Below are 72,089 nucleotides of genomic sequence, written 5' to 3'. Positions count from 1 at the left end.
GTCAAAGACCAACAATAGCTGCAATATCGAAGAGTGTGAGAGGTATCATCTCACAAGGCACTTGACATTTACATTTTTCTTTTTCTCAACCTTGTCCGGCAACTTGATATACGCGGGGTCATTAACTACATGAGGAGATGATAAAAAAACCTTATTCTTCAAGAAGCTAAAATCGATAAGTTGGTCAAAGAAAACCAAGGGTTCATATGAGGGATAGCTGGGGAAGAAAGATTTCAAGACGTAAGGTTTTTTAATATGCCCGGGAAGGAAACCCATAAAAGCATAATTGGTATTTGGAATATAGTAGGGTATCCACACGTCAGAGTATTAAACTTTTTTTCTCATCCTCCATGGAAGGTTCCGGGATATTACTGGATGCGGTTTTAGGAGCCATTGTTGGTTTCTCATATGATTTGGAAGAATAAGTGGAAGATATAGCGGAAGTGGCAGTAAGAAACTCTGGTGTTTTTGCTTTCAATGAAGAAAATGGCGAAGGAGAAGAAAAGTTGAAAAAGAAATCGTTTAAATAGCTTAAAGGAGAAGAAAGCCTTTTAGGTTTTTCCTCCAAAATTTGGACAAATGGCATATCGAAATCAACAGATGGCATGCCAGCTTATGGGAAAAAATGAAATTAAAATAATCTCTTGTAATTATATTTAATTTAATGGCTTATTAATCTCCATAGAAATCGGAGATAATGATTATCAATTGCACGCACGTCTGTGACATGACAGCTTGGTAGAAAGTGATTATGATTACCATGACATGTACAAGCTACCCTAATAGTGTCGAGCTGTCACAAAAAAATGCCACCTTTCTTCCATATGCCACATATGATCGAAAGCAGCGTTTTTGGGACCATTTATTAGCCTGTAAATTCTAGATTGTGAAAGTGAACAAAGAATACTAGATAGTAAAAAAAAGACTAGCTAATTATGTTGAAAGATGGTAAGTATTGAGGAATACTGGCAGAAGGGGCTTTAACTTATTAGACACGTTGACCCAAAAGCGTTCGACGAATCGTGGTAAACATTGTTTGAAAGAATCTCAAGAACAAATCAATAATATTAGGATCATTCTCTCCTCTAATCATGTCTAAAATCTCGAAAAGGAGATTTCGACAAAATGGTCAGATTCGACAAGGTCACCAATTGTCTGGGACTTAGAATAATTTTATAAGTCCAAATGTCACGTAAGCGAAGAAATGCTTCAACAAGTGCTACTGGAACTGAATTAGATTGCCTTGAAGGGGGTTGAGAAGTTCAAAAGTACGTTGAAAGACGTTTAACAGCATGACGTTCAGTCCTTTAGAAGTTGTCTCTTTGAAGACGTGGGAAAGCACGCCAGAACACAGACATTCAAGTAGTGAGAATCATGTCTGATCTTTTAGGGATTAACTTCTGTCGACAATTATCTTTAGAGTAGTATAAATAGTAAATTTATACATTGTATTCGAGGTCGCAAAAATTCATACATCTCTTAATAAAACTGAAATACCCAAGGCAAAGAGCGAAATTGTTTGGGAGAAACATGTAAGAGTTTGCGTCCATTTATTTTATTGTCTTTATATTTTCTTAATTAAAACATTCTTATTTTAATGTCCTTTATTGCACATTTCCTTTATCGTCTTTATCCAAACCCTTCTTTAATTAAAGCTTCTGCATTTTTCTTGTGCAAACATGCACATTCAATTCGCGCACACACTTTCTCATACATCTACTTTACACAGAAATTATCCGGTGATTACACAAAATTTATGATGATAGAAATTAAAAAGGATTCTTAGTTCACCAAATAAACTAGATTGAAGAGTCACGACTAAGAACAACATCATGCTCCAGTGATTATAAGGAGATAAATCAAAATTCAAAAAAATATTAAATAGATAGACCAAAAATTAAATTTTTACAGGGAATTAAAAGACTATTTTTACATAAAACAAAAAAAAAATAGAGAATATCTCAATTCACCCATGAATCTCTTAGTTATCTGGTGAAATTCTATTTTTCGTCCTCTGCTTCCGTAGATGTACATCCGAAAGCACCATTTTTTTCTTTAAAATTTAATTTTTTTCGGAGGTACATCTACGGAAGCGTTAAAAACATAGTTAACCTTTGGAAAATTGAAATTAATTCAGTTTATGAAATCTTCCGTAGCTACATCTACAAAAGATTTTGAAAATAGAGTGTTCCCTAGATGTATCTAAGAAACATTCTGTAATATTTTTAAATCAACTACATTTCATTCCTAAACTCTAATTTTTTTAACAAAAATAGAATATCAAATTTGCACTATTTTGATTAACTATAATTTGATGTTTCAATTTTGTTAAAAAATTATGTTTTTGAGTAAAATGTAATTGATTTAAAATATAATAGAATGACATCTAGAGAACCCTATTTTCAAGACCTTTGTAGATGTAACTACTAATTACGGAAGGTTTGATGAATTGAATTAATTTCAGTTTTTCAAAGTGCGTTTTCATATGTGTACTTTCAAAAATAATTATATTTAAAAAAAATAATATTTCCAAAAATACATCTACGCATGACGAGAGTTTTTAAAAAGGCGCCTTTGTGTAAGACACCGTGAAAAGATTTCCAAAAATTATAACAAAAGAAGAAAATAGGGGGTGTGCATTATTAACTTTATCATCTAACAACAAAGAGAAAGAGAAAACAAGAAAGAAAACATGGGTGTAGGATCCTCTTCAACACCGACCCTTGCAACCGAATTAGGACCCCCTGAAGCCAAAGTTACCGGCATTTTCAGCTACCCTATTAAGTCATGCCGTGGAATTTCACTTCCTCGTGCTCCTCTCACTCCTTTTGGTACCTTATCCTTCTCCTTGTACTCTTTTATTTGAATTTAATTGCATCTTTTTCACTCAACATTTTTACTTGTTAGGAATTCGGTGGGATCGACAGTGGGTGGTTGTGAACTCAAAAGGAAGAGCATGTACCATAAGAGTTGAACCAAAGTTTGCTTTGATTGATGTTGAACTTCCACCTGAGGCTTTTTCTGAAAACTGGGAACCTACCACTGATTCCTTCATGGGTATATTACATTTATCTTATGTTCCCTCAACACATGTTTATGTTTGTGGCAAGCTCTGTAGCACCGACACCTCTGATGTGTCGTGTTGGTGTCTAACACCAACACTGACACTTAGTGATTAATTATTATCAATATTGTTGTGTCAGTGTCGTGTTTCAGGCGTCTGTGTTTCATTGGTGACAAGTACCTTCGTGAACACTTAAAATAGAAATTACTTTTTGAAGGGAAATTTCATTGGTGACAAGTACCTTCGTGAACACTTAAAATAGAAATTACTTTTTGAAGGGAAATTGGTGAAAGTTTTGTGTACCAGATTCAATTCCTCTAATTTTTTTTCATTTTACAGTGGTGAAAGCACCTGGAATGGAACCTCTCAAAGTTTGTATGAAGAAACAGCATTATGAAGTAGTAGATGAAATGACAGTCTGGGAATGGACCGGCCCTGCCTGGGATGAGGGACCCGAAGCAGCTCAGTGGTTCTCTGATTATTTTGGATATCCTTGTAAACTGGCCCGCTTCAATACGAGTAATGTCTTTGAAACCTTGGCTATGTTCTGATACAATCTTAAAATTTTGGGTTGGGATTAGATTAACTCAGTCTTATAAAACTGGCTTGTAAAGTGAGAACTTTCTCCACTTATAAACATGTGTTCAAGGCATATCTGATTTAATATAGGACACTTTAGATAGACAGAGTATAAAACGGTTTTGAAATCAATTTAACATATGTATGTAATGCACAATGGTTCTATGAACCGCAGTCGATATGTGCATGGCATAAATAACCGTGATAATTCTAGAGTAATATTGTTTCCAAATGCAGCTTCAGAAGTTAGAAATGTAGACCCTGATTATGTTGAGGGACAGCATATGACATTGTTCAGTGATGGTTACCCGTTCTTACTTGTATCTCAGGTCAGTTGCAGTGGGAAACAAAGTCGAAATTTACTTATTTAAGTCTTTAGTTTTTACTTGTCATTTATTGCTTTCAGGATTCACTGGATGCACTAAACAAGCTTCTAGAGGAACCAATACCTATGAATCGTTTCAGACCAAAGTATCTATTTGTTCATATCTTCTGGCCTCTTGTTGTAATGTTTATATTATTTCATTGAATAGGTTTCTAGTTTAGATTAAATAATCAAGATTTTTGTGGCACATGATGCAGTATCCTTGTTGAAGGTTGTGAACCATATTCTGAAGACTTGTGGAGAGATATCAAGATAGACAGGTTTTCATTTCAGGGTGTCAAGCTGTGTGCCCGTTGTAAGGTAACAAGTTCTACTCTATACTTTCATACATATCATTTAGCTAGCTAATAAGATCCATAGCTAACAAGTTCTACTCTATAGTTTCATAATCTAGTTATGCATCCTAGTTTCATTATTGATGATGGTTATATTATGGTCAGGTACCAACAATCGATCAAGAGACAGCAATACCTGGAACTGAACCATATGAAACTCTCACGAAAGTTCGCTCTGGCGAAGTTTTGAGACCAAACCTAAAAAACAAAAAAAAGGTGAGACATATATTCAGTCATCAAATTTTCAATGAAAGTCCCTTTGGTTTCATTGATGTCAAGTTACATGTGAAATGCTTGTGCAGATCTACTTTGGTCAGAATGTAGTTTGGAACTGGAAGGATTCTTCGGCTAAAGGGGATGGAAACGTGCTTAAACTGGGAGATCCTGTTTATGTTACCAAAACATATCCTTCTGTAGCAGAAGCAGCGGCTTAAAAGGCTACACTGACACAGACGTTATCAAACATGAGTATCAGTGGCTGATAAACTTTGCTTCGAGTAGCTGTAAGTTGTAATGAATCCATTGTGCCTTGTATCCAACTAATAACATGACAATAAGGATGATGCAAATAATAAATAGACTATTTTGACAACAGCAAAAAAAAAACATGAAGATTTTGAAAGACTTTGTAAGATTGTATTGACTTTTACAATTGTTTATAATTTAGATTTTTTTAGTTTGAAGTTCAAAAGATTTATAACATGGCTTTTTAATATTTGAAAATACTAAGATTTAAAAAGGTTCAATAAATTTTTTATTAAATAAAATAATAAGTAATACATTTTTAAATTAATACAAATGTTAAAATTTTGGTAACAAATTGATTTTAATGTCATATTCCCCTAAATTGTTGTGAATATATATGCTTTTGCAGATTTGTCACATTATTTTGATGGTTGGCTATGAAAGGAAAATATGAAAATAAAAGAACAAAGAAATCATACTCGTCATCGATCTGTTTTATTTAGAATAACGTTTTGGAATAATGTTTCATTCTCTGTGAATAGTGAAAAAACTATGTGGAATACGCCTAGGGGTGATCAAAACCAAATCAACCCAATAGAAAACCGCAAACCAAACCAAACCAAACCGAAATCGCAAAAAACCGCATTTGGTTCGGATTAGTTTGGGTCATCTTTTAACAAAACCGCATGGTTCGGTTTGGTTTGCGGTTTGTATTTTATAAACCGAACCAAACCGAATCAAACCGCATTATGTTACAACCTAACTTTTACTTAACTCACATCCAACCCAAACTTAAATCTATAATACTTTAACCTTATGATTACGAACAATTTTCTCATCCTTACACATGATTTTAGTCTCGATCTTCTCAAATCTCTAATAGCATTATCGCATCTTCTTTGCCACATACATTTTCCATCTTTTTATATAATCTCTACTCTCTTATATTCTTTCTTTTTCACCTTCTCATTTTTAGGCAAATGTTCCCTATTTCAGTTTCGTTTTTATCACACATCTTCTTCTCTAATCTCTCAACTCTTTTGTTTTTTCTTTTTCACCTTCACTAATCTCTCGTATCTTCTATTTTTTTGTTTCATTCTAATAATTTTTATATTGGTTTATATTATTATTTTATGTTTATTATTCCACTTTTGTCTAATTTAATTTTTACATATTAAATAGAAAGTTATTGTCAAAATATGACGGGTTTTGTTGTTATTTAATAGTGTATGAATGTCTAAATACAAAGTTTCGTTATCATCTATATGTATATGAATGGTTCAATAAAATATTTCTAAAAAACCGAACCAACCGCACCGAACCAAACCGCATTAGGTTGGTTTGGTTTGGTTAGGATTTTTTTTAAAAGCCAACCGAACCAAACCAAACCGCACGATTTTTTCTCTTGCGGTTCGGATGATTTTTTTCGTCAAAACCGCCCAAACCGCACCGCGATCACCCCTAAATACGCCTCAAGAAAATTTAAGATTTCAACTTTTTGTATTTTACCACAATGGGAGGCGTTCTATTGAAACCCAAGATGTTTGCTGAAACGATTCTTTTGGGGTAAGAGGCGCCAATTTTGCATTATGCCTTAAATGTCAGGCGTTCTATTAAAAGATTTATTGTTCTAAGAGTTTGGTAATTTTTTAAAGTTATGTAAGAGTTAGGAAATAATTATAAACACCTTGCAACTCTCGCTCTCTCTCCCTCCCTCTTTCTCTCTATCTATCTCTCTCTTTCTCTCTATTTATCTCTATATCTGTCTATCTAAAAACCAATAAGTTAACCAAGATAAAAGAAATAAAGACTGTTTAATCGATTATGGGAAGAACTCGTTCAATAATTAATTGAGGACACCTTCTAATCATTTAGGGTTCAAGTCTGTCCAAATATTTTTGTTTTGTTAGGCCATAATCAAGTATGAAAGCACGCAGGAAATATGAAATAACCACTTTTCTACTCACTCACTTGTTATTATTGTTAGAACAAGATTTGTTCTGATCAATATTCTTAGTTTTGATGATAACAATGTATATGAATTTTGTATGAGATAATGTGGTACTCTAATACTATGCAATTTCCATTTCAGGAATTATATAAAGAGTATGCACAAAACCAGCGCAAGAAGCACTGACTCAGAAGGTTCAGCATGCAACATCAGAACATGGTCTGGCAAGACATCAGAAGATGGTCAAGCAGAATCAGAACATGGGTCTATGGTAGCATCAGAAGAACTTGAGATCAGAAGCAGAAGCACTGAAGTTCTCATGGTATCACGCTCAAAAGCACTTCAAGGTCAGAAGACAAGAAGATGCTCTGCACCAAGCTGTTTGACTCTGATGATATTCAAACGTTGTTCACACAAACATCAGATCAGAAGCAAGTACTAGCTGGCAGGCTACGCTGATTGACAAAAGGAACGTTGAAAGCTATGAAAGGAAATGTCAGTAGACACAGCGAAAGCAAGGCTCGGGGTAGTTGACAAAAGAGTGAAACATTAAATGCAATGCTGTACGGAATACGCAAAGCATTAAATGCTCCCAACGGTCATCTTCTCAAACGCCTATAAATATGAAGTTCTGATAAGAAGCTATGTTACGATTTCTGAATACAACACTTGCGCAAATAAACAGAAACGCTATAAAATTCAAAAAGCTCTCAAACTTCATCATCAACCTCACTACATTGCTGTTGTAATACTTTAGTGAGATTAAGCTTAAACTTAAGAGAAAATCACAGTTGTGATAATAGCTTTATAAGAAGCATTGTAACTCTTAAAAGAATTTGTTTATATTAAGTTGTAAGAACTAGAGTGATCAGGTTGTTGATCAGTATACTCTAGAAAGTCTTAGAGGGTATCTAAGCAGATTGTTCCTAGAGTGATCAGGTTGTGATCAGTATACTCTAGAAGACTTAGAAGTTGTCTAAGTGGAAAACCATTGTAATCTCGTGTGATTAGTGGATTAAATCCTCAGGTGAGGTAAATCACTCCAAGGGGGTGGACTGGAGTAGTTTAGTTAACAACAAACCAGGATAAAAATCATTGTGCAAACTGTTTTTATCTTACAAGTTTTAAAGCTACACTCATTCAAACCCCCTCTTTCTAAGTATTTTTTTATCCTTCAATTGGCATCAAAGCGCCGGTTCTAAGGTGCAAGCACTTAACCGTGTTTAGAAAAGATTCAGGAAGAGAAAAACACTAAGTCAAGATGGTTGAGACTCCACCACCTTCATCTACATCTACGTCTGGCTCAGCTGAGCAATACAATGGAAATGGTAACAATGGTTATACTAGACCGCCAGTATTTGATGGTGAAAACTTTGAATACTGGAAAGATAAACTTGAAAGTTACTTCCTTGGTCTAGATGGTGACTTATGGGATCTTCTGATGGATGGTTACAAACATCCAGTGAACGCTACTGGCGTAAGGCTTACAAGACAAGAAAAGAATGATGATCAAAAGAAGCTTTTCAAAAATCATCATAAATGTAGGACTGTTTTGCTGAATGCTATCTCTCATGCTGAGTATGAGAAGATCTCTAACAGGGAAACTGCCTATGATATATATGAGTCATTGAAAATGACCCATGAAGGAAATGCTCAAGTTAAGGAGACCAAAGCTCTTGCTCTAATCCAGAAATATGAAGCCTTCAAGATGGAGGACGATGAAAATATTGAGAAGATGTTTTCAAGATTTCAAACGCTAACTGCTGGATTAAGAGTTCTGGACAAAGGCTACACCAAAGCTGATCATGTAAAGAAGATCATCAGAAGCTTGCCCAGAAGATGGGGTCCAATGGTGACTGCATTCAAGATTGCAAAGAATCTGAATGAGGTTTCTTTGGAAGAGCTAATCAGTGCCTTGAGAAGCCATGAGATAGAGCTGGATGCAAATGAGCCTCAGAAGAAAGGTAAGTCTATTGCATTAAAAGCTAATTATAAAAAATGCACTAACGCTTTTCAGGCTGAAGAAGTAGATTATGAAGAATCAGAATCAGAAGAAGAAGATGAACTGTCCATGATCTCCAGAAGGGTAAACCATCTCTGGAAGAGCAAGCAAAGGAAGTTCAAGAGCTTCAGAAGTTCAAAGAAGCCTAAAAGAGGAGAATCTTCTGGAGGCAGAAGATCTGACAAGAAGAAGGTCATCTGCTATGAGTGCAATGTGCATGGACACTTCAAGAATGAATGTCCAAAACTTCAGAAGGAGAATCCCAAGAAGAAGTTTCATAAGAAGAAAGTTCTTATGGCAACATGGGATGATTCTGAATCAGAATCAGAATCAGACTCTGAAGGAGAGCAAGCAAACCTTGCACCGATGGCCACAATAGATGATGGATCAGAATCTACATCAGAATCAGATTCTGAAGAGGTATTTTCTGAACTATCTAGAGAAGAGTTAGTTTCCAGTTTAACAGAACTTCTGGAACTCAAGCCTCATCTTAGTATCAAATACAAAAAGGTGAAAAAGCAATTTGAATTTGAAACTAAGAAGCTGGAAGTGGAAAATTCTGAACTGAAGGAAAAAGTTTTAAAATTATCCAAAGATATTGGATCTCCTTCTGAATCAGAAAAATCCATTCCTAGCCTCAATCATATTCTGAAAGAATATGACTCGAGCTTCAGAAAGTTCCTATCTATAAGTATTGGCAGAAGTCATCTTGCTTCTACGATATATGGTGTTTCTGGAAACAAAAGGTTTGGTTTTGGCTATGAGGGTGATACCTCACACAAATTTGAACCTGTTGATGATTTGAAAATCACATACAAGCCATTGTATGATCAATTCAAATATGGCCACTCACATGATATTAGGCTCACCTCACATGTACAGAGCTTTCACACTACACACAGCAAGAAGCATGTGACTCAACCTAAAAGATATCATGCTGCCAAACCTAAAGAATATCATGTTGTTCCTCCTGTTACTTATAATGCTAAACCTAAGTTCAATCAGAACTTGAGGAAAACTAACAAGAAAGGACCCAAGAAATTGTGGGTACCTAAGGAGAAGATAATTTCTGTTGCAGATATCCTTAGCAGCAAAGAAGACAAAGCACAAAATGTCATGGTACCTGGACTCTGGGTGCTCGCGACACATGACGGGAAGAAGGTCTATGTTCCAAGACCTGGTGCTTAAGTCTGGTGGAGAAGTCAAGTTTGGAGGAGATCAGAAGGGCAAGATTATTGGCTGTGGAACCATAAGTATTGGTAACTCTCCTTCCATAACTAATGTATTTCTTGTAGAAGGATTAGCGCATAACTTATTGTCCATAAGTCAATAAAGTGACAATGGTTATGACATAATCTTCAATCAAAATTCTTGCAAGGATGTAAGTCAGAAGGATGGCTCAATCCTATTTACAAGCAAGAGAAAGAACAACATTTATAAGATTGATCTTTCAGATCTTGAGAAGCAGAAGGTGACTTGCCTTATGTCTGTTTCTGAAGAGCAATGGGTCTGGCACAGAAGATTAGGTCATGCTAGTTTGAGAAAGACTTCTCAGATTAACAAACTAAATCTGGTCAGAGGTCTATCTGAAATACAAATCAGATGCTCTTTGTGAAGCATGTCAGAAGGGTAAGTTCTCCAGACCTGCATTCAAATCTAAGAATGTTGTCTCTTCCTCAAGGCCGTTAGAACTTCTACACATTGATCTGTTTGGACCAGTCAAAACAACATCTGTCAGAGGGAAGAAATATGGATTAGTCATCGTAGATGATTATAGCCGCTGGACATGGGTAAAGTTCTTAAAACACAAGGATGAGTCTCATTCAGTGTTCTTTGAATTCTGCACTCAGATTCAATTTGAGAAGGAGTGCAAAATCATAAAGGTCAGAAGTGATCATGGTGGTGAATTTGAGAACAGATTCTTTGAGGAGTTCTTCAAAGAAAATGGTATTGCCCATGATTTCTCTTGCCCTAGAACTCCACAGCAAAATGGAGTTGTAGAGAGAAAGAATAGGACTCTACAAGAAATGGCCAGAACCATGATCAATGAAACCAATACGGCTAAGCACTTTTGGGCAGAAGCAATAAACACTGCATGTTATATTCAGAATAAAATCTCTATAAGACCTATTCTAAATAAGACTCCTTATGAATTGTGGAAGAACAGAAAGCCCAACATTTCATACTTTCATCCTTTTGGATGTGTTTGTTTTATTCTGAATACTAAAGATCATCTTGGTAAGTTTGATTCTAAGGCACAAAAATGTTTCCTTCAAGGATATTTTGAACGCTCCAAAGGCTACAGAGTATACAATACTGAAACATTGGTTGTAGAAGAATCAATCAATATCAGATTTGATGATAAGCTTGGTCTTGAAAAGCCAAAGCAGTTTGAGAATTTTGCAGATATAGATATTGATATATCAGAAGCTGTAGAACCAAGAAGCAAAGTTTCAGAAGCTGAAAATCTCAGAAGCAAAGAATTAGAAGATCAAGTTGCTGCATCTTTAGAGAATCTCAGAATTTCTGAAGAGCCAACAGTCAGAAGATCTTCTAGACTCACCTCAGCTCACTCAGAAGTTGTGATCCTTGGGAAGAAAGATGATCCTATCAGAATAAGAGCATTCCTTAAGAACAATGCAGAATGTCAATTAGGTCTTGTTTCTTTGATCAAGCCAACTTCTGTTGATCAAGCTCTAGAAGATCCAGACTAGATAATTGCCATGCAAGAAGAACTTAATCAGTTTACAAGGAATGATGTATGGGATCTTGTTCCTAGACCAAAAGGATTCAACATCATTGGTACAAAATGGGTGTTCAGAAACAAGCTCAGTGAGAAGGAAGAAGTGGTAAGAAACAAAGCCAGACTGGTGGCTCAGGGATATAGTCAGCAAGAAGGGATTGACTATACAGAAACCTTTGCACCAGTGGCCAGGTTAGAATCTATTCGCTTATTAATTTCCTTTGCCACTCAGCATAACATCACTCTGTATCAGATGGATGTTAAGAGTGCCTTCTTAAATGGTTATATAGATGAGGAAGTCTATGTTCATCAACCTCCTGGTTTTGAAGACTCTAAGTCTCCAGAACATGTTTTCAAACTTAAGAAATCATTATATAGTTTGAAGCAAGCTCCTAGAGCTTGGTATGAAAGATTAAGTTCTTTCCTTCTGGATAATGGTTTCACTAGAGGACAAGTGGACACGACTCTCTTCTGTAAAACATCTAAGAAGGACATCTTAATTTGTCAAATTTATGTTAATGATATTATTTTTGGAACATCTAATGCTTCACTTGGAAAGGAGTTTGCTAAGTCTATGCAGGCTGAATTTGAAATGAGTATGATGGGTGAACTCAAGTACTTTCTTGGGATTCAAATCAATCAAACTTCCGATGGAACTTATGTTCATCAAACGAAGTATGTGAAGGAACTTCTGAAGAAGTTTAATCTTTCTGAAAGCAAAGAAGCCAAAACTCCTATGCATCCAACGTGTGTTCTAGGTAAGGATGAGGTAAGTAAGAAGGTTGATCAGAAGTTGTACCGAGGTATGATTGGATCTCTTTTATATCTTACTGCTTCTAGACCTAATATTCTATTCAGTGTTTGTTTGTGTGCTAGATTCCAATCAGATCCTAGAGAATCTCACTTAACTGCTGTTAAGAGAATTCTGAGGTATCTGAAAGGTACTACTAATGTTGGTTTAGTCTACAGAAGATCTAAAGAATACAACTTAGTAGGATTTTGTGATGCTGACTATGCTGGAGATAGAATTGAAAGGAAAAGTACTTCTGGAAGTTGTCAATTTCTAGGAAGTCATCTGATCTCCTGGTACAGCAAGAAGCAAGCTACCATTGCCCTCTCAACAACAGAAGCAGAATATGTTGCTGCTGCTGGTTGTAGCATACAAATGCTCTGGATGAAGAGTCAGCTAGAAGATTATCAAATATATGAGAGTAACATTCCTATCTTCTGTGACAATACTTCTGCCATATGTTTATTTAAGAATCCTATCATACATTCCAAAGCTAAACATATTGAGATTAAACATCATTTCATTAGGGACTATGTTCAGAAGGGTGTTCTCTCTTTAAACTTTGTGGATACAGACCATCAATGGGCTGATATCTTTACAAAACCCCTTGCTGAAGACAGGTTTAAGTTCATTCTGAAAAATATCAGTATGGATTTATGCCCAGAATGAGAAGATGAGAAGATCTTATGTATGGGCATATTCTGAAATGTGTTAGGATTATATGTTTATAAGAAGTTCTGATTCTTTTATTACTAATGTTTCACTATCTAAGTTGATTCAGAATCTCCTTTAAAGTAAAACAGCTGTCACCAGTTTTCCAGAAAACGAACACGTGTTTACTATTTCTAGACAAGCATGCGTGCAGTTGAGGAGACGCCGCCCTAGGTAACTGTGCAAATCACTTCATTTTGTCACTTTATCTCTCCTAACGTCATTTCTCATTAAATGCAAATTGATGTCATGTTTTTTCTATAATCATTTCATTAAACCATACTGCATTTATTATTTTCTGTTATTCATCTTTAAATACCCACTTCATCTTCATTTCATCTTTTTCGCTCTCTCTCTATTCATTTGTCTCTCTCTTTGCATTCATCGCACGAACCCTAGCTTTATTCTGAAACCAAGCATTTCACCATGAATCCTTCATCAAGCTTTGCAAGCCAAACAGAAGTATCATCTACTCAACTGGTTATGAGCAAGCGTGATTTTGCTCCGTTGAAAACCTGCTCCTTTCCTACTGAAGAGTTAGAAGTTCTTTGTGAGTCTGCTGTGGACTTTGAAAATCTGAAAGCAAATGGTTTCCATCCTGATGCAAGAATCTTGGAACAAGGCTGGTCGAATTATCTTGGTAGATTGGTTGGACCAATTTATCCAACTCTTGTGAAAGACTTCTGGGCTCATGCAACCGTCACTCCAACTGCTATCATCTCCTTCGTGCTAGGGCATGAAGTTGTGATAACTGAGAAACTGATCAGGAAACTGTACAACCTGGATGATGAAGAAGGATGCACTGGTCCTCTTCATGGTAGAGTTAACTGGCTACAAGTTGAAAAACAAATCTCACTTGCTATTGGTATTGAATCACACAAAACCGGTACATTGAGGGCGTTTTATCAAGTGTGGGTTGAAATTATTCTGGGTTCTCTCCATCACAGAAAGCAATCGTTCTCCTCCTCTTACATCAGTCCAGATCACAAATACACTCTCTTCTGCATTGGAAGAAGAATTGAACTCAACCTATCCAACATTCTCTTTCAGAATCTGAAGTTGGCTATTGAAGAGTCAAGGGATGAAGAACGTGAGAAGTATCCTCATCTTCAAAGAAATAATATTCCTTTCGCCAGAATGATCTCAGATATTCTGATTGAAAGTAATTTGATGGACTCCCTAAGGACTATTGGAACGCCTAGGTTCTTTGGAATTATTCAAGGTCCTATCTTCAATAGTGTTGATCTGTTAAGGATGCAACTTATCAGAGATGTAACTTCTGCTCCTGCAAGCTTCCCAGATATTATGTCTAGAAGAACTCCTGTGGAAGGCTTTGCTACATTGTTCCAAGCAGAACTTCACAAGGCCGTTAAGCGTTACTTGGAAGCTTCTGTCAGAACTCAATCTTCTGTTGATCCTGCATGGATTCGTGGAAGAGTGCTTCCCTCTCAAGCTGGTCTTCAGAAGAAGGCTCAGAGGAAGCAAGAAGCAAGGCTGAAGAGAAAAGCTGCAGAAGAAACTGCTAGAGAAGCTAAGAGGCAGAAGGTCACTTATGACCCTCTTAAAGTAGATTCTTTTGAAGCTATAAGAACTGGTAACTTCTCCAGGCAAGTATACAAACCTCCTCCTTCTGAACCTCAGTCTTCTACCCAACCTCCTCCCTCTGAACCTCAAAATACCTTTACCATACCAAATCCTCCTCCATCATCTCTTTCTACACCTGTTTTAAACCCCACTCCACTAAATGTTTATCCTCCCACACCTTCTGATATCCCATCATCATCATCAATCCTCCCCACTGATATACCATCCTCATCAACCATCTCCACAGATATTCCATCTTCTTCAACCACAGCACCTCCACCTTCTATATCCCATCTCCTTCCTACCAGAAAATCCAACCCATACTGTCTTCTCTACCCAGACTACAAATTCACCTTCAACCCTCCTGAACCTGAACCTCATATTTTCCTGGAATTGTTCAGAAATGAAGTTATCAGTAGGCTGGATCTCTTGAAGGATGCCTTCTTCAATGATCTTGATGATGTTTCTACTAGAAACCTCTGGAGAAGCTTTCGCCAGGATTTTCAAGTTGGAGCTATGGCTGTTCAGAAGAGACTAGTGGCTGCTGCTCCTGGTTATGCTGGTTATCTTCTTGAGGTTGATAATGGTGTCTATTATCATCCCATCAGAAACAGGAGAGTTCTTGAGGAGAAGATGTTTGCTGATGAGCTTGTGGAAGCAAGGATTGCTGCGGCAATGGAAGCTAACCCCTGCAGAGATATTGTGGTATGGAGACCTAAGTATCCAGTTCTGACTGGAGACTTCAAATCTTTGTTTGACTTCCTGAGGGAAAATCCTTTTGAGAAAGACCCCAACTTGGTCATTCCAGAAGTTGTTGACCCACCAGAAGTTGAAGGTCCTTCTGCCCCTAGGAATCTTGCTGCCATTCTTCAGGCTCTTGAGAATGGAGATTCTGATCTACCTGCTGCAAGGAGATGCTTCTATGGAAGAAGCTGATGCTGAAGATCATCTTGATGAATCTGTTCCTGTTGAGGAAAATCAAGATGATGATCTGATTATGGAAGCTGCGGTTCAGAATGCTGTCCCTCTGGACAGAAGTTGTGAAGCTTCTTCTGGTGAACCCTCTCTTCTAGTGAAGACTCTAGAGGTGATTCAGAAGAACCAGGCTGAGCTATCTTCTCGCATGGACGCACAAGATACTACCAATGCTGAGTTCCGCACCTTCATGGAGAGGCAGACTGAGAGCAATGATGGGATTCACGACATGCTGGCCAAGATTATGTCTAAGCTAGGGTCGTCTTAGTCTTTGTGTCTTAGTAGTTTCTCTTTGTTTTTGCATCTGCTTTCTATGCATTCTCCTTGTATTCTAACAAATTATCCTTCTGCTAATCAATGAAAATTATCCTTCCTTCTCTCATATTGTGTGTTTCTCATCTGAATCTTTTATGTTTTTTGATATTATGACAAAAAGGGGGAGAAAATGTGATAAATGATCTGATTTATATTATCAGTTGCTGGGAGAAAGTCTCCATATTTCTAACAGAACTTGCAAGTTCTATGTCTTTGAGTGTTTTGCAGGAAGTGAAGATCTTCTTAAAAGCTCAACATGAGAAGAAAAGACATGTGGAAAAGCAATTCTGTATAGAATCAAGCTCATGGAAATTGAAGCAAGCTGAGTGCTGTAAAGCTTCAAGATCAGAAGCAAGAAGGAAGAATGTTTTGATATTCTGATGATAGAATATGCTCTAACACATTCTTATTCCTTATATGTTCTGATGCATGTTTTTAGTTCTAAAATATGCTCTGAAACATTATTGTTTGCTCTGATACATAATTATATGTTCTGATACATATTTTATGTTCTGATTCATTCATGCTCTGACTGTTGTCGTTTAGCTTGTTCTGTAACATTTCAGGATGTAGAGATGCTCTGATGATGCTCTAGTACATTCAACAATGTTCTGATACAATCTAGCATGCAATGATTCAAGAAGAAATTCAAGCTCTGAAGCTGTCCTATGGAAGCAAGAATCAGAAGCTGTGAATGTTCTGAAGATCTAAGCATATGTGATCGTCTCAACTGAAATGGAAAATACTCAGGGAAGTCCTTTATTTATAAATTTCTTCCAGTATTTATTTCAGGGGGAGATTATTTATCTCAGGGGGAGATTGTTAATCTCAGGGGGAGACATATTCACACACTATGTTTATATGCTTATGCTATAGCTGTGTAATTGTCTTTAGCCGTGTGATATTCTGATCGCAAATTCATATCATTTATATATGTTTTTGTCATCATCAAAAAGGGGGAGATTGTTAGAACAAGATTTTTTATGATCAATATTCTTAGTTTTGATGATAACAATGTATATGAATTTTGTATTCCATAATGTGGTACTCTAATACTATGCAATTTCCATTTCAGGAATTATATAAAGAGTATGCACAAAATCAGCGCAAGAAGCACTGACTCAGAAGGTTCAGCATGCAACATTAGAACATGGTCTGGCAAGACATCAGAAGATGGTCAAGCAGAATCAGAACATGGGTCTATGGTAGCATCAGAAGAACTTAAGATCAGAAGCAGAAGCACTGAAGTTCTCATGGTATCACGTTCAGAAGCACTTCAAGGTCAGAAGACAAGAAGATGCTCTGCACCAAGCTGTTTGACTCTGATGATATTCAAACGTTGTTCACACAAACATCAGATCAGAAGCAAGTACTAGCTGGCAGACTACGCTGACTGACAAAAGGAACGTTGAAAGCTATGAAAGGCAATGTCAGTAGACACAGCGAAATCAAGGCTCGAGGTAGTTGACAAAAGAGTGAAACATTAAATGCAATGTTGTACGGAATACGCAAAGCATTAAATGCTCCCAACGGTCATCTTCTCAAACGCCTATAAATATGAAGTTCTGATGAGAAGCTATGTTACGATTTCTGAATACAACACTTGCGCAAATATACAGAAACGCTATAAAATTCAAAAAGCTCTCAAACTTCATCATCAACCTCACTACATTGTTGTTGTAATACTTTAGTGAGATTAAGCTTAAACTTAAGAGAAAATCACAGTTGTGATAATAGCTTTATAAGAAGCATTCTAACTCTTAAAAGAATTTGTTTACATTAAGTTGTAAGAACTAGAGTGATCAGGTTGTTGATCAGTATACTCTAGAAAGTCTTAGAGGGTATCTAAGCAGATTGTTCCTAGAGTGATCAGGTTGTGATCAGTATACTCTAGAAGACTTAGAAGTTGTCTAAGTGGAAAACCATTGTAATCTCGTGTGATTAGTGGATTAAATCCTCAGGTGAGGTAAATCACTCCAAGGGGGTGGACTGGAGTAGTTTAGTTAACAACGAACCAGGATAAAAATCATTGTGCAAACTGTTTTTATCTTACAAGTTTTAAAGCTACACTTATTCAAACCCCCCCTTTCTAAGTGTTTTTCTATCCTTCAATTATAATTATAAGTTTTCATATTCACTTAAATACTATTTTTTTATGTTGTTAGAGCATTTACTAAAGTAGAACTATTTTGTATAAACCTATGTTGATTTGTAAATATAAACAAGAGAGGCTTGTTCTCTTAACTTTGATTTTGTGATATAATGGTTGCAAGTTGAACTTGAGATAAAATCTTGATGTAAAAAGATTGTTGAATGATTCTGTAAAAAATTTGTGATAGTTGAAATCTTAAGAATCACTCCTTTAGAATTGGACATGGGCCTCGTGGTTTTCAACTAAACTAAAATAAAATCTGATGTGTTCTTCTCGGATCTCTTATCTACTTATTTTTTTCCCTTTATTTTCTCTTACCACTCTTCACCTCTTGTCTATCTTCTTAAAATCAATCTTAAAACCATTCATATTTTTAAAGTTGTGAAAAAAATTAGACCACGATTCATCCCCTACTTATGTTTGGAGTTACTTGATCTATAAAATCAAGATGCACCAGAGGTTCGAGATTGGTCAGGTGCATATTAAGAAGAAGCTCTTGTGAACCCAAAGACAATAGATAGGGAAGCTATGTTTTCATCAGTTGTGCATTTTATTATGCCTTGTCTTAGGCTATCTTAACGGTTGTTAGTATTTGGAGTTCGCACAAGGCAAGTCATTATTGCTCAATGTATGCCGCCTCTAGAAACAGTCTACCACATATAGATTGGAGGCCCTTAAGCTTCAAAATAAGCTTTTCCCATAACAAGTTCGGATTCAAGCCACAAAGCAATAAGAGATGCAGGCTGATTCCATAATAAGTTCGAATACAAGCAACAAGAGATGCAAGCTAATTCCATAACAAGTTTGGATTTAAGCCACAAAGCAACACAATAAGGGTGATTCTATAACAACTTCGGATTCAAGCCACAAAGCAACAAGAAATGCAAGTTGAATCCATAACAAGTTCGGATTCAAGCAACAAGAGATGCAAGATGATTCCATAACAAGTTCAAATTCAAGCAACAAGAGATGCAAGCTGATTCCATAACAACTTCAGATTCAAGCAACAAGAGATGAAAGCTAATTCCATAACAAGTTCGGACCAAAGCCATAAAGCAACAAGAGATGTAAGTTGATTCCATAACAAGTTCAGATTCAAGCAACAAGAGATTCAAGTTGATTCCATAACAAGTTCGGATCCAAGCCACAAAGCAACAAGAGATGCAAGTTGATTCCATAACAACTTCGGATTCATGCAATAAGAGATGCAAGTTGATTCCATAACAATTGACTCAGGTTCAAGCCACAAAGCAACAAGAGATGCAAGCTGATTCCATAACAACTTCGTATTCAAGCAACAAGAGATGCAAGGTGATTCCATAACAACTTCGTATTCAAGCAACAAGAGATACAAGGTGATTCCATAACAAGTTCGGATTCAATCCACAAAGCAACAAGAGATGCAAGCTGATTCTATAACAAGTTCGGTTTCAAGGCACAAAGCAACAAGAGATGCAAGCTGATTCCATAACAACTTCAGATTCAAGCCACAAAGCAACAAGAGATGCAAGCTGATTCCATAACAACTTCATATTCAAGCAACAAGAGAGGAAAGTTGATTCCATAACATGTTCGGTTCCAGGCCACAAAGCAACAAGAGATGCAAGCTGATTCCATAACAAGTTCGGATTCAAGTCACAAAACAACAAGAGATGCAAGCTGATTCCATAATAACTTCGGATTCAAGCCACAAAGTAACAAAAGATGTAAGCTGAACTGCAAGAGAAAAGGGAAATTCTACAAGTGCAACAAATTGTCCATGCTTAAATGCAAGGTTCACCGAATAACATTCTAGTCATCTTTTCAATTGCATGTTTTTCCTCTCTTTCATTTTTTTAGGAAAAAAGAGGAAGAAAGGGTATAATATTATTATGTGCATAAAAGGAGATATATAGTGAGATAAATCAATGTTAGAGTCTTTGATTAGGATCATAATCGGAAACTAACGAATCATGTAATTCAAGTTAATTTTAAATTTATTTTTAAATTTATTTTTAAATTGGTTTAGAATATGGGAAAGCTTACAAGCCTCGTCCTCTAATTTCTTTTTGAATTTTTTTTTTGGTAAAATTATATATGTTTGTCACATTAAAAGGGAGAGAATGTTGAACTAAAAATAGTTTGAAGGATAATGTAATGAGTTTTGATGATAATAATATAATTAAGAATAGTTGATGAGTTTTAATGATAACAATATAATTAAGAACAATTGATACATTAATATGTTTATTTATTTCATTAGAGTAATTTTCAATTATCTATAGAAAAAAAGAATGACTATCTGCCTCCATAACAAGAGAATGATCGTTAGTCCTAAGAAAAAAAATGATTATTTGTCCCCAAATAAAGGAAATGATCATCTTTGCTCATATAAAAGACATTATCATTTGTGCCCAAATAAAGGGAATGATCATTTATGCCGGATACATATTCTCTCCAATTTATTCTCTACTGCCCTTATCCTGCTCTAAGACTGGCCTTTAGATTATGATACTTTTCTCTCTCTTTACTTTATTTGTTTTTTCTTATTGCCTCTTAACCTTTGGATTTAGCGCAACATGGATAGCAGAAGAGAGCAACAGGAGACAATCCATTTTCATTTGTGCCATATAGAGGAATGGTCAGCTTTTCCCAAATAGCACAACGACCATTGTGTTGTGTCAAAGTTAATAAAGTTGACCATCTAAACATCAAATTAATAAGATCATTTGTATCCGCGACATACATGATCATTTGCATTATATGCAAAGTGACCACCAATGCTTAGATGATAAATGACTGTTAGAATTTTTTGGGTCATACATGTAATAAATGAATGTGTTAGGACCATTATTTAATTAGCCAAATTAAAGTGATCTATTTAATGTAAAGTTTATGGCTAAGGATGTAATTGTCATGAAAAATATTGTGTAGATACCAAAAGTCTTATTTCTATTATTTGTGATGGGTAAAATTGGAATAAGAAAACTTGAATAATCATGACCCTTCATGGAAGGGCATGAGATTCTAAACTTGAATAGGCATGGCTCTTCATGAAAGGACATGTAATTCATATAAATAAGGGGTTATGGTCCCCAATTATAGACACGACACTAGAAAAATATCATAGAATATTTATTCTCTTTATCCCATTGAAATAAAAACTAAGGAATTAAGAAATCTACTATTGGAAGGTCATTTTCCTATCAAGATCATCTTCTTCTCATTAAAAATTCATGGATTTTAAAGGTACGCTTCCGCTTTATATTTCATCATGAATTGAGTATGGGTTCATAATAAAGTCTTGATTAATTAAGAAAAATTCCCAACAAGTGGTATCAGAGCCACTCATACTTGATTCATGTGTGAATTTTGACAATTCTTGATATTAGTGTTAAATCATTGGATTATTGAAAATTAAAATTTATTAAGCAATTTCATGAATATGGATATTTGACTGAATTGCTTTGAGTTACGTTAAATTTAATGAACTGTTTTCTTTACTGCTAAATTTCATTTGATCCTAAAGTGTCCCACTTCTATTGTATTTGTTCAATTTTTGGTCAATTATTTAAAATAGAAGGATGCGACCGGTCACGTGAAATAAATGTTGTTTTCAATTTGTTTTTATTGAAGTAACGATTCGTACAGTTGAAACCCATTTGTTTGTTTCTAATTAACGTAGCAAACAAAATTAACAGTCTGTAATGTTCAGAGACTTAAACAAGTTCATATTTGCATAATGTCAATGGTCTAAAGAATATTAATGAAAATTAATATACGGTATAAATATATTGTAGTTTTAGAAATTAATTCGATTCAATTTGTCATAATTTTAAATTAAAGTTATTTGACATTTTAAATGATTCTATTGAGACTAGAAATCACCAAAGTGACCCTTCTTTTATGGATTTGAACATGGGAAATGTTGAATGTTAGTGTGCATATGTTTCTATGTGAGTATTAGTTGGCCTAAAGGAAAATTGATATTTGACATGATTATATACACACACTTGTAATGATAAACATGTGATAATTTTAAGGCTTCACATGTGAATGATAAATCAATCCAAAGAGGGGTTTATTATTTGACATGTTTTATTATCAATGTTGGATTGTTATAACAAGAGTATCACTAGCAATTAATATTATTGTCCAAAGACTTGATATTGATGGTGCACTAGATATCTTGGGATGGGTTATGATATTATTTGAACATATATTATTTGAGTTTATTTATGATTTTTTTTTCAAATTGTCAGTTCTAGTTTTTAATGGTGCCAATCTTAAGGACCGGAAGAAAAATATTTTAATTGTTTTTTGGTAGCATGGATCTTGACCTTGCATTAATGATAACTCATCCCCTTCTCCTATAGACTTCAGTACCTCTAATGGAAAAAAATTATGAGAAGTGGGATCGCTCTAATCGCATGAGTCTTATGATCATAAAGTGTGGCGTTCCAGAGACATTCAAGGATACTATATCTAAAGAAATAACAAATGCTAAATATTTCCTTGCTGAAATTGAAAAGCGCTTTGCTAAAAGCGATAAAGTGAAAACAAGCACACTTCTTCAAAGCTTGATTTCTATAAAGTATAAAGGCAAAGGAAACATAAGAAAGTATATTATGGAAATGTCTAATATTACTTCCAACAAATTTAAGGCACAAAAGTTTGAGTTTTCAGATAATTTACTCGTGCATTTGGTGTTAATATCTCTTCCTGCACAATTTGATCAATTTAAGATAAGTTATATTTGGCAAAAGGAGAGAGTACAAAGTGGACAAATTTTTATAGAACATTTAAGGACAAACTCCATGATAGCAGACCCTATGACAAAGGGGCTTCTACCCAAGGTCTTTCATGAGCAAAATGCTCACATGGGTGATAAAGAATTAGAGGATTCTTTGGTTTAGTGGGAGTTAGTCATTGTTATCAGTTATGTTCTATGTTTGATAGTATATTCATATTACGTTCTGATCAGAAATAAAGTTTAGTTATTCAGTTTATTGCACTTTGTATGATAATATTGATTTCATTAAAAAGTGAGGTGGACCAGTTGAAAATTGACATGTATTGATCACCTTCATGTGATTTTCATGCTACATATTTCATGATTAATCTATGTCATTTAGCTATGTTTATATTTGTGATCATTGATGGGTTTAATTATGACTGATATAATGAAAACCGCTTTGGTCCTATATATGGATATAATTAATGGACGAGATGGGGATATGTCTGATGTTTATAATGGAAATTTTGAGCTCATAAAGTTTAACACATTTATAAGGATACATATATGACTAGTGGGAGATTGTTAGAATTTTTTGGGTCATACATGTAATAAATGAATGTGTTAGGACCATTATTTAATTAGCCAAATTAAAGTGATCTATTTAATGTAAAGTTTATGGCTAAGGATGTAATTGTCATGAAAAATATTGTGTAGATACCAAAAGTCTTATTTCTATTATTTGTGATGGGTAAAATTGGAATAAGAAAACTTGAATAACCATGACCCTTCATGGAAGGGCATGAGATTCTAAACTTGAATAGGCATGACTCTTCATGAAAGGGCATGTAATTCATATAAATAAGGGGTTATGGTCCCCAATTGTAGACACGACACTAGAAAAATATCATAGAATAATTATTCTCTTTATCCCATTGAAAGAGAAACTAAGGAATTAAGAAATCTACAATTGGAAGGTCATTTTCCTATCAAGATCATCTTCTTCTCATTAAAAATTCATGGATTTTAAAGGTACGCTTCCGCTTTATATTTCGTCATGAATTGAGTATGAGTTCATAATAAAGTCTTGATTAATTAAGAAAAATTCCCAACAATGACCTCTTGGGTTGAGTCATCATTCATTCAAGCCATATATAATATTCTCTCAACGATGGCAGTTGTGTGAGTACAAGGAACAAAAGTATAAGGTTTCGTATAGATAGTATAATTCCAGTGACTACATTCCAAAAAAATAAATGATTAACAAGAACAAACACAAGAGCATATGAGGAGTGACTTTAAACTCCCCCAACCCCTTTTCTGTGATTAAGAGTCATATTTCATCATTATAACTTAAAGTTTATCAAGGAAGAGACAACTTGAATCTTTAGACAATCAAAAGAGCTTCTAATAACAAAGTTGATCTAAATTATAAATCTAAAATAATATTAAAATTTTTAGTCATGCAAATAAAAATTTAAAATATAATATTCTTAAATATAATTATTGCAATAAAAATGATCATATCACTGTATTTTTCTTTGTAAGAAAAGTCATGATAGTAAAACTATTTATTCTCCATCTCACTTTTATAATTGTTGCCTTAAAACCCAATTTGCTAACCACTCCAAATGTGTTAAGCCAAGCTTAAGCTTTAACTTTTCTTATTAGATCTAACTCATTTTAGTGGAAGCAACATTTTCTATAATAAATTAGTGATTGCCACGTTTTATTGAATGGAATTTATGTGAGTTTAAAATTGAATCAGCCACATATATTTTATCAAATGAATTAGTGATTGTCTAAAAGTGTTAAACAGATACATTTTAATTCATTTTTACTAGAATAAATTAGAACTAAATATATACATAATACTAAAACAAATATTTTGTGAGAATATCTCATTGTACACTTTGATATTCTTATGTATTTGACGAAACTACAATGATGTCCCTTGTTTCCGTAGATACACATTCGGAAGTATATTTTTTTTAACAAAATTTGGTTTTTTCCGTAAATACATCTACGAAAGAGTTAAAAACATAGTGAACGTTGGAAAAATTCAAATTAATTCAGCTCAGTAAAAGTTCCATAGATGTATCTATTGAAAAAGTTAAAAAAAGAATGTTCTGTATATCTACCTACGGAACCTTCTCTTATATTTTAAATCAACTACATTTCACTCAAAAACTCAATTTTTATAATAAAAATGGAACATCAAATTATAGTACATCAAAGTAGTGCAATTTAAAGGCAATGTGGTATAATACATCATATAAATCATCCAAATAGTGTCATATACATCATTAAAATAAAGTACATAAATGTAATCAAAATACAGACATCAATAAAATCATAGGCATCACTACTGTGTGTGCCAGACAACATCATCCTCATCTCCTCTACCTCTAGCCCCGCCTCTGCGTTCACCATGTCATCTGCTGGCTACTCTGCCTCTATTGCCAAATGCTCCACCTATTCTGGCACGATGTCGATGGTACAAAAATATCTCATGTGCCACCCTAATGATACCATCCAGTATACGCCTGTGATCAGACCCCTCAGGAAAGAAACCATTGGCAATGCCTGTCTGCGCCATGTCAAATATCTCACGACAGCGAGGAAGAACATCGTCACTGTGGTCCAACTAAGATTGATGAGTCTACAAGATCTCCTCATGGACTGGTCTGGGTGGTGATCCTACTGCAGTAGGGATCACGTATGAGTATGACAGCGTAAAGTACCAAGTGATGTACTCGTCAACGTAACTCCAGTCTCTCTCCGATCTGGTCGCCCGAGCCTCGTAAAGAATCATGTGATGCTCAAAGTCTGCAAGGACCTCATCTATCCGCCGACGGGTAATCATGATAGGAGCTGAGGCAATAGGATGGCGAGGTATAGTCTGGCAGTAGGATGTCGAGGTATAGTATGTAAGGATCTGGCACCTGGTTCCCTCTAAGGGAGATGAAGGCACTAGCACACGGCATGGTCTCATTGTAGTCAGGCACCTCTCTCGAGCCAATGATCATGGGGAAGTGCTATAATATCCAATCTTGAAATGAAAATAGAAAACACGGGAGATCAAACATTATCACAAATATATAATGAACAACTTTGAGAAAAAGTATAAGGATATAAGATTGTTACCACTATGAGGGAATAACTTCCAACCGCAGCCCTTGTCATCCACATGCATCCCTCTCTGAGTCTATAGTAGTTGTACGCTAGTGTAGTCGTTCCGCAATTGTACTCATGGATCTGTGTGGTATCCAATAAGTACCTCAAGTAAACGACATACGTGTACGAGGAGCTCGTGTCCACAAACAACTGAGTGTCTAACAAAAATTGGAAGTAACATCTCAGCACATGTTGTTTGTGTATCTCCACCTCTATTGGGTCACTAGCAGCCTGCTGTGTCGTAAGGAGCTCGGCATCATATCTCCGGCTCAAGAGGTGAAACCTCACATGCGTGCGTCGGGAACTCCCCATCTCCTCAAGCGCGTCCTCGGGATCAGCCCCGAGCTCCTCAATCAGAGCCTCCCTCGCTTCCTCTTTCGTCATCCTACCATGACCAATGAGAGTACCCTAGATGGTAGATGTATGATGTAACACCCCTTTCTAATACCCCATATATTTAAATATATAATTAGAGTAAATAAGTATGTATATAAACAAAGGGCGTCACATCGACGTTTCTAAAAATTAAAAGCTTTCAAAAATCAACATCATTCATCATCAAATATACAATTACACCTGGTCATCAAGGTAACACCTTTCACTTGTCATAATTCATCAAGAATATGCATTCGTAGCAGAAATAATAAATACTCATGTATTACATAAATGATCATGTCCCATACCATAATCATATCTCAATAGTAATCCACAAGATAATATAACGTCATATCCAAGATATTCGGCACTATGGCCTCTCAACAACAAATAACAAACATACATGTTCACAAGATAGTATCATAATACATATCTAAAATAAAACATGAGTTCAATACTACTAATCCCAGCCCAGTGTTACAGGACCAGAGCATTGACTCATTACCTAATCACCCAACAAACGCAGACACTCTCCGGCTAAACCTCGCACGAACTACTATTCGTCATATCCTTCACGTTACCAACAAAGGGCAACATTCAAACAGAAGGGTGAGAATTCAAATCATTATGAAGAAAGTATAATAAAGTACAATTATTTAATTAACAATCATAGAAATTCGTCACACCTAGCATAATCATGTAAATAGTATTATTCAATATATTTCACATGTTCAGGTATGTAACAAAGTTCAATAGTATAATATTCAAAAGGATTCAATACTATTATTCAAAATATGTACACAAACCATCATTATCACATATTCACATTTATCACCGAATTATGTATCCAAACATCACCAAATTCAATTATCACATCTCATACACACATAACAATCACATAATTGCATATATTCAAACATCACATAACACCAATGTGACTCAATGCAAGACATGTGACTCTATGCATGTGGTACCAAATGTGAATCCAATGTTTCACCGCTTTTTGATTCAATATCTAGAATCCAAGCCACACTTCCGATCTGGACAAGACCAAAGCCCACCAAACGTAAACATATAGCTTACCGCTTCTATATCCATTTCAAGGATCAAGCCATCGCTTCTATTTCAAAGCAAACCACCTCTATCTCAAGACAAACTATGCTATGAATGTATGTACAATTATCACCAACACATATGCAATTAAGATCATCTCTACCATCTTAACATTCTGCATATCATAATAATTCAACTCTATGAATTATCCACCAATTGTGCATATACACATTCATAACGAATATACTATTCACATATATAGGCCAATTATCAAATTCGAACACAAATTCCAATTAACACTAGTAATCATACTATCTCATGTTAATTCACATTTGCCAATATATATATATATATATATATATATATATATATATATATATATATATATATATATATATATATATATATATATATATATATATATATATATATATATATATATATATATATATATATATATATATATGAAAACACACTTTCACAATCAATTAACTAATCGCTAGGATTCATGCCATACGGCTAGCCACAGAGAATCATTATCAAAACAACATCATTTACATAGCAATATATTATTCTCAACAAAAATATTCAAGCCAAAATACAATTACGGTCAAATTCTCAAAATACCGTAATTTACGGATAAACCAAATAATTAATCCAAGTCCAAATATATTTCAAACACAATTAATTAGCACATATCAAAGATTATCATAAAAACTTAATAATCACAAATCATAGAAATTTAGGGGTTTCACCCTAAACATGTCAAAACCTAGAATTTGAAGAACAAAATCCCTAAATCATGTTAATCTACCCATTGACCCAATCATACTAACCCATAATAAGGATTCTCCCCTTTACCTTGGTAAATTTGGACTCTTTCACCATAGCTCTAAGCTTTTCTCCAAAAGAAATTCTTTCTAACATCATTTGGAGACACACCTCTATGAGTCAGGAACGCTGTGTCCAAGTACCACAACGATCCAACGGTTGGATTGAGAGATACACTCGTTTTGCCAAGGTGACTCTATGCTGAAACTTGCTGCGAAAATCGAGGCTTCCTCCATAATTTTTCTTCTTCTCTCAAGTGCTCCTCCCTTCTTTCTCTTCTCTCTTCTTTCTCCCCCAAAATGAGTTATGAGACTCCAACTCTAAAACTCTAACTTTCTACTCTTACTATCTCTCTTATGTCAATTGGGCTTAACCCACCAATTCATCCATTATGTTTCTATCACTTAGGCCCATTTAGTTATATCTCTCTAATAACTCAATTAAGTCAAACAACACAAACACTCACATAATTAAATACTTAAATAATTATTATATCACATAGTAACTAAATAAATAAGCAATTATTAAAAAGAGCAAATAATATAATTACTAATATAATTAATAAAAATATTAATAAAAAATCGGGATGTTACATATGAGGCATGCGATGTCGTCTAAAGTGATGGTAATCTCACCATGAGACAAATGGAAAGACGACGTTGTTGAAGCAGCATAGCGGCAAGCAACAAAAGATTTGGAAATATTTATCTGGGAATTATCGTGTCCACAGATATGGTGAGAATGCCATTCAACAGTTTCTATGATTTTGAGCTCGGGTTTGAATGAACAGAACTATAAAAACGGAAAAGTAATATGAATATAAAAAGAATTCATTCTTCGGAAAGATAAGAGTTATCAAGCTTTGTATATAATCTACTTATCACAAACTTAAACTTATCGACCAGTTATACTCAACCTACGATACTCGTCTATGTTATCACGTATCTCTCACATAAGTGTCCATCTCTGGAGCACCTACGAGATTAACTCACAACCAAGGTTATCTCTAACGCAAAGTTGCGAGAACATCTGTATTCTCACGTCGGCGATCTCTCGTGCGCCGCTCAAACATGAAAGCATTAAGAACGGATACCCACAATGATTGTTCGCTCGAAATATATTTGTAAAGCAAGTTTTATATAACGCCATGATCAACAAATATACATGAGTTCAAAGTAAAATCATATACAAAACCTAACCAAAGAGAAATACACAAAGAGGAAGAGAAATGAACCGAAAATCTTCCGGTTTGTCAGCTCCGTTCGACGCTCAATCCACCCCCAATCATCCAAATGCAACCTCCGAAGTTGTTTTCAAAGCTAATCTATCCAAAAAAATGAAGGTTGATGGAGTTGGGAACAAATACCCCAAAACCATAACCTAAAAATGTGATTTTTACCTCTATTTAACGAGCTGCTGTCTGTCATGGTCGCTCAGCGAGCATACTCCCGCTTAGCGGCTGACAGCAAAAGTGAAATCTTGTTTTCGCCATAAGTTGAGAAGCGTAACTCCGAATTGCGTCCTGTTCGAAGCGTTGGAAAACTTATTCAATGCTATATCCAATAATGAATTAATGGAAACCAAAATGATGATTTTGGCCATCCTTATTTTGAGCCTATGGAAGTCCGCTTGACGGTAGCTAAGCGGGCTTGCACCAAAACTGCGAAATCGAAGCCGTGCCTTTGACACTTTATTTCTCAAGGCTCCAATATGCATAACTACCTACAAAACACAGGAAAAATATCAAATGGTATAAAAGTATATGAAAATACAACTATTTACAAAGTATACGTATTTATACATAAAACGGGAAATTTTTCAAACGATATTAACAAAAGTATCGATAAGTGCCACTATTTACATACACAAAATAAGTACATTTTGGCACTTATCAGACGTCTCTAGGTGCCACCTCTATGTGAATACCATCAGCATCCCATGGTGGAGTACCCAACCTGAAAGAGGTCCTTCACCCTAGAAGTTGTGAGGACATCCTGGAACCACGACTAGGTAGGCTGCACGAGAGAGACAATTTTTCGGCCGTGGTTGTAGAACTTCTTAGGATCCCTATCCTGAAATTTTCCAAAGAAAACACTGTTAATAATTAGCGAAGTTAGAAATAAGTAATAAGGACAAAAAACTAACAAGTAATAAGTCTAAAAAAATTTACGTCTCTGTCTCAGACATGTCTGGATGTATGATCTGCATACTCTGCCAACATGGTTAAATTTGAAGGACCCCCTGGATAGACCACAGGCACCTCAGCCACATCAGCCTCCTCGTACAACGGGTCAACTCCATCAGGAGGTGGCACGGGAGATCCAGCATCCCTCTCCGGAGGTGGTACAGGACTAGAAGAAGTATCCCGGAGACGTCTGCGGGTGGAGAGCGTCTGTGAGGAACCCTTACCATCATACTGATGCCTCCAGGACGAAGAAGTAGATGTGGAAGACCTCTCTATTGGAACAGAGGTGTCAGGTGCATCTGCTGGAACGGAGGATCCATCAGTCACCTGTGAGACTACCTGCATTTGTGCACGTCGCACGAAGCCATGTTGTGCATTCCTCTCACATATAAGTCGGTCTGTCTGGTCGGCCATAGCGTGTGCATTGTATTAAAAATAAAATCGGATTACATACAATTAACTTATAAAAACAAAAGGAAAAAAATTAATTTTAATTTTGTAGGTGGAAATATGAAACTCTTCCGTAGATTTTAAATAACTTGGTTTGTTCCGTAGGTGCATCTACGTAACTACCTAACGTTTCATATTTTCCGTAGATGCACCTACGAAACATTCTGAAACTTCAAGGATTCAACAATGGCGTCTGTCACTGTTTCAGCCGCTTAAAAACCCCATTTTGGTGGCTTGATTGTCTGTTTTACACATAAAAAATTACCTACATTGTCTCTAAACTATGTTTGTAAAAGTAACTATTGATTTCTACACCTAAAAGTGTATTCAAACTCTATTACAGAAAATACTCAAAAACTTACCGATTAAATTCAGTTTTGAAGTTGTTGAAATGTGTTAATCGTTGATGCACACGTTTACCGCCGAACTCGAGAGAAAAAAACAACTTTGGTAGATTTTGATTTTTGAGGTTGAGAGAGTTTGAGAGTGTGAAGAAGAATAAAAGTGAAGAATGATGGAGAAGAAGAGTCTGACGCGAATATAAGATCAAATGTTTCCATAGATGCATCGCTGAAAGTCTTTCGTAGATGTACTTACGGAATAATTGAATTTTAAAGAAAAAATGTATTTCTATAAATATACCTACGGAAGCAGGGAAATTTTTGACAACGCACATAATGCAAAAGAGATTGAAGAAATGGGTAAGAGTTTCTCTATTTTGTTCATCAACCAAATCTCATAAAACATGATAAAAAGAAGAGAAAAGCTAACATGTGCCCCAAGGGCACCAAGTTAATGAGATATTATAGAAATTTTTTCTTTGAACGCGTGCATTCAATGTATCGAAACTTTAAATATGACTTGATTGCATTTAATTATACTAACTTTTTCTAATTATAGTATCTTTAACATGTTAGCATGACCCTAAAAAGAAGTCCACATTGAGAATTGAATAACGGAAATAAAAGGGTAATTACACTTTAAAATGTGACGTATTTCCTGACGTGGCTCCTAGCGTGTGAAGTTTAAAGGTTTGAATTGAAGGGAAGGGACTCTATTTATCATCAAAACAACATAGAGAATCAGAGAACAAAAAGAAGAAGAAAACATGGGTGTTATATCTTCGAGACTGTCCGTTGCAACAGAATTAGCACCACCCGTAGCTAAAGTTAAAGGCATTTTCACCTACCCTGTTAAGTCATGCCGTGGAATTTCTCTACCTTGTGCTCCTCTCACTCCTTTTGGTACCTTACTCTTTCTTCTTGTGCTTTTTTATTTGAATTAAGTGGAATTTTTTATTCAATATTTTTACTTGTTAGGAATTCGGTGGGATCGACAGTGGATGATTGTAAACTCAAACGGGAGAGCACGCACTCAAAGAGTTGAACCAAAGCTTGCTTTGGTTGAAGTTGAACTTCCAGATGAAGCTTTTCTTGAACACTGGGAACCTACCACTGATTCCTTCATGGGTATATTACATTTTTCTTATGCTCCCCCAGAACAGTTTGATTTCTAGCTAGCTCATGAATATAAAATTTTGCTAACTTTTTAGAAATATTTAGAATACTATGGAACTTAAAAGAATATTACTAAATAAAGATAATAGCTATGACAATCTCATTAGTTATAGAATCTTCTAGCTACATGAACTAGATTAGTTTTAATATCTCTAGAACATGTGAGATTATTTGGTATCTAGGCTTACAGCAACAAAAAGATGAATACGCGGTGAAGTAATCCTCGTTGTGAAATTAATGATGTTATGTTAGATGTGCAATGCCATGAAACATGACATGATTTGGGGTAGGGAAGGGGTGGGGTCTTCTATCCTAATCACATTTTTACAACCACAAGGAGATATAGACAATTTGAAACCCCTAATCAACATCACATCAGCTATTATAGTACATATATTATCGGGTTTAAGTGTGAGTGATTAAAAATGAGTTAAATGTTGAATGTATAAGATATATTAATTCATTAGGTACATGGACCTTCTAACTTAAGTGTTTTCAATATCTATTATTTTCATCCAACGCGAGATTTCAAATTCACACTCGACACATCAACAATATGATGCCCTTATCTCTTCGTAATCCTAGATCACCAGCCCGCCCGAGTACTCCTCAGAACTCCCCTAACAACTTCAAATATATAAAGATTGATGAAAAAAGATTAATACAAGAAAAAATATATATATTTGTGGGACCAAAAATATATTGTGGCCTTCTAGTTCTTCAAAGGGAAAAAACTAAAAGACAGATATCACAGCTGAGTAGAAGATATAAGGTATATGCTTTTAACGTAGTGGGGCTATCTGGTGACCTGGTCTATCTGCATATCATAAATACAAAATGTGAACTCATTTTGATATCTGAATAGATAGATGTGATGTGAGCTAGTGTTAAATACATTAAATGCTTGCCTAAACTTCACGCAATGCAAGAACCAAGAACTTCCACCTCTTTGTCTCTATCATAATCTTCGTAAAGAATCCTCAAAATCAAAATTGGTATAAAGAAAAATGAGTGACTCATCCAACTTTTATGATAAACCCCAAAAAATTACTTTTTCTATAAGAATAATATAGCCTTATAAGGCAGGACTGAGTGATTCCTTGTTTCCAAACTAGAAGTGTGCAAAGGGGTGGCAAACGGACATGTCCGTCACGTTTAGGCCCATTCCGCAAAAGTCTGAAAAAAAACGAGACGGAGTGGGCATATTTGAGGATACGGACATAAAATCTTGACCCGTCTCGATAAAAAGTGAGGGCGGGGCAGGGTGGGCCCGCAGGTATTGTATCTTTTAAGGCTAAAAATTGAATGTAAAAGCCACACCCACAAAAAAATGAGGCAGGGCGTGGCAGACATATTTGAGGGCGCGGGTCCAAAACTTTGGCTCGCTCCGCAAAAAGTAAAGGCGGGGCAGACCCGCAGTTATTGAACCTTTTAAGGCTAGGAATTGCAAAATTTATGTAAAAGCCCACGGCCGCAAAAAAACGAGGCGGGGCGAGGCAGATACATTAAAGGGTGCAGGCATAAAACCTTGACTTGTCCTGCGAAAAAGTGCGGGCAAAACGGGCATGATCGACTGACAGCTCCATAAAGAAGCAAAACAAGTGGTATGACAGATGGATCTTATAAGGCAGGACTAAGTGTTTGATTGAGTTTATGAGATAGCTTACAACCTACCTATAACATCTTCTGAGCTTATTTGTATAAGCTTATATGATAAAATTATGAAAAACAGCTTATGTGGAAATTCTTATGGATGTAAACTCTTATGCACAATTGACTTGATAAGTTACTATGGGATAAATATTTAATTAAACAGTTTTCCTAATGCACATTCAATTCAAACAAGCTTGACCTCAAAAGTGTCCCCTCCTTACTGTTATTTGAATTAAGGCTGAAGTATTTCTGTGTTTTGTTTTTCACACTGTTCTTAAATTCCATTCTTAATTTTACAGATGCTTTGCTTTCCTCCTGTTCATAATTTTGAGAGGATAAAAAAGTTGCAGTAGTTGAAACAGTAACAGACTTTTGATTTGCATATTTTTCATGATCATGATTTTCCTTTTTCTTGTTCCTTTGTTTAGTTAATGAAAAGTGACTCATTCTTCATTTTACAGTGTTGAAAGCACCTGGAATGGAACCTCTCAAAGTTTGTTTGAACAAACAGTATGAAATAGTAGATGATATTAAAGTCTGGGAATGGAACGGCCCTGCCTGGGATGAGGGAGCCGAAGCATCGCAGTGGCTCTCGGATTATTTAGGATATCCTAGTAAACTGATCCGGTTCAATACTGGTAACATCTTTGAAACCTTAAAGAATAGGAAAATGGAAATAATAATGTTTAGTAGGATTTGTTACTTTAGACGTGTTAATGATTGTTAAAGGACTTATTAGAATTTTGGATTGTCCAGACCTAACTCAACTTGGCCGGACCTAACTCAACTCTAAAAAAATGGCTTGTAAGATGAAGACTACCTTCATTTATAAATATACTTTCAGGCCATAGCAGAAGCTTGATAGTAGGTAGCCAGACGAACCTTGGATATGTTCAAGCCATATCTCATTTTATATAGGACTCTTAGCACATATTATATTGAATTTGAGAGCACATGAATATTACTAGGATTAACTTGATGCTTTTATAGTAAATGTTGTTTAATATAGTGTGAACAACATTCAATTTAACATATGCATGTACTGCGAAATTGTTCCATGAACCGCGGTCATATTGTGCATGACATAAATAGCCATGATAACTTTTGAATAATGTTTACAAATGCAGCTTCCGAAACTAGAAATGTAGACCCTGATTATGTTGAGGGACAGCAGATGACCTTGTTCAGTGATGGTTTTCCATTCTTACTCTTATCTCAGGTCAGTTGCAGTTGGGAAACAAAGTCGAAATTTACTTATTTAAGTCTTTACTTTTTACTTGTCATTTATTGCTTTCAGGAATCACTGGATGCACTAAACGAGCTTCTAGAGGAACCGATACCTATTAATCGTTTCAGACCCAAGTATCCATTTGTTCATGTCTTGTGCTCTCCTGTTGTAGTATTTATATTGTATTGGTTAGTATTAGTTTAGATTATTTGATTGAGATTTTGATGGCACATGGTGCAGTATCCTTGTTGAAGGTTGTGAACCAAATGCTGAAGACTTGTGGAGAGATATCAAGATAAGCAAGTTTTCATTTCAAGGTGTCAAGCTGTGTGCCCGTTGTAAGGTAGAAAACTAATCCATGTTTTGCTGTTATTTCATAATCTAGCTATGCGTCAAATTTCATTATTGATGATGCTTATATTATGGTTAGATACCAACGGTGAATCAAGAGACAGGAATACCTGGAACTGAACCATATGAGACTCTCATGAAAGTTAGGACTGGCGAAGTCTTGAGACCAAATGGAAAACACAAAAAAAAGGTGAGACATTCAGTCATCAAATTTTCAATGAATGTCCCTTTGGTTTCATTGATGTCAAGTGACATGTGAAATGCTTGAGCAGATCTACTTTGGTCAGAATATGGTGTGGAACTGGAAGGATTCTTCTGCTAAAGGGGATGGAATCGTGCTTAAATTGGGAGATCCTGTTTATATCATCAAAAAATTCTCTTCTCTAGCAGAAGCAGCTGCTTAAATGACTGATGACACAAACTATTCTATTGTCTACAAGAAGCAGCTGCTTAAGTGGCTATGATGAAGTTAAGTGATTATATTTACATGATTGCTGCATATTTATTTGAGTAGTTGTAAATTGTAATGCATCTATTGTGTCTTGTATCCAATTAATAACATGACAATAAGGATCATGCAAGAAAATAAACAAACTTTCTAAATATATTGGATTGAGATTTTTATAGACCATGGCATGTTTGAATGAGCTTATTTGAGTTTATCTATTGTCATCAGTTTTGTTACTCTTTAGGAGACATGATTAAAACAGTTTGTGAGATTTTCCATAAACTTCTTTGAATTTATTTTTAGAATTTTTCAAGATAGCTAATGAAAAAAACCTGTGACATATATAAAATCAATTTTAATTTATTTTATCTTTTGTTATAAAAATAGTTTATGTGAGCTTAATCATAAGTGCTTATTTTAATAAGTACTTGTATTATAAGTTGTAAATAAGTTGTTTATCTAAATAAGATATTTATTTTAGCATAAAAAACATGAAAAATTTTAAAAGATTTTATATATTATATTGAATTTTGAAACTTTTTTAAAAAATGTTTATAATTTAGATTTTTCAGATTAAATTTCTCAAGATTTATAAAATAGTTTTGAGATTAATTACTATGCACTGTCAGTGTAATAAATTTTTTTACACAATCAGTGCATTACTATGCACTGTCAGTGTAAAATTCTTTACACAATCAGTGCATTACAACAATTCACAAATATTATTTTATAAATAATTAAAATAAAAGTTAAATTTCAATAAGCATTTAATGGTCACGATTCACTGACGATGTAAAACTGTTTTATACTGTCAGTGCATACCAATTAAATTCTTATAATTATATGTAAATAGTGAAAAAAAAACTATGGAATATGTCTTAAAAACACAAGATTTCAACTTCTGCAAGAAGCCTTTAACGAGAGGCGTTCTATTGAAACGTAGGATGTTTCCGTGAAACATTTTATTTAAGGTGAAACGCAAGACACGCAAGATATTTTGACAAGAAACGTGAGACGTTACCATCACAAAATGTTGGATAGTGTACCTTCAACCAAGGTTGTTAAAATCTCGATTTAAAACCTAAACTCTATAGATTTCACGTTTCTAGGTTAGCATTTCGTGTTAAATCGCAAGTAAAAACCTTTTTATGTAAAATCGTATTTTGGAACAATTTTACGTGATTTAAATATTTCTAAAATCGGTGAAATCGTGTAAAATCATGTAAAATCGTTGGATTTTACTCTTTGACCTGATTTTACTTATTTTTGTTAAAGTTAAAAATCACATGTTATATTTTGGCCCATGAATTTTCTCTATGGATTTTTAATTTTATTCATATTCATATCTTGGTTATAATACTAAAGAATTTTTAACATTAGGTGATTGATTTAATCAAGTCGAATATGAATGTTCTAATTAATGAAGATGACGTTGTAGAAGGAATGAACTTTTGATTAAGTTGAAGAAGAAGATGAAAAGATTTGTTTGTTTGAACTTGAAAAACTTATGAAACTATTGTTTTTTTATATAATCTTTTGGATGTTACATTTTATGATTTGGTGGACAATTCATGTAGTTTGATACATGTTTGTGAATATTACACTTTATTATGATGTTATAGTATATTTTTGTTTTATAATTAAGTTAAAATTTTAAATAATTAATGAATTTAGAATATTATATTAGTATATATATGTCGTATATATAAATTTAATATAATTTTAATATGAGGTAAACTCTACGATTTTATGTTTCGATTTTACCTAGGTATAACGAGTTAAGGTAAAAACTCGATTCTGACAACCTTATCTTCAACCAATTATATCACACCATTTAATTTTATCATCTTTAATTATTTATTAAATGATACACTTTTTAATTGTTTTCAATGCATTTAACACTAAGCTCTACCCAACTTTTTGTGTTTGGTAGATAAAAATTCACCTGTACAGAAATGACAAATATTTTTTTCTTAGAATTTGTGTCATATTTAAGAATTTCTCTCTCTCTTCTTTTTTTTTTTTCCAAGTATGATGAGTTTATAATGATATACTAATTTACAGGACAAATTATAATTTCCTTTATTGTTCTAAGAGTTTGTTAAGCTTTAGAGATTATTTAATGATTATATTTTAAAATATTTAAGAATTGTGTGATTCAATATATTGAAAGAATGAGAGATTGAATCACTATTAGAGTTTGACCTAACTCATCCTTACAAAAACGATTGGTAAGGTGAGGAGTGTCTCTCTATATTGCTCTATCTCCAACCAATGTGGGACTTTAGGATCTTCCTAATACACCCCCTCACGCCCAGCACTCCTTTGGGCTTGGTGCGTTTGACCTAACTCATCCTTACAAAACCGATTGATAAGGTGAGGAGTGTCCCTCTATATTGCTCTATCTCCAACCAATGTGGGACTTTAGGATCTTCCTAATACACCCTCTCACGCCCAGCACTCCTTTGGGCTTGGTGCGTGGATATTAACGGTTGGCGGCCCATGATCCGATCGATAGGCTCTGATACCATATTAGAGTTTGACCTAACTCATTCTTATAAAGCCGGTTGGTAAGGTGGGGAGTGTCCCTCTATATATACTCTTTCAATGCTCTATCTCCAATCAATGTGGAACTTTAGGATCTTTCTAATAATCACAAATTAGGTAGAAAATATGAGATATTAAAATGAATTTGAAAAGGTTAATTTCTTATAACTCATTTGTATTATAACTCATTTGTATTATAACTCATTTATAATTTTTTGTTAAAAAAATTTGATTGGTGGTGAATCATAGATCTTCTCTCTTCCAATGGAGATTATTTTGGATTGAACTGTGTAAACAATTTATGTGTGTTATTTCTTTATCTTGTTCTTTCTATTGTGGTTTTCTTTGCACGAGTTACATTAATTTTTGTTTGGAAATATTTTGTGTGGTTGCTTTTGTTCTTTATCCCACATATCATATTTTTTTAGTGTGTTTGATCTTCAATTTTATAACAATTTTATAACAAGTGGTGTCCACCTTAGAAAAAATAATTTACATTTACTAGAACCATGAATTCTAAATGGGATACCAAAAAGTTTTCTAGAGACAAGTGGTTTTGGATTCTACAAAGAAAAATGCAAGCAAAATTGATTCAATAAAAGTGTGATGAAACATTGAAAGAAGTGACATTGATGTTGGTAAGTCTAACACAAGCGGAGAAGACCGAAATGTTGAACAAGACCACGAGTGTTATTATCTTATGCCTCATAGATAAAATGTTAAGGAAAGTTACAAGAAAAAAGATCGCGGCAGAAATATGGGTCAAACTTGAATCAATGTATATGACTAAATCTTTGGATCATAGATTGTGTCTCAAGCAACAACTCTATTTATTTTGAGTTGTGGATAACGAATTCAGTGTAGAGCAATTGACATAATATCTCAATTATGGATGACTTGCTAAATATTGAAGTGAAACTATATATTGAGTACAATACTCTACTTTTGTCAAGCTCATTACCTTTTTCATATGAGAATCTCAAGGATGTTTCTATTTTAGGGTAAGAAAGATATTATCACCTCGGAGGAGATCTAGTGAGCTATAAAAACTAAGGAGTTAATCAAGATGAAAGAGTTGAATCTCGATGATAATGGAAAATATTTAAATGTTTCAATAGGGATGAGTGAGAGTATATGAAAGTAAAATTGATATAATTATGCATTTATCATAAAATGATTCTATTCATATTGCGGTTGCCTCATATGAGAATGATTATGAGAATGTTAGTGGTAACGAGTTTATAGAAAAAGAGAAACAAGATTTGGGTCAAGGGCTCACGATAATCTTATCACATGTGTTTATGGAAGTATTACTTTGAGACTTTGGAGCTAAAAGAAGATCGAGTCGTTCGACTCAGTAATAACAAGATTTGCAAGGTTCGTGGTATTGGAAGGACTCAGCTCAAAATGTTTGACAATCGTGAGTTACTTTTACACAATCTGAGATATGTTCTCGAACTTAATTAAAATTTGTTTTATACATACACCTTTGATGATATAGGTTATTGTACTAAAACTCAACATGGCATGTTGAAAATATCACATGATACACTGATAATTGCTAAAAGGTATAAAATGTATGGGTTGTATATTTTGGATTGTTCCGTTGTTACTAGTAATGCACCCATATTTAGGCAAAAATTTCATGATAAAACTACACTATGACATATAAGTTAGGGTATGTTAGTTAAAGGTTTGGTTTAGCTCACTAAGAAAGGTTTGCTAGGTAGTGAGAATTAAACAAATAAGAATTTTATGATCATTGCATACTAGGAAAACATGTTTGAGATGATAATATGTATAATTCTAGTAACCGTTTGAGTATATTTTCTCGGATCTTTTAAATCCGTCAAGAGTTATTCATGGAGGTGGTTTATATTTTCACACTATGATTGATTGTTTTTCTAATCGAGTATGAGTTCACATCTTAAGCATAAAAGTTAAACCTTTGAAAAGTTTAAGAAATGACATACTATTATAGAAAATTAATTAAAAACTAAGTTGAAAATTTAACTAACTATCGCTTAACCTTTGTTTAAAGTATTTTAATGAATTTTGTAGGAAATAATTTACAAAGAAACATACAACCGTAGTTGGCATAACGCAACAAAAATATCATACTAGAACAGAGTATTACCATTTTGTAGCGGGTTAGGTGTATGTTCTTAGGAATTGAGTTACCCAAAAAATTCAAGGGTGAAGTTGTTGCTAGTGCAACATATTTCGTTAATAGATATGAATAAATTTCAAGGCACCTATAGAGGTTTGGACCGAGAAACTAATATACTACTCTAATTTGAATGTTTCTAAGACTTTAACATTTATGTATACTAAGCCAGACAAATTTGATGTTAAGAATGTGAAATGTGTTTTCATTGGTTATCCTAAATATGTGAAGAGGAACAAGTTGTGGAAGATGGGACCTTAAGGATCAAAATATATCATAAGAATTGATATTACTTTTTATGAGACTCATATGATGATGAAAAACAAAGACTTGGACATGAAAGACTTAAAAACTAAGGTGAAGAAGACTTAGTTTAAGGTGGAGTTCTCTACTAGCGAGACTAGACATGAGGATGATGTTGAGGTTCCCACTTCTATTTCTAGATAAGTGCAACCTAGATTAACTCCAGGTTATCAGTTGATTAGGTAAGGAGGAAGCTTGTACCACCACAAATATATGGTTATGTTGATCTTATTTATTATTCTTTAAATGAGGCTAAAGGTTTGCAAGACATAGAACCAAAGACCTTTAAGGATGCATTTGAAGCAATGAAAGTTCTTTAAGGATGCATTTGAAAGCAATGAAAGTTAGAAATGGTTGAATACAATGATTAATGAGATGCTTTCATTGGAGAAGGAGAAGAACCATGCTTGAAAACTTGTACAATTACCTAAAATACAAAGGGAGGTTGGATATGCAAATGGATATTTAAGAAGAATGAATCTATTTTGGGGATTATAGAAGTAAGGTATAAATCAAAACATTGTCAGTAATGTTGTTGAAAGAAGAAACCACAAGATGACATTGATGGAGAAGAGATAAGATATAGGATATGAATTCCAGGATATAGAATGCAGGAAGAAAAAAATCCATTTCCCATGGTTCAACACTGAAGAATAGTTAGTGTAGTCAGTTTATTCTAATAAACCATGCATCCAGTATTTTACCCTCTCACACAAGATGCCAAGCAAGGTTCAATACTGAAAACTTATCAGCATTAGATAGATAAGAGAAGAACAAGAAATTAAAACTAAGAGCAAACTAATAAATAATCATATTCTTATCCCTACCATGATTTTATTGAGAATACATCGTTATTGTTATAGTATACAAAGAAAACAGATGGCTATGATTTACTAACAAATAATCAAGTTTTTAAAAATCAAGTATCACATAAAGACTGTGTTTTGATTATACCAATGGAATGGAGGAAGTTTAAGAAACTTCATCTGTACAAGTTAATCGGTTAAACAACAATAGCTGACACTCGGCTTTCGTTTTCATCAATCAGCCCCACAATTTTCCCACCTCATATGCATATTCATATGTGAATGATAACTAGAGTCAACTAGGGAATTTTAATAATCTTTTCCTTTGCAATTCTGTACATTGGCATCCAGTAGCAATCTTGTCTGCATTCATCATCATTGACTTTCATTAGCCTGACACAAATGCAATCTGCAGAATACTTGCAAATTGTATGAAATGATTTACTGGCCAATTACTGAGTGTACATTACAGCCAATTACTTTGACTGAGCCCTGATGAAATCCACTCTTACAGATCAAAGTTGATTGAATATTGAACACTTTAATCCTTTCGGTAACATTCTCACCATTGTATGTTGCAAAGATTAAATATTAGAAAAGCAAATGATTCTAGTAATTTTGCAATGACTGGAAGAGGTTTAAACAGTTTCATCTGTTAAGTGGCCGTATTCTCATTTGTCGCCTGTTTGGCAATAACTCGGCGCACATGCTACCCCCAAGGGTTGGCCTGTTGGTGAAAGCTTGGGACCTGAAAGTCAGCTCCTCTCAAGGTCTCAGATTTGAATCCAGCTAGGTACTAACGATCTCTGTATTGGGACAGTTCATATAGAGCTTTGCTCTGGCTTTATATGGCGCCCCTACTGGCGGACGGTAGAATTGATCCCCTTGGATTATAGTTGGTCTCAAGACCGGATACCAAGTTTTCAAAAAAGAAATTCTGTGCAGGTACCAATATCTTCAAGCAAGCACAAAGAAGAAAAGTTTGGTATCAAACTCATCATTGCATACAAATTTTGAAAGCTTGAGGGTCTGGATCAATACATTCCTGTGTCTGGAGTTCCATAGCTTCAAAAAGTTGTATTTGAATAACATATTTTAGGTATCAGCAATGCAGCCTACTCCAACATTCAATGATGTTTTTTCGAACTTTCGTAGGTTTGCAGAGCTGTTGAACAGCTAAGGCCCAAGTAGAAGGTTTGGGCAGCAAAAATTTCTGAAGCATGACTTCTATGATATTGGAAGCACCAATTGTTCTCTGTCGCTTAATTAACCGGACTACAAGCTCGTCTAGAAACTCTCTCCCATCTTGAGGCGGGTCCATATTGTCTCTTAAAGTTTTTAAGAAAATCTCACAAGTAATAAAATCAGGATCGCAGCCTTGATCTAACATAGTATTTAGAACATCAATAGCGCGGGAGACGCTATTCGTCGTGCAAAAAGCATTAAGGAGTATATTGTATGTAACCACGTCGGGTTGTAACTCTGGCTCGTGACAAAGCATCTGATTGAAAAGTTTCACCCCTTGTTCTAATAACTGAGCATTACAAAAGCCATGAATCATTGAACTATAAGCCACAACATCTAATTTGATTCCTCTACTCAACATTTGCTTCCACACCATTAAGGCCTCCTTAAGCCTCCCATTCTTGCACAATCCATTGATAAGTATACTGTAACAAACTTCGTGATGATTACAATTATTATCCGTCATCTCTTTCCAAACAAGAATCGCTTTATGACTATCACCCGCTTCAAAATAACCCCACATCAAGGAGCTATAAGTGAAAGAATTCGGAATGTGGCCTTTATTCTTCATCTCTAATAGAAACTCTTTCGCTTCATCTGGCTTCCCTTCTCGACAAAGACCATCAATAAGAGCACTATACACTATCGTATTCGGTTCACATCCTTTTTCAACCATCTCCTTCCACAATTGCATCCCACGCTCACATTTCCCCTCCTTGAATAACCCACTAATAAGAGACGAGTAAATAAACTCGTTCCCGCGGTGACCTTTCTCTTCCAACGAAACCAACACACGCACCCCATCTAAAGCTCTACCATGCTTAACAAACCCATCAACAAGCGTCCCAAAAGTAACATCATTAGGAACACATTTATTCGACACCATCCTATTCAATAGACTCACCGCCTTCTCCAACTTCCCCTTCAAACACAACCCATGAACAAGCGAATTATACGTCACCTCATTCGGAACACACCCCTTAAGAAACATATTATCAACCAGCTTAGACGCACGCGCCAAATCACCTTCCTTACACAACGCGCTAATCAAAACATTAAACGCAACCGGGTTAGGAAACGTACCTTCAATCTGCATCTCATCCAACAACGCAACCGCCTCATCAATCCTCCCAACATTACACAAACCATGCATCAATGTGGAATACGTATAACCATCCGGAACACAATTCCTAACACTAATCCCTCGAAAAACTTCAACAGCTTGATCAACCAAACCAAGTCTACACAAAGCCTTAATCACTAAATTGAAAGTAAGTCCATTGGGATGAACATGATTAAAACTCTTGGAATCAATAACATGAGAGTAAAACTCCAAAGCACGATTAAAATGACCCTCTTGGATAACAACATTGAGAACAGAATTGAAGGATTTAACGGTTTGCTTACAGTGAAACTCAGTGGACATTCTGTGAAACAAGTCCAGAGCTTTTTCGGGTAAATGTGCTTTTCCGTAGGCTTTGAACATGAGGATGAAATTCTTCTCGATAAAGACTCGATTTTCGCGCTTCATTCGATGAAGGAGTTGTTCCAAGGAGTGGAAATCGAAGGTGGAAGAGAGATTTTCGATGAGGGAGTAGAAGGATAAATCGCCTAATTTGTAAGAACCCCATTTGTGGGAAGGGGTTGATTTGAAGATTTGAGGTGAAACTGGAGGAGGGTGAGGAAAGTTGGAGGAAGAGTAAGAGAGAAGGGTTTGGGTTTGGGTTAGTTGAAGTGTGTGTTTGAGGGTTTTGGGAAATGTTGAGCATTTTGGCATGGCATGAATCAAACGAGGTTTGTGTTTGGTTTGGTTGAGGAAGTGGTTTGTGTTTGAAATTTGTGGGAACAGCGTTTGTTGTTGTGGTGGTCTTCTCTCAAGTCATACGTATATTCAACAGTTCCCGAAAGGTTAATCAAGAAAAGAACTTCTCTCTCACTCCTCTAAATTTAGACCTAATACTCAATCTTAAAAAACATTTATATCTCTTTATGAGTATTGTCGCCCTAAATTCTCCTCAGCTATTGAATAAAAGACCAACGGGAATATAAAACACAGAATCTAAAGACAAGTTTAAAAGTGGTGTGCCTGACTAAAACCTTGAGCTTTGATTTTAGAGTTATTTGTCCTAATGACTGAAGGAAAAGAATAAAAAAAAGACTAGTGAGATAAAAAAGATTTATTACTAATCATATGATCAGAGGCACCAGAGTCAAGGGACCTAGGATTAAGGGAGGATGTAGAGACAAGGGACCTAGGATTAAGGGAGGATGTAGAGACAAAGACTATAGGATTACCAGACTGAGCAATGGTAGCAGAAGACAGTGGTCGATGTGCTGCTTTGAACTTAAGGAACTCATTGGAATCAATGGTCGAAATAATAATATCTTTAGTGATATTCGGTTGAGCAACAACAGCAGTCCTAGGTTGTCGTTGTTGTTCTCTTGTCTTTGTACGACATTCAACTTCAATATGATTGTAACGATTGCAATAGTTACAACGACTACCATGGCTTTGGCCACCACGTCCTCTATTTCGTCCACCACGACCATAGTAGTGGAAAGCAAAAGTAGATGATTTAGTGAGAGATGGAGTACAGACATGTCTAAAAGCATGAGGAGTAACCAAGCGCAATAGTTGTTCACTAACTAATTCATAGTTTGTTCACTAATTGATTCATAGTTTAGAACAGTAGATCCCGAAAAAATTTGGTTACATACGAAATTGAGTTCTGATGACAGTCTAATAAGTATCATGATCATGAAAAACTTGATGTGTTGTTGTTCATGAGTTGTTTCATCATTTGTAAACGACATTAGGGTTGAAAAATTTGCCTTCAACAAATCAAGCTTACTCAGATACGCTTGCATATCCATATTCTCCTATTTCAAAGAGTTCAGATTAAATATGACATTGTAGAGACAATTGACATCGTTCAAAAAAACTTTGTCGCCTTTTTCCAAACCTCATAGCAAGTGGTAAAGGCTTGATATTCTGCTTGAATATTAGGCGTTATGAAAAACCACAACACGGTGCATAGAGAGGCATATGTTTGCTTCTATTTAGGGCGATGAGCGACAACAATATCCTTCGATTGTTTGGTCAAGTGATCTTCAAGTCCTTGGCCATGAAGGAATCGATTGCGGATGGATCTCCCATGATAGTTTATTGTTGGAAAAACGTGAAAAAGGTCACTTAGCGGTGGGGATGACTGCGAAGAACAACGAAACAGGATAAAAAACACGCAGAAAAACAGATCTGATGTAGTGTGAAGTCACGTGTCGGGACTATGGACGCGCGTGAAGGTGCATGTGACGTCGGCCGGAGGGGCGTAGTGGCGTTAGAATCGCCGGAGTGTTGCAAACCTAGTGGCGGTGGTGTGACAATGATCGGATGATGTTTAGTGGCGAAGAACGGAGACCTGCAGCGTATGTGTATTATAGACAGCGAGGTTTCTTGGACACAAAAGAAGGGACCGTGAAACCCTTAACTTCTAATGCCATATTAAAATAGTATTTTCTATATAATGTTATGTTACACTAAGGTATATTTGTATTTGGATGAGTGGTATATACTAAAAGAAAAATACAATAAATAAAACTGATTCTAATTGATACACATTAATAATGATTGATTACCGAGAACAACTTATTATACTTGCTGAAATCAAAAGCATTTTCCTTTATATATTCATTATCTTTTGCTAATTGAATAAGATGAATGTCATTACTTCAATTTTTAGAGTGCTAAAGATATAAATATGATGCAAGAACATCATTCTAAGCCATGTTAACCATAAAGAAGCTGGAATTAATCCATTTCATCAAATCACAATTTATTTTCAGCTATATATCTATACATTTCTTCATTGCTCTTCTAATTCATATCAAGTAACATTACATTATTTAATGATTCAAGGACTAATAACACATAGAATTTCATACACATCTGAAACTGAATTATGGAAGATAAAAATTACAATCTTCTTAAGGCCCTTCAATCCTAGCAGTCTCTTTGTAATCCACATTAATATTTTGCACCTTCTCTTGTAGATGAGCCATATCATAAGTTGAATGAAGACCAAAGAAAACATAGTAAACCAACATAACCAAAGTGCATATTGCAAATCTCACAAATGCATCATATTCCAAAGATCCCATGAGAAAAACAGTTGTTGCAATTGACAAAGATGGCAGCCATGGAACAAGTGGAACTCCCCAAAATCTTGGTTTCCTTTGTTGAGTCAAAAAAACCGACATCCCAAGAGTCGAAAAAAACCAAACAGGTACGGTAACCGTATATCCAATCCAACCATTAGGCCTCAATCCCCAATAAGCTGAAGTTCCCATCGAAGAACCAACAATGAGAAACAAAAATATAACTAGCTTTAACTGATTCTCTTTAGTTGTAACTCCTCTAACATAGTACCTTCTTACCAGAAGCGCAATCGATATCAGCGCGAAAACGAAAAGTGTACTTACTGATATCAAACTCGATAACACGTCCAAGCTAGTGAAAAAGGCTACGCAAGCGCTTGTGATTGTAATCAGAAGTGTTGCGTTTATTGGTGTTCCTGTTTTGGGATGAACACGAGCAAACCATGGAGGAATCATGTGCGAACGCGCAATGTGAACGATGTATCGCGCCTGACCTAATCTTCCTACTAAAAGAACTGTTGTCATACCCTTCAATGCACCGAAAGCGACGACGTATTTTGCCCAATTCATTCCTACTTTCTGGAATGCAATTGAAAAAGCTGCACCTGTATCAATGTCTGTGTACTTCTGCATCATGCTTAGTGAAAGTGCCATCAAACAATAAATCACGATGATCACCGACATTGAACCTATTAAACCTATTGGTATATCCTTTGGTGGATTTTTAGTTTCTTCAGCCATTGTTGCAAGACTCTCGAAACCTCCATATGCAAAATAAAGAATTGCTGATGCTTGAAATACACCTCTAGCTCCATAAGGTAAAAAAGGCGTCAAATTCGCTGTGTCTGCGTGAAGAAACCCTGCAATGATTACGAATATGATCACAGCCGTGTTGATTGCCGATGCAATCCAATTGAGGAGCGAAGTTTTTCGTGTACTGATCATTGCGATCGTTCCGGCGGTTAACAGAACAGCAACTGCTATAGGGTCAAGTAAATTGTATCCTTCTTTGAGATGATGTGCTTTGATTCGAAATGAATCTTTCGGACGATTCAAAAGGCTTGTGAAGTAAGATGTCCATGATCTTGATACTGCTGCACCTCCAAGCACGCATTCGAGAAGTATGTTACCGGCTGCTAAGAAAGCAATAAAATCACCTAATTCAATTCTTAGGTAAGCAAATGAACCACCAGCAGCTGGAACTTCAACGGCAAATTCTGTATAACAGAAAACAGAAAGCATTGCTGAAATTCCTGAAGCTACATAGGATAAGACTATCGCCGCACCAGCATGGTTATGAGCTTCTTGACCAGTTAGCACAAAGATTCCTGCACCAATCACTGCACCAAAGCCAAACCAGATAAGGTCCCACCAGTTGAGACATTTTTTCATGTCATTCTCACTTTGTTTCTGAAGCTCTTGCGACTCGGTTGCATCGTCCGATCTGGTCGAAACACGGTCCTTGAACCTTAACCATGTTTGTGAAAGAGCAGAACCATAGTTGTGCCAGCTTTGAAAGGATTCCTCTGGAAAGAAATCTTGTTTGCTGCATCTCCAATAGCTTCTCTGTGGCTCATGGTCATCATTGCCTTTTGTGGAAGCCATTCAAAAAGCTTGTTTCTTTTCTGAAACTGCTGAGTGATTGGAATGGAATTTTGTCACTGAAGAAAATAACAAGATTGCTTTGAAATGAAAACAATATCTCAAACAAGTGACATATATTACTTTGTCTCTTAGTGTGGAATTTAACTCTTCTTCATCTGTTTTCTATCTCCATTCGGCGGACCGCGATTCACACACCTTAAATTCCACTAATAAAAAAGTGTGTTGAAAATAGTGTAGATAACAGTGTGTTATAGAGTTGTTTCCAACACTTCTCTATATACTGATAGAGAATTCATATTTGAACATCTAAGACTGAAACATCAGAACCACAGAATTCACACTCTTTAGATAAACCAGATAAACCAGATACTGAATTTAGGAATGAGATGTGCAAAGTATGAAGATTCCTGCACGGTAAAGTTAAGTTGGATAAAAATGACAGAGTAGACAAGGAACACACGTTTCTCTTTGGAAAATAAATGAAATTGTCACAATATTCCAACTAATTGACATGAATATTCCACGGTTTTGACTTTACAATGCATTCATATTGATAGTGCAATAATGCACATCAGTCTACACCAATTAGTGTAGTAGATTCACGTCACTAACCAAATCATGGAGATTGTAGATTCTGTCAGTGTATGTGTTGTCCACATGTGACAATCGGATCTGAAAATTTTATGGGATCTTATTGGTGATTTTGCTCGAATGGTGAAATTTCGCACATGGACTACAGTTGACAATACTTAAGAGCCACTCAAAATTTTACAACTGATATCACAGAACTTTGGGGTCCTCTATGTCATGAGGCCAGAGATGCACCACCCTCTACAGTGAACCATTGGATGAGAATTATTCAAAACTAAACCATAATCTATCTATGAAGCTTGGACTCCAACACTAACACCGAGACACCACACAGACACTCTAACATCAATAATGATAAAAATATAGGCTATTGATACCGCTATATATATACTCCCTCCGTCTCAAGTAATACTATGACCTTCTACTTACAGAGAGTATTATCAATTGTTGGTTTTTCAAACCATTATCGAACATTGACCTCCGTAGACCATATGAGACACTTCTTCATCCTAGACTTTGCCAAGTAGAGGTTTAGAATCAAGAGGTTGATCATGATTTCCATTTGAATCTCTGATGGAATGATCTTTTCTTCAGTCCAAAGTTATTTATATTATTTCATCAAGATATTTATATCTAGATGTTTTCTTCAGTTTTCTGAGGGCGTAAAACAAACAAACAAAAAAACAACTCTCAAGTAAAAACAAACAATATTTTATCAGGAACATTTATACAGAGAAACAATAGGAATCTGGTAAAATATATTGGACACTAAGTGACTAAGGAAGAGAAAGTAGCATTTAAATATAATTGTATTACAAAGTTATGGTAGAGCTACATCAGAACACTCCTGCCAACAGATATCCTCAATCATGGCTCTGAACATCAACATTCAGAGACATGCCTTTACGAAACCCGTCGGAAAGGTATAGAACACAGGTATGTTATCAAATGAGCAAAACGATACATAAATATACTACTACAGCGAAGATGTAGAACCTCTAGCAAGTTGAATTCTCTTTAGACAGCCACTCTTGTGTTGCTGTTAAGTCCGGAAGAACAACAGCCCCGGATTTCCTCCACTCCTCAGCTTCTGGTGTCTTAAATCTATCTAACAATAGTGCATGCATCCCTAAGCTCTTAGCTGGCTCGTAGTCTTTGCGCATGCTATCGCCAATATGTAAAGTTTCTTCAGGTGCAATATTTCCAGCCCTTTCGAGTGCAATCTCGTAAATTCTTGGGTCTGGTTTCTCAACGCCTTCAAGGCCAGAAAAAACACCAAAGTCCCACTCAGTTCCCTGCATCATCAAACATTATAACTATCCGGCATTCTTGTCCGTGAAACATGAGTGCATAAAACTTAATTGCTATGGCCATGTAAAAAATGTCTATTAGAGCAAAGCCGCTTGAAATGATTAGTAAATTTTACTTCTGAATAGACTACACTGCTGTATAACATGATTTTCTTCAAATGTGATCCAATAGGAGCTTTGGATTCGTTGAAATTTATTGAACATGAATCAGTAATAGCTGGTGTTTCAAAATGGAGGTGCTACATTCTATAGTAACATTTACAACAAGGCCTTGCACGAAAACTCGAAAAACATTCTTGCTTAACAATTTGTACCGGCTATATCTGATGTTTCTCTAAGTAGCAATGCTCTATAACAATGCTAAATGTTAATTTATCTTTTAAACATGTTTCTAATTCTGAAAGCAAACCTAAAAAAACCGTGGGAATTTTACCTGATTTAAACCTAAAGCTGGAAGAATCACATCTCGATATCGATATTCAGCATTGCTAACAACACCAACTTTGAGACCCTTTCCACGAAGCCATCTAAGAAATGGTTTGGAATCTGGAAATACAGTATACGGGGCAGATGAACCAAAGGATGCATAGATGCGCCTGAAAATCTTTTCAAATGTCTCCTCGTCATATTCATACCCAGCCTATCAGAAAAATAAAATTTCTCCATCAAATTCAAGGGATTTTTGCAGATGACAATGCAACTTATGCAAGCATCATAAATCTACAAGTCATTGCTTGATTCAAATTAGCTTATAATCAAACTGAACACATCAACAAGGGTTAACTAATAGAAACAACATTGGCATCTTAACATATGTAATCACCCACAGTAACGACTTTGACAAATATCTTACCCTGACAAAGGAATCTCGCACACAGGTTTTCCACCACACAATGTTTGGCATTTTGGCCGCAAACCCAAAACACGGATAATTCTTTGCCATGTCCCTATATGCATACTTAAATCCCTCGTGCATACGCTTGTAGTCCGGGCAAGGACGGCCAGAAGCTTTAGCAGCCATACAATAATAGTCACCAAGCTCCCCTTTGTAAGCCATTAGGGTGCCAGTAACATCTATAGTCACACATCGTAGTTTAGGCAATAACGACATGGTAGCACAAATTACCAGCAAAGTATTGAACTCCTTCAAATTTGATATTCAAGCCTGCACATGTAATTCCAAAACTAGCTTGTTAAGTCAGAAAATAAATTTCAAATACGAAAGACCTCACGCAATGATACCGCTTATTAAACTTGTTCGGCTGTAAGGGGATACAGACCTAAGTCATTCCCTTCACAGGAGACCATTAAAATGCCCAAGATCCATGATTTTACAACGAAAATGTAACAATGCATGTACAAGATTGGCATAGAAATTAAAAAAGCATGCACAAATGACTCCAAAATGTAGCATATTCTCAAAATATCCAAAATGTAGCATATTCTCAAATCTCTATCACAAAAATAAAATTAAAAATTAAAAATTCAATCTGAAACTAAAAAATACTAACAGTATAAGTCAAATTGAAATCATGATATAGCCGAATAAAAAGAGGGTTTCAGATAAATCAAAACACTTCAAGCTAAAACCACATAGAGATGATACTCACGTACATCGGTACATGGATGAAGCACCAATCAAAAAAAGAATAAAATTCCAGGAAAAAAACATGCAGATGCAAAACTAAAACCACACCCAGAAATTATTTAACAAAAAAGATGATTATTTTATAATTGTTTAGAGCAAATGAGACAAATTAATATTCGAAAAATAAGATATGGAGAAGAATCTAATTCTTACCAGCAGAAGAGTTGATACTTTGTGTAAAAATCAGAAATGGTCCTGAAGAAGGTTCAGGGAAAGTATCGTTTCATCGTCAGTCCAATTTATAGATAAACATGAGAGGAATAAAAAAGGAGAGTGTGTTTATAGAGAGAGAAGAGAGAGTTGTTTTTGAAGCTGAAAATGTGAATCAGTAAACAGCCCCTAGATTTATTACTACTCTTTTTCTTTTATTTTTTTATGTTTATGTGGTAAGTCGGCAAGTGATGATAATTAAAAAAAAAAATTCAAATAATTTTAATTTAATTTTAATTTTTAAAGAATTTTTTATTAAATTTTTAATTTAATTGATTTTGGAATTTTGAATCTTTTAAATTTTGTTGTTTCATGATTCAACCTCCTTTGTTTTCTTATCTCACCTTGGGAAAATAAGTTGATATATTGAAAAGTGAGGATAAAGCTAATTTAGATAATGACATGCTATGAGCTAACCATATATGGGTGCTTGTGAGTATAATCTTACGAGTATAAAGGGGACACTCTCCCAATCAAGTTTCAAGGAAGATTTTCATTAGTGGTTTGATTCTATGCAATTCATTCATCTCCATATTATTGGATAGAGTGGTTTACTTGAAGCAATGGGAGAAAAAAAAACCTTTAAAAGAAAAGATGTTACATAGAGTGATTTGCAACTAAAGTTGGTTAGATATGTGTTCAACTATGGTGTGTAAGACTTTAACCAAGTTGAAGTCTAATCGTTATCCAATCTTCCTTTCTTTTAATTTAGAAGAGGTTAAATTTACTTCTCATTTTAAAATTCATGCAAATGTCGACTTTGACCCTGATGGTTTTAATTGGAGTTTTTTTCTATCATATCTACCGGGAGATAATCATATATGATGTCATAAGATTATCACTTGATTCTTCATGGAGGACTTAATCATGCCACACTACAACTTAAACATTCCTAAGTCCTCTAATGCAAATTTCTTAGACCAATTTAGGCATATAACTTTGAAAATTTTCAAGCACAAGATCAGTACTAAAATATTGGCTGATAGGCTTGCCTCCTTTCTTCCATTCACCATTTTCCCTGAGAAAAAATGATTCATTCATGGCAGACAAATCAAATATTGCATTCTTCTCACTTTTAAAGCCATCAATCTTATAGATAGAAGGGGCTTTGGTGGTAATGTGGCTCTCAAGATTGATATCTCAAAAGATTTTGATACCATCACTAAACCATTATACTTAAAGTCCTTCATATTTTTTGGTTAAATTCTAAATTTTTCAACTGGATAAAGGTCATCCTCCATTCTACTTACCTTTTCATTCGTTTTAATGGTAAGTAAGTTGGTTACTTCACTTGCAAGAATGAGTTTAGGCAAGGAGAACCCTTATTTTCTCTTCCTTTTTTGCATTTTTAAGGAGAATTTAAGTAGAGATTTAACCAATCTTGTGGCTAATAAGGATCTTTCATTATCTAATGACACAAGATATTGCAATGTCCCTTCCCACACACTGTATGCTGATGACATTATGACCTTTTGTAGGGGTAATTTTAGTCTATTAAAGGTCTGACTAAATTTCTTCAAAGATATGCTCAATGCTCAGGTCATGTTTGCAATAGAAAAAAGTCTTTCATTTATGTTGGTGCCATAAACTCCTTAGACATTATTATTTGGCTGGCTTGCTTGGCTTCTCGGTGGCTCACCCTCCCTTTATATACCTAGGTGTGCCAATATTCAAAAGCAAACCTAAGCCTTCTCATTTCAATCCCTAGATGGCAAAGTTAAGATAAAATTGGCTACTTGGAAAGCTAGGTTGCTCTCTATGGTAGGTAGGATCCAGTTGGTCAAGCCAGTAGTGCATGACATGTTAGTTCATTGTTTAACCATTTATGATTGGAACCTCAAACTGGTTAGAACTATGGAAGCTTATATTAGAAACTTCATTTGGAGTTGTGATGTGGATAAAAGGAAAATACTATTGCTTGAAAGTCCTGTTATAGGCCTTTAAAAGAAGGTGGAATTGGCATCAGATCGTTACAAAGCATTAATGAAGCTTCTAACTTGCATTTTTGTAAGAACTTGCTCCAAAGTCAAGATAGTTGGGCCACTCTTATGAGATCAAGGATTATCAAGAAAAACAAATTGTTCAATCACCATAATCCTTCATCTTTATTGAGGGGAATGAAAAAGCACTTCACAACTATCAAGGACAATTCCACTTGGATCCTGGGAAGAGGTAATCACATCAATTTCTAACTCGACTCTTGTATTGGCTTACCCTTGGCACAAAAATTTAACATTCCCACCATTTATCATTCTACTCTCTCTGCTACCGTTAGTCAGTTTATTGACAATAAATCTTGGTCAATTCCTCCTATTTTGCAAGTGGTTGTCCCTGATTTGATCAAAATCATCTCCAAATACCACATCCCTTGGATTGATTCAAAAGACAAAAGGGTGTGAAATGGAACTGTCAATAGTATCCTTAGCTTGAAACAAGATTTTCACTTCATTAATAAACCTTTTCCTAATGCCTTATGGAGAAAGTATCCTTGGGGAGTTAAGAATCAATTCATAATCACAAACCTTAGTTCTTGCAGGAAAATGTTGGAAATTGATTGGTCCCCTCAAGTCCATATTGTTATGTTTGTTTCTATTGTAAACATCATCAATGCAATATGGAGTGTGAGGAATCTTAATAGATTTGAAGATAAACACAATACTTGGAGAACCTACATTTCTTAAATCTCAGCCCATGTGCTTGTTTCTAGTAACAACACTAACAAGGTGTCTAACTCTTTTATAATTTTTGCATTCTAAAATTTTTAAGATTAACATACACCCCCAGCCTAAGATTTTAAATGAGGTCTTTTAGCATCCTCCTCCTCTTGATTGGTGGAAGTGCTATTCGGATGGAATGGTTAAAGGCATTCCTCCTTTATGTGTTTGGGTTGGAGTCTTTAGAAACAATAGGTCTGTCTATGTTGGTAGCTTTGTTCACTTAATTGACAATAGGAATTCTCTTCTTGCTGAGTTAACAAGAGCTATGGTCGCTATTGAACAAGTTTAGGAGAGGAATTGGAATAAGCTTTGGCTGGAAACTAATTCAGTCTTGGTGGTTAAGGCTTTCAAGGATCATTCTTTGATTCCTTTAATTATTAGAACTAGATGGCTAAATTTTATTCACCCATTCATTCTATGGAGTTTGTGGTTTCTCACATCTTTAAAAAGGGTAATTTTTGTGCAAATTCCCTTACTAGAATAGGCTTCACCGTTAAATCTTGTACTTGGTTGAATAATCTTCATATGGATCTTGCTAGCAATTTCTTACTAGACAAGCTTGGTGTCCCAAGAGTTAAATTCTCTCATTCTTATTGGGGTTTTGGCTTGGTCCTCCCCTTAATTGTTCTTCTTTTTCTCTTTTGCTTTAAAAAATATGGGTGATTGATTTTGTAATGAAAAAACATGATTCCGAATAATTTAATTTTGATTATATAGGTGTTTGATTTTGCAATGAAAAACATGATTCTGAATAATTTGATTTTGGTTAAAAATGAGCTCAAAATAAAATGATTTATATTTAGATGAATTCTTACACAAATTAATTAAACAACAAATTTCACTATGAAAATTTTATTTAGATTCAAAAGTTGCAAATTTTGACTCAAATAATTAATTCTAAAAAACTGAATCAATTCAACTCAAGAAAAAACAAAAAGTAAAAATCAATCTTATACCCTAAAAAATGAAACCAACCATTCCATATATATTAAACTATATATTAGGTTTGTTATACATATTTTTGTATGTTAATTTTTATTTTTAAAAAGGACAAAACTTAGGTACAAATGTATAATAAATTTCATTTTACACGTATGTAAATTTCTCATATTTTCACTCATTAAATAATATTTAAATATATTTGTCACATTTTCATTGAAAAATAGTAAAAACCATACCTAAAGAATTGTATCTATGTTTTGTCTTTTTAAAAAGAATTAAAAAAAGTATAAATATTTTAAATTTTACTTATAAAGTAAAAATATAATTTTAACAATTTAAATATTCAACATTATATATATATATATATATATATATATATATATATATATATATATATATATATATATATATATATATAATTTTATTTGTTATTTTAAAAATTATAATAAAATAATAATATTAAAATATTTTTTTATAAAAGTAGTTAAATTAAATTTTCATTGAAATAGAATTAACGTTATCTCTTTAAGTAAAATTTATAAACTGAATAAATATTTTTCGCGTCTATTTAATTCAACTAACAAATAGCAGTTAAATTAACGCGTCCACTCCATAATTTATAGTTTATTTATAAAATAAATTTGGAAAAAATGAATTTATTTTAAGAAAAAAATATTTTTACTATATATTAGTCCTGAAACATAATCTTGAATAAATTACCAGAATGAAAGTTGATATAGCAAATATTACTTAAATGAGGTAAGATTGTTGTATTAATGTACTAGTATTCATTTTTACTTTAAATAGATTTGTTGGTTTTGATATCAAAAACATATTATACTATTTTCTGTTCTTTTCTTTATAAAAAAAACATAAATAAATAGTTTTAGGTGAATAAGTAAACACGATTTTTTATCATCAATAAAATTGACATAGTTTAAAATAGATCAATTTAAAATTTTAAGGCATATTTTGTTTATTTATTTTTATAAAACAAAGTAATAAATTTAAACAATTTAAATATCACTTTTTAATTGGTAAGAAATAATCCATCGAATAAATAATTGATATATAATATAATATAATTAATAAATTAGAGTAAAATTTACTAGTAGATTATCTTTTATAAATAGTAAGAGATATTTTTGTTTAGTATGTGGGTCAATCATCCTCTGATATAAAGACAATAACATTTGTTTGTATAAGAGATATTCTTGCTTTTTAAAATATAAATCTATCTAGCTTTTCGGAGTATCCGTGCATACATTATGGATTTTTTTTAAACAATTGTGGATTATTTAATATTTAAAGGTTGTCCTACAAAATTAAGAGTAAGCGTTAAAACCGCGTGCAGAAAAGTTTTATAATTTTTTTTTTTAAATACAGTAAAAGTTAAGTAAGAATTAGACTTAGAAAATCTCATTTATAAAGACATAAAAACATGTTTAAAGTATAATTGCAAAAGGTGACGGTGGATTGAAAGAAAACGGTGGTCGCGATCTCAAGTGGTATTTGGCTAGGAAACAGCGTCAGGTATTGTTTGTTTGGTAGAGCAGCAACCAACGTTGTTAATATCGAATACCGTTTGCTAGGATTTAAAAACCACTAGCTAAATTACCCGTGCGTTGCACGGGTTTTTTCAGACTATATAGTTTATGTTTTTTTAATTCACAACAAGAAAATCTTAAATTAGCTAGGGCAAATACACTAGCTAATTCGTAGCTAATCTCTATCAAACAAAATTAGTTGGAGATCTGTTGGGGATTAGCTACAATATATGCCCTAGCATGAATTGAGTGGCTAATCATCTTGGCAAATATTTTCTAGCAAAATTCAAGCTAATACTAAATTATTCCTAGCTAAACTGCAACAAAACAGTAGCAAAATTTCGAAGTTGAATTTATACTTCGAACTAAACAGCTACAGTATGACCACGAAAATATCATATCAAATCTCAAGCTAAATATTTAGAACAATTTTACAACTATTTTTTATTTTATTTATAAATATATTTTAATTAGACTAATTCATACTTTTTATAATTATTTAAATAAAACTAATTATACTATTTGTAAAAAATTATTCGTAAAAAATAATTTTTAAAGTATTGAAATTGTTGATATTTAATTAAATTAATAAATTTAATTTTTTAAATATAATATAATTTTTACTTTATTACTAAAATAAAAATACAATTACAAAATATTTTCATAGTCATATATCTTCATACTAATCCACTAGTCATTAAATAATGAAAAAAATAATTTTTTAATATATTTAACAACACTGAAACAATATACATCACAATAATATTCTAAAATCAATTTTTTAATATATTTAACAACACTAAAACATTATACATTACAATAATATTCTATTTTATTTCCAATTCAGAAATCACAACTCAGATTCCATATTAATTATGAAACCTACATTCATGTTAAACATTACACGTTCAATTTTTAAATTTTAATAACTTACAACACATAACTTTGATCATTGAGAGACATATTCTCCATCTTTTTTCTTATGAACTCGAGCATACACGTCTCTAAATGAAACTGTATGTTTCAACTCCTCCTCCTGCAATTCACATTTAAAAAGTATTCATAAACCACAATTTACATTATAGAATCAACAATAAACAACAATGACAAATTGTAAACAAAAATGTTCAATTATTAGCAGCCAAAAGTGAAAGAAATGCTTCATTTCTATATAGATGATCATGGAAAATTTAACAGTTGACCTTAGTTTACTCTACAACTTCAAGTTTCAGCAACAATTTTCTGTCTCATCATGCATGATTTTCAATGTATTTCTTGACTGAATTCAATAAGTTTCAATCTTATAGACATATTATTAGAAACAGAACCAGAAGCAATTATGAGCAAAAACAATGAAAGAAACAGAATCAGAACCAGAACCATTTGATACAATCAATATGCATCTTTAATGAGAAATCACACTAATTAATTGAAAACTAAAGCAAAAATAATGAAAGAAACAGAACCACAGAAGCAACTATGAGCAAAAACAATGAATGAAACAGAACTAGAACCATTTGATCATTTTAACTATAATAAAGTGCAAGGCAACTCTGTTACAACGATTTGCATCGAATTTCTTCTTCCACTCTGGTTTCAACCAAAATGTCAACCAAACCGTCCCATACCTCTCTTCCTTCATTCCTTTCGGACCATGACCCTTAGTGTCGACCAAATTCGTTGAGTTCACTTCTCGTAAAGCTATTTTTCTTGCATTTTTAAAATGATCGGGATACCGATCCAAGCATGTTCTTTCCCATACAGTTCTTGCCATATTACGATCATAATCGGATGTAAATTTATATTTATCCTACACCATTATTATAATATAAGTACAAAGAATCTTATCTATAATTAGAAAGTATAATGCTATAAATTATAAATGCTTACCATAAAGTCCTTAAATAACTCATCCTTTGCTTCAATCGGATAATTTTTCCACTTTTCAGCTGGAATAGGCATCCTCGTGATCACCCTAGATATAATATCACGAGTCAAGTTTTGAGGAACAAACCTCCTCTTGCAAGTTGGATATAAACTCATTTGATTAACTAATATAATGTATTAGAATTAAATAATCATTGTTACTCTAGTTGACTAACTCACCCTACAAGAATTAAATTAGCATCTAACAACAAAGTATCTATACCTCATGAGAATCTTATAAGTTTGAAAACTCCATAAGTTCCTCCATTAAATTTTCTTGCATTATTTGCATAAGTTCCTAGTTTGAGTGATTGTTGTTGATTTTTTCTCTCCTGAACGAGCTGCCTCTCTTCTTCTTCACCGTCATTTTCTTCACCATCATTATAAGCATAGTATACATCAGCACCAGCCAGACCTTGCAAATAAGGGAAACTCAGAAATCACATAACAGGCTATGTAACAGAGTCAGAGATAAAGAACTCAACATAAGTTAATTCAGATGATCTCAGAATTCAGTTGATCTATTACTTAATATGATGAACTCTGTCAGTTGCATTCAATTTCATTTTAGACATTTAAAAGACGAGAGCATACCAAACAAGAATATACAGACAAGCATCCCAATTAAGTTGGATCACTCACCTTTTTGGGTGTTTTTCAAATAACAAAGTACAGTCTATTTTCATCATAACAGCAACATTCAAACTATATGAAGAATTTGAAGAGCCATTCCATACTAAAAAGATACAGATTTTAAAACATTAGCCACTAAAATTAGACAGTTAGTTAAATATCATAGAGCTCAGGCTTACATTGCTGAACAGGCTAGCTTAATTATAACAACCAAATCTAGACAAACCACTATCAGGCTTCAGCCACCATGTTCAGCCTCTAAAAAACTGACATTATGCTTCACCAGGCTCAACCAACTCCTTGTCTTCGGCAGAAGCTCAACATACTTTATATGTACAGATGAATCAGGGGCCGCATTTAATTCAATTGTCATAAGTTAATCATGTGGTTTTGCCCTGATGTAAAATCTATAGACTCCCTTCATAGAACTCTTAGAAGGAAACAAAATGCTAACATCATCATTAAGAGTCATCCTTGACTAGATCCGCGTTTAATTACAAAACGCTTATCCAAAATATTATTCAAAGAACACAATCCTGTTTTAATAAAGGCAAATAGACCAAACCTACTGCAGTTGACTCTAATCTCTTGGGGGGAAACCTAACAAATGTCTCATGGTTAGTAAAACAATTAAAACCTAATAGATGCTTGAGTTAATTAATTAAGCAAACCAAAATAAAAGAGAGGACACTAATAACCAGCAATAGGCAATAGATAGAAATCAGTCATCCAGAAAAGATAGATTCAGTAACTAATCAACTAAAATATAAAGATTGTTCAGGTTTAACGATTCAACTTCTCATTAATCACTATTTAACAAACATCTTAAGATAATTTCATGGCTAACATTTCAATCAATAGTAACATTTTTTTCTAAAATCAGTAGCATACTCATACAACAACACGATGGACAGTTAGTTAAATCACTGCATTTAAGGACTTATGCAAGATAGAAATTAATCATCCAGAAAAGATAGATTCAGCAACTAATCAACGAATATAAGCATCTAAGTACAAAAATTTAAACTATTTTCCAAACTCATTTTACAATGAGGATATTTTTAACTTTTGATTCTTAAGATTATGTCTGCTAAGTTAATAAAAATTTGAACAATATTAACATGCAAAAATATCATAAACAAAAAATCAGTAGCTCTCCAAATGGGAGCATAAGTAAAATTTAGTAGAAGAGAAACCTACAAAGTATCATTCAACTAAATAAATGTGTACTTAATTAGATGCTTAGTGTTCAAAATAAATACATAACTGAATTTGGCATTGGAATTTCACTTCTCTACATTTTATCTGAATTTTTCATTCATGTTATTTAGCAGGAAGGAAGATTTAGACACTAGTTTTACTTGCACGTTCAAGTAATTAAGCTTCAACATTCTGAATTATTAAGTAATGCAAATTTTTCAACTAGATAAGATTTTATACCTATATTCAATTAATCATTTCTTGCAATTGCATTAATAGTTTGTATCTGTGTCATTCATCATTATCACTTTCAATTCATTACACACGTTTTTAACCTTCACACTCCACCTACTAAAAATTATCTATATATGCTCACAAACATAACTTTGATTCTCCTAAGTCAATACCAAATACACACCAACAAAATCATCATCGAAACACACAAACTCATATTATTTCTAAAAACTTCTATTATTCTTCATTAGAATCATGGAAATCTTTGTAAAAACATTCTTCATACTCTTATTATTTTCTTCAATTTTCTCAATAGTCTCATCAAGAAAAGAACCTTCCTCATACAATATATATTGGTGGTGTAACCAAACACCACATCCTAAACCATGCAAACACTACACAGCTCAAATGAACAATCATTTCAAAATCAAACATAGAGTTGAATTCAGAAGAATAAACTACAAGAATCAGTAGTTATAATCAATGGCTAAACATTAAGCTAGTTGTTGTTTGACCTCAAAAATGATATGTAGTAATAAACACAGCACAATGGAACACTCTATATATACTCACTTAATTCGCCCCCAAATCAATCAACACCAACAACAACAAGAACAAAGAGAAAAAACACAGTTGCTTACACAAAATGAAGAGATTTTGCCCCAAAGTTTCTTTAATCAAGTTAGATAACTTTCGAAATCAAGTACTTTCAAAATTAAGTACTGTCAAAATCATGTTAGAAAACCTAAAACAAATAATCATGAAACAAATTAAAAGTATAACTAGCAATATGAACTCAAAGATAACTTTAAGCTAGCATTTCAATACAATCAAAGAACAGATAACACATAAGAAGTTATTTGTTATTTTTTCCAAACCTGGTAATAGATAGAAGACAGCTTAAATCAGAGACTTGGAAATCGAAGAGAGAGACAATGGAAATCGAAGAGATTCATGAATTTGCAAAGAAAAACACTCCAAAGATCAAAGACAGCTTAAATTAGAGGCGTGGAAATCGAAGAGAGAGACAATGGATGCATACCTCAACAAGAATGTGTTATCGAGAGTGAGAACGAGATCCAAATAGAGAGAAAAATCGAGATCGGGAGTGAGATCCAAGTTGAGAGGGAAACGAGATCGGAGAGAGATCGAGAGAGAGAGAGAGAGAGAGCAAAACCTAGAAACGAGTTCAATCAATGACGGTAGAAAACGTAATGTTTGATCTGTAACTTTTTTCTTTCCAAATAAAATTAAAGTTTTGATATAATAACTAAAAATAAATTAATAAAAAATTAAATGAAGTCATTTAAGAGCTTATTAGTTTGAGATTAGCTACCATTTTATTCTGTAGTAAAATTATGGTAGCAAATCATATATTTTCTTGTAGTGATTATATAAAAATGATAATTTTAATAAATTATATTAAATTATTAAGTAATTTTTTAAATATTGTAATGTACTTGTATTTAATATTAAACTTTATAAAAAATATAATAAATTATTTAAAATTCGAGAGTGCATCTAAATATAGATTGTAAATTTTATAAATATTTTAAAGTTAATTAAGATAATTTTTGTTAACTATAAAATGTTCAATAAATTTAAATAATATATTATATTTAATTATAATATTGCACACATAAACACTTTAAGTATATTTTAGTTGTTGTAATTGTTTTTATATTTTATCTATTTATTATTATTTAAATTTTTAATAGTAACTCATTTGTGTTACAGTTTTTTGGAGACATTCAATGTGCAATGCATTACTTTTAACCTCCTATGATAAATATTAATGAAATAAATTACAATGTTTATTATTGATTAAATGATATGAAATAATATTATAAAATAATAAAATAACAAATAGAAGATAATTTTTAGGATTCCATATAAATAAAAGGCGGGAGTGATATATTTAATTTTTTTAAAGATTATATTAATTTCTTTTAGTATAATAAACTTATTTGAACTTTTTTATTATCACTTCTCAAATGTTATATTGATCAATGTAAATAAATTTAATTAATGTTACTATTAAATTTTGTTAATAATCATTAAACTTTATTAATACTCATTAACTTTTATAAATTTTATTACCATTTATATATTTCAGAAAGTGAATATTTCTACTCATTAAATTATGCGTTAAAATCCCAAAATTTTTACTTACATCATTATAAACATTTTTTAATGCAATTTAACATTTTTTTCTTATTTTAAAAAAGGTAAGAAAAAATATTTAAGAAATTTTATTTCACTATTATAAGCCTCGATTATTAGAAATTTACAAACTTAAAAATTATAAATTTATAAATATAGGTTGCAATAAAATTAATAATCAAAATCCTTCACTTTAATCGTAAGACGAAATTAAGAATTGAGCCTCATGATTAGAATATTTTATTACTGTGTCAAATTTTTTTATTATGTTATTCTATTTTTCTTACATATCCTTCTATAATATTGTTTCTATTCATTATTTGATATGAACTCTTCATATTTTAAACTCTTAAATACTCTATCAAAATTGTATTTTTTTTAATTAATAATGTTATTATTATTAAATTTTTATTTTTCAAATTATTATTAACTTTTAATTTTAATTATTATTAAAATATTTATGACCCACTCTCTTTACTCTAAGATCTTATTATCACAATTAATTATTAAAATACACACCAACTATACATTTTTATGCCAAATAATATATTTTGTAAATTAAAAGTTAAAAATATCATACATTACATGACTCTTACAATGATAATAGAAGTTACAAAGAACAATTTATTACTAAAATATGGACCAATTATACCTTTGTATGCAAAATAGTAAATATTAATAAGACAATAAATTTTATTAAAAATTATAACTCACAATTTTATTAATTAAAATTTATTTTTAATTAATATCATTTTAAGTGATTGATTTAATATTTAAGGAATAGAATTGAAAAATATTTAAAAATTAGTGTAATTAACAAATATTATTACTAAGATTTTCTTATTAATCATATAATAAAACACCAAATAGCGTTACATATATACCTGTAACAAAGTAACCACATATTTTTAAAAATTGATATGTATGTATAAAATCAATGGAGAGAAAAAATAGTATACAAAAGATGGAATATGTTAGCAACCAAAAGAAATAATGAATGTGTTATTTGATGATTAAAAAATAATATATTCTCACTTACCCAATTTACACTCATGCCAATTAAAAAAAATTATTTTGTGACGTGATTCAATTCTTTTTTGTTGATAAATATGTAATTCAAATATGAAAAGTTAATTATATTTAAAATTAAAAAGGTAAAGAAAGACCAAAAAGGTAAATTTACATAATTACGATAATATTTCTACTTTGAACAGTTGTTTTTTCTTCAATTGGGTTTTATATCAATGATAAACCCAACTACATATAACTAAAAAAAAATGTAATATATTTTATATATAATAAAAAAACTATTAAATATAAGGCTAAATAGTAACATAACAAACAAATTCAAAAATGTAGCAAGAGATTTTTCTGTAATCGCATTCTTGAGTAGTCACTTTTGTAGCACCATACCATTGAAGCATTGAAGAGTTATTTTCAACCTCATATTTTGTCTTAGTTTTTAATACCTTAAAACCTTCGATAACATAAATCATCTCTTCTTCCAAAACGTTTTTTTGCATGAAAACTTTCTTGGTATCATTGCATGTATGTAATTGCTAATTAAAAAATAATAATTTAAAAAGCAAAAGAAAATATTAACAAAAAATAATTTAATAAAGGAATAGATGAAATGAGTGTACCTTTTCATCTATTAAGATCATATATGTGCTAATTAATACTTTTCTTCTAGTAATGTTCATATTATCCCACATCTGACTGATTCTAACTTTAATCATAGTATTTGACGTAGTATTAGTAAGATTGTTGAGAAATATATGACTGGAATACGTGGTGAGAATAAATAGGATAGTTGAGAAGCAAGAAAGATGGGACAAAATATATAGAATTGAAGAATAAAATGAGAAATACATTGAATATGTAAATGAATTTTGTAACCGAAGATATGGAATAAAAGGTCATCTTAAAATGAATAAGAGTAATTGAAGAATAAAATTGAAAATTAATTGAATGTGCAAATAAATTTTATAATCGATGGAATGAAAGGTCTAATGAATGGTAGGTGGTTATGGAATAGGAAAGATGAAATAGATTAATTGAAAAAATTAAAAATGAGAGATTTAAATAGATTAATAATACAGTTCTATTTAATATTTTGTTGAGATATTTTATTAGAGATTAAAAAATAAATAAATTATTACACAAATAGCATATCAAAATAGTAATTTTATGATATTTGTTTTTAAATAATTTGTTTTTAGTTTTATTAGAGATTAAAAAATAAATAAAATTGTTATTTTAATTATTAATATTGTGTGACTTATTAAATAATATATTATTTATTCTTTATTATTTATATTATTGTTTATATTATTATTATAATATTTCTATTATTATTATTGTTATTTTAATTATTAATATTGTGTCAATTCTTAAATAATATATTCTTTATTCTTTATTATTTTTATTTTTATTTTTATTATTATTGTAATAATTATTATTATATTTATAATTAGTATTTATTTTTATATAGGTTCAAATTAGTAAAATTAAAATTAGGGTTTATGCTTAGATTGAAGAGTTATTATTATTATTATTATTATTATTATTATTATTATTATTATTATTATTATTATTATCGTTATAATTAATTATTAATGTAGGGGTTTAATAAAAAAAATATTATTTAAATAAGTAATTAATTTTGTATGAATAAAAATTTGATAAATTAGATGGACAAAAAAAGTGAATATAAAATTAGGGTTGCGCAACAATTATTAAGATGATACATCACCATATCTACTTATTATTATTATTATTATTATTATTATTATTATTATTATTATTATTATTATTATTATTATTATTATTATAATAACTATTATTATTATTATTAATAACATTAATAACTATTATTAATATTATTTTTGTTAAGATTAGTATTATTTTAATTATTATTATTATATTATTAATATTAATAATTATTATTAATATTATTTTTGTTATGATTATTATTATTTTAATTATTATTATTATTGTTGTTATTATGATTATTATTATTTTATTATTTATATTTTGTATTTTTGTTATGATTAGTATTATTTTAATTATTATTATTATATTATTAATATTAATAATAATTATTAATATTATTTTTGTTATAATTATTATTATTTTAATTATTATTATTATTATTATTATGATTATTATTATAATTATTTATATTTTGTCAATTTAAAAACTAATAGATTTAAGATTGTGGCGATAAATATATATTACTTATTATTTATTTACATTATTATTAATATTATTTTTGTTATTAATATTATGATTATTATTAATAATGGTATTATTATTATTGTTATTATATTTATTCTTAATGTAGGGCTAAATTAGTAAAGTTAAAATTAGGGTGTGAGGTCAAATTAGTAAATTTAGAATTAGGGTTTGGGTTTAGAGTTGCTATCAGGTTGACATGTGGCTAGGGTTGCCATCATGACAACCTTGCATTTATATATAAGATGACCTAGGTGTAACCTCAGTTCCTCACTTTTGGAAAACCTTATTATAATATAGTACTCCCGTTATTAATAGAAAAGTGTCTCTTTATTTGTGGGTGGGTGAATTTTGGTTTTGTGAAAGAATTTTCGAGGGACATAAAAGTTGATTTTATGAGTTGTGGCAGAATTTCATAAGCATGGGCGGATGGTTAGAGAGGGTAAACTCTTGTTTCATAGTGTTAATTTCAAGAAATTTTTTTTGATAAATTATCTGAATTCAGACCAATTTTACTAATAGGTTGTTTATAAGGTCATTGCGAAGATTATGATAAATAGGCTCAAGAAGATGACTGAGTCAGTGATCTCGGACACACAATAAACTTTCATCTTAGAAACACAAATTCTTGATGGTGTCCTAATAGCCAACGAAATCGTAGATGAAGCCAAACAAATGAAAAAGGAAGTGTTCATGTTCAAGGAAGATTTCGAGAAAACCTATGACACGGTGGATTGGAATTCTTAGATTGTGTAATGGCAAAGATAGGGTTTTATGAAAAATAGAGAAAATGGATTTCAGAAAGTTTGAAGACAGTATCGATCTCTATGTTGGTTAATGGCAACCCTACTAAAGAGTTCTATATGGAAAGAGGACTAAGACAAGGGGACTCATTGTCCCTTTTCCTTTTCCTAATGGTGGCTAAAGTATTCAATGTACTCATGAAAAGATATGTCGAGTTGAGTAAATTCTTTTGATACAGATTTGAAATGGGAGAGGAAAGTTTTTCACATCTACAATACGCAGACGATACGCTAATAATAGGAGAAAAAAATTAGGGAATGTGAGGATCGTAAAGGAAAATCTGACGATGTTTGAGATGATGTCAGGCCTAAAAGTCAACTTTCAGAAGAGTTACATAATTGGCATAAACATCTGCCACCACTGGATCCAAGAAGTAGCCAATGTCCTAAAGTGTAAGGTGGGAACAACTCCTTTCACTTACTTTGGAATTCCGATAGGCGTAAATTCGATATCAAAAAGACTTGGCAACCAGTGATTGATATAGTAAAATCTAGACTCTCCAAATGGAAATATAAACATCTTTCCATCGGTGGCCAAATGGTATTGTTAAAATATGTCCTATCAGCTATTCCATTCTACTCTGTATCCTTTTTCAAAACTTTTTCAGGTATCATCTCTAAACTTGAATCTATGTTCAAACAATTCTTTTAGGGTGGGAGAGAGGATGAGAGAAAAATAAATTGGGTGAAATTGGATAAGATTTACAGGCCTATAGATGAGGGAGGACAGGGAATACAGAATTTGAGGGTTTTTAATGAAGCTCTATTGGGTAAATGGGAATGAAAAATCAGATTTGAAAGGAGGGATTGTGTTATAGAGCGTTGGCTTATAGATAATACGAGTATGACAGTGTTTTGAGGAGAGGCGAAGGAGAGACTTCATGATGGTGGAGTACAATCTATAACATGGACATATGTTGCAATGTATCTAGAGATCAATATTATGTTAAAAAGAGTTATTCAGACATACTGTTAGAAAAAAAGCTTCAACCTAACGGGTATTGGTCAAAAGCTTGGCACAAAGCGGTTCATCCAAAAGTATCGTGTCTCGTATGAAGGACTCTCCATGATAGGCTGCCATTTAAATAAAATCAAGCTAGAAGAGGGGTTATTGGTTCCGATTCAAAACTGTGCGTTGGCGGATTCTTATTTCAATAGCCAAGGGTTTTAGAGAAAGAGAAAATATAAATTTCTTCGACACCTTTTCTCCAGTCACCAGGATTACATTCATTAGGGTACTTGTTTCAATAGCTGCTATTTATAAATTAATAGTATTCCAAATGAATGTTAAAATAACTTTTTAAAATGGTGACTTAAATCTATATGGAACAACCGGAAGGGTTTGTGATACACGGACAAGAAAACAAGGTCTGTAAGTTAGACAAATCTTTGTATGGATTAAAACAAGATCCTAAACAATGTCATGAAAAGTTTGATAACTTAATGATATCGAATGGGTATAAAGTGATTGAAAGTGACAAATGTGTTTATTACAAATTTGAGAATCGCATCTATACTATCATATGTCTCTATGTAGACGATTTACTCATATTTGGATCAAACATTCATACCATTAATGATGTGAAATAATTGTTGTGTAACAACTTTGATATGAAAGATCTCAGATAATTAAGTGTGATTCTTGGTGTAACGCCCGTAAATGTGTTTTTCTGATTAATTGTGATGTTTGCTACATTTTCCTAATTTTACCGTTTTTGAGTCGAGTCAGTCGGTAAATATTAATTATGTTAATATTTTACTTATTACTTTCCATGTGTGTAATTATTATGTTTTGGGTGTTAATTGGTTAGAATTAATGTTTAGTAACATTTGGGCCAAAATTAGAATTTATGAGAGTTGAGTGGGTGAAAATGAGAAGTAGAGAAATAGAAAGAGATATAGAGAGAAAAAGAGATATTTTGAGATATTTTTGGAAAGAAAGAAAGAAAACTTGTGAAGAGAAGAGAAAGAAGAGAAAAACAAAGAGAAGAAGAGAATTGTAGAAATCCAAACCAAGCTAGAGCCAAGAATCTAACCAAGGTAAGGGGGATGAATCTAGTTTATCTTGATTGTATGACTCTTATAGTTTTGTGTGTTTTGTTCTTGTTCTTGCTCTTTTCTAAGTTTGACCAACAATGGTGGATTGGGTGTTTTGTGAGTTTTGAAGTTATAAACTTGATTTTGTGGTGTGTATGTGTAGTATGATGATAGATATCCCCATTGATCATGTTTGTTTTTCATTTCTCCATGTTTTCTTGCTCATGAAGGATTTATTAGGTTATTGACATTTAGTGAGTGAACCATGGATCATTGATTGTTAGAATGAATATACGGTATGTATGGATTGTGTAGAATGTGTAGGGAAGCTTATTTGAGGTTTTGGGATGATTGGGTGGGGTTTTGCAGGTCTGTTGCAGAACTGATTTTTCTAGGTTTACGCAGGTCCGCTGAGCAGAGGGGGTCCGCTGAGCGGAGGTCCTTTTGCAGAAAAATCTCTGTGAAGGTCCGCTGAGCGGAGTTTCTGCATTTTTGTCTGATAATTTTCTGTCTGGGTCCGCTGAGCGGAGCTCAAGCGGACTGTGCGAATTATGATTTTTCCAAACTTCGTTTTGTCGTATCTTTTGAACCGTAGGTCGTTTCTACGCGCCGTTTGAAGTATTATGAGAACCCTTGAGTATGATTTATGATAAGGAAGGGTGTGTTGGTGGTTGAATGATTATTCATAAATGTATTTTTGTGAAATGATATTTGCTAATCAAGTATGTTTTGACGGTATATGTGTGTTGTGTGACTATGAACGCATGAGTGGCAATTTTGGTGATGTATCCGTGTGGATTAATATAGTCGTGTGATGTGGATATGTGACCGAGTTATATTATAGTTGTTGTTGTTATGTAATCGAGTCGTTTGTATGCACAGCATAACATTTCAATACGTTAATGGCGGAATGCTGTTAACAGATGGCCTGCGGGCATTGGTTACCAGTAGGAGCTTAATGCTCGGTAACGGTATATTAGCCTGAGTGGCAAGAGGTCATCAGTGGGAGCTAAATGCTCGATGACGACAGCCTGCGGGCTTCCTGAGTGGAATAAAGTCCCAGCATAATGCTTGGCAGGTGTATTTGTCATAATGACAAGGAGGAGTTTTACTCCGGATTTGGTACCACATGCATATGCATAGTCGAGTCTCATTCATCATCGTCAGTCTTTATAATTTATGTTACCATTCATGTGTCGCATTACTTATATATTGACTGTGGTTGACTTAGTGGATTATCTTGTTATATGATTCTTGATGATACTTGTGGGCATTACTATATTTATCATGCTTTCATTATGAATTATATTCTCACCCTTCTGCCTTAATGTTACCTACTCGTGGGTAATGTGCAGGTGATCCGCAAGTGTAGGTGCTCTCTTTGTAGTCGTCCGTTTTGGTGTCGTCCGCTCGTGATACGTAACACCTAGGGGGGGATCGAACACTTATTTTGTAGATAATGCTTATAGGATCCTTTTGATGTATATTTGATCCTTTAGATGCATTCGTATTATGTATTTTGGATACCTTCTCATACGGTGTATTTTGGAGGAATGTTGTGGATATTTTGTTTACCGATGCATATATATAAGTATGAATACATTCAGGTGTTTATGAGTATCCGTCCTCTTTGATTATTTGTGTTACGCATCTTTTGCGAGTATGTTATGTTTGGTTATGTGGTTACTTAAGTGTAACGCCCTAATTGTTTTTATGAATTTAATTTTTATACTCTGATATTTGTACCTATATGCCTGGGTAGAATTGGGGTGTTACATTAGTGGTATCAGAGCGGGTCGGTCTTGTCCGACCAAGTGTCGTGTCGTTTGGTCTAACAATTCTTGTGTTACTCTTTGGGCTTACTTCTCTTGGTGTTATTGTGAAGTTTAGAGATGGCTGGACGTAATGACGCTGTTTTTGCTGCTGCATTGCAAGCTATGGCTGAAGCTATGCATACAGGTGAGAATGCAAGGTCTCGGAGTTTAGCGACGTTCCAGAGGGAGAACCCTCCTGTGTTTAAGGGAACGCAT

The 72,089-nt window shown here is 33.4% G+C and overlaps 6 protein-coding genes across 11 annotated transcripts; 2 read left to right on the top strand and 4 right to left on the bottom strand.

The window, feature by feature from the left end:
- The first annotated feature begins 2,612 nt into the window (after nucleotides 1-2,612).
- LOC131595151 (uncharacterized) lies at nucleotides 2,613-4,987 on the top strand. Its single transcript, XM_058867437.1, has 8 exons — nucleotides 2,613-2,831; nucleotides 2,908-3,057; nucleotides 3,404-3,583; nucleotides 3,881-3,972; nucleotides 4,050-4,114; nucleotides 4,226-4,328; nucleotides 4,469-4,579; nucleotides 4,666-4,987. Exons 1-8 carry the CDS (start codon nucleotides 2,693-2,695, stop codon nucleotides 4,795-4,797), a joined length of 972 nt encoding a protein of 323 aa, XP_058723420.1. The 5' UTR covers nucleotides 2,613-2,692; the 3' UTR covers nucleotides 4,798-4,987.
- Nucleotides 4,988-31,880: 26,893 nt separating this feature from the next.
- On the top strand, nucleotides 31,881-36,216 carry LOC131595149 (uncharacterized). The gene is made up of 8 exons (XM_058867435.1): nucleotides 31,881-32,080; nucleotides 32,156-32,305; nucleotides 34,468-34,644; nucleotides 35,134-35,225; nucleotides 35,304-35,368; nucleotides 35,475-35,577; nucleotides 35,665-35,775; nucleotides 35,858-36,216. Exons 1-8 carry the CDS (start codon nucleotides 31,945-31,947, stop codon nucleotides 35,987-35,989), a joined length of 966 nt encoding a protein of 321 aa, XP_058723418.1. The 5' UTR covers nucleotides 31,881-31,944; the 3' UTR covers nucleotides 35,990-36,216.
- A 5,320-nt stretch (nucleotides 36,217-41,536) lies between these two features.
- LOC131595148 (pentatricopeptide repeat-containing protein At4g20090) lies at nucleotides 41,537-45,128 on the bottom strand. The gene has a single exon (XM_058867434.1). The coding sequence runs from the start codon at nucleotides 44,876-44,878 to the stop codon at nucleotides 42,959-42,961; it is 1,920 nt and encodes a 639-aa protein (XP_058723417.1). The 5' UTR covers nucleotides 44,879-45,128; the 3' UTR covers nucleotides 41,537-42,958.
- Nucleotides 45,129-46,900: 1,772 nt separating this feature from the next.
- LOC131595146 (cationic amino acid transporter 5-like) lies at nucleotides 46,901-50,003 on the bottom strand. The gene has a single exon (XM_058867432.1). The coding sequence runs from the start codon at nucleotides 48,859-48,861 to the stop codon at nucleotides 47,086-47,088; it is 1,776 nt and encodes a 591-aa protein (XP_058723415.1). The 5' UTR covers nucleotides 48,862-50,003; the 3' UTR covers nucleotides 46,901-47,085.
- A 222-nt stretch (nucleotides 50,004-50,225) lies between these two features.
- On the bottom strand, nucleotides 50,226-52,721 carry LOC131595147 (uncharacterized). The gene is made up of 4 exons (XM_058867433.1): nucleotides 52,564-52,721; nucleotides 51,616-51,927; nucleotides 51,196-51,402; nucleotides 50,226-50,747 (listed from the first exon to the last, which is right to left on the bottom strand). The coding sequence occupies exons 2-4, from the start codon at nucleotides 51,871-51,873 to the stop codon at nucleotides 50,451-50,453; spliced, it is 762 nt and encodes a 253-aa protein (XP_058723416.1). The 5' UTR covers nucleotides 51,874-51,927; nucleotides 52,564-52,721; the 3' UTR covers nucleotides 50,226-50,450.
- A 5,919-nt stretch (nucleotides 52,722-58,640) lies between these two features.
- LOC131595145 (uncharacterized) lies at nucleotides 58,641-63,041 on the bottom strand. Of its 6 annotated transcripts, XR_009281731.1 has the most exons (5): nucleotides 62,862-63,041; nucleotides 62,698-62,731; nucleotides 59,976-60,167; nucleotides 59,717-59,801; nucleotides 58,869-59,636 (listed from the first exon to the last, which is right to left on the bottom strand). XR_009281731.1 is itself a non-coding variant. In XM_058867430.1 (4 exons), the coding sequence occupies exons 2-4, from the start codon at nucleotides 59,867-59,869 to the stop codon at nucleotides 58,850-58,852; spliced, it is 348 nt and encodes a 115-aa protein (XP_058723413.1). In that variant the 5' UTR covers nucleotides 59,870-60,167; nucleotides 62,862-63,041; the 3' UTR covers nucleotides 58,641-58,849. The 6 variants fall into 6 exon arrangements, 3 of the variants coding, with proteins under 3 accessions (XP_058723413.1, XP_058723412.1, XP_058723411.1); XR_009281729.1 differs by lacking the exons at nucleotides 58,869-59,636; nucleotides 62,698-62,731 and adding an exon at nucleotides 58,641-58,862; XM_058867430.1 differs by lacking the exon at nucleotides 62,698-62,731 and adding an exon at nucleotides 58,641-58,862 and having other exon boundaries at nucleotides 59,455-59,636; nucleotides 59,717-60,167.
- Between the last annotated feature and the right edge of the window lie 9,048 nt (nucleotides 63,042-72,089).

The sequence above is a fragment of the Vicia villosa genome, linkage group LG4 (genome assembly GCF_029867415.1).
Source record: "Vicia villosa cultivar HV-30 ecotype Madison, WI linkage group LG4, Vvil1.0, whole genome shotgun sequence".
In the NCBI taxonomy this organism is placed as follows: Eukaryota; Viridiplantae; Streptophyta; class Magnoliopsida; order Fabales; family Fabaceae; genus Vicia; species Vicia villosa.
The sequence above is the reverse complement of the archived record's forward strand: the minus strand, read 5'-3'. Positions and strand labels throughout refer to the sequence as shown.

What these genes read in the sequence shown, in the direction of transcription:
- LOC131595151 (XM_058867437.1), top strand. Translation starts at nt 2,693, where the DNA reads ATGGGTGTAGGATCCTCTTCAACACCGACCCTTGCAACCGAATTAGGA. An exon ending in TGCTCCTCTCACTCCTTTTG is followed by an intron (nt 2,832 to 2,907) that starts GTACCTTATCCT and finishes TTTACTTGTTAG; the next exon opens with GAATTCGGTGGGATCGACAG. An exon ending in ACTGGCCCGCTTCAATACGA is followed by an intron (nt 3,584 to 3,880) that starts GTAATGTCTTTG and finishes TTCCAAATGCAG; the next exon opens with CTTCAGAAGTTAGAAATGTA.
- LOC131595147 (XM_058867433.1), bottom strand. Translation starts at nt 51,873, where the DNA reads ATGTCGTTATTGCCTAAACTACGATGTGTGACTATAGATGTTACTGGC. An exon ending in TGCGAGATTCCTTTGTCAGG is followed by an intron (nt 51,403 to 51,615) that starts GTAAGATATTTG and finishes TTTTTCTGATAG; the next exon opens with GCTGGGTATGAATATGACGA. An exon ending in CAGCTTTAGGTTTAAATCAG is followed by an intron (nt 50,748 to 51,195) that starts GTAAAATTCCCA and finishes TTGATGATGCAG; the next exon opens with GGAACTGAGTGGGACTTTGG.
- LOC131595145 (XM_058867428.1), bottom strand. Translation starts at nt 59,869, where the DNA reads ATGAGTTTATATCCAACTTGCAAGAGGAGGTTTGTTCCTCAAAACTTG. An exon ending in AGTTATTTAAGGACTTTATG is followed by an intron (nt 59,637 to 59,716) that starts GTAAGCATTTAT and finishes ATAATGGTGTAG; the next exon opens with GATAAATATAAATTTACATC.
- LOC131595148 (XM_058867434.1), bottom strand. Translation starts at nt 44,878, where the DNA reads ATGCCAAAATGCTCAACATTTCCCAAAACCCTCAAACACACACTTCAA.
- LOC131595149 (XM_058867435.1), top strand. Translation starts at nt 31,945, where the DNA reads ATGGGTGTTATATCTTCGAGACTGTCCGTTGCAACAGAATTAGCACCA. An exon ending in TGCTCCTCTCACTCCTTTTG is followed by an intron (nt 32,081 to 32,155) that starts GTACCTTACTCT and finishes TTTACTTGTTAG; the next exon opens with GAATTCGGTGGGATCGACAG. An exon ending in CATTCTTACTCTTATCTCAG is followed by an intron (nt 35,226 to 35,303) that starts GTCAGTTGCAGT and finishes TATTGCTTTCAG; the next exon opens with GAATCACTGGATGCACTAAA.
- LOC131595146 (XM_058867432.1), bottom strand. Translation starts at nt 48,861, where the DNA reads ATGGCTTCCACAAAAGGCAATGATGACCATGAGCCACAGAGAAGCTAT.